The sequence below is a fragment of the Choloepus didactylus genome, chromosome 18, assembly GCF_015220235.1.
Source record: "Choloepus didactylus isolate mChoDid1 chromosome 18, mChoDid1.pri, whole genome shotgun sequence".
Classification (NCBI taxonomy): Eukaryota; Metazoa; Chordata; class Mammalia; order Pilosa; family Megalonychidae; genus Choloepus; species Choloepus didactylus.
In genome coordinates, this window is record NC_051324.1 from 46,775,574 (window position 1) to 46,845,668 (window position 70,095).

A 70,095-nucleotide genomic window follows, 5' to 3' on the forward strand; every position below is an offset into this window, starting at 1 on the left:
AGCTGCCTCCGACTTATGCTCACCGCTCTTCTGCCGGTGATATCTATACTGCCCAAAAAGTCGGGACTTAAAAGATAACATGCAGCACCTTGGTCCACCTCCCCATTTTCCCAGCGCGCTGAAAAGAAATGAGGGGGGTGTGGGGGCTTCCAACTCGGTTTCTCTATCTCCTCCACCACCTTCGAGACCCACCCTCCCAAGTCAGCGTTTTGTTCCAGCCAGCCACGTGTTTGTCGGATTTTTGTTTTGTGCTATTTTTCTTTCCTTGGGGCAGTAGGAATTTTTAAAATATAAACTATTGATTGCTAAGTAGAGAATGTTTTCTATTCAAGGAAGTACGAGGACACCCCCACACACACACACACGCCTCCTCAGAACCTCCCCAGCTTCTCTGACTCTCAAGATTCAGTCAGCTCTTGACCGCAAACATAATTTTAAAGTAAACCAAAGAGCTGGAAACAATGCCTACCACATAGTAGGCACTCAATAAACATTTTTTTTTTTAAATGAGAAACAAGCTAATACAAATTGCAGAGCAAAGAGAATTCAGAGGAAAATTTGAGTCCAGAAAATACAAATGCTCTTGGCCAGAATGTGTGGGTCTGTTCCCGGGGAATTTTCTTGGTGGTGTGTATGGACTTTTGAAAGGGCTAAAAGATGGTCTTAAAAAAAGCTGTTGTGTTCTTTGGCCTCTTCCTAAATAGGAACCCAGGTCTCTTTAAATCTTTTCTGTTCTATTGGGGAACAAGGGAGAGGGGTAATAGATAAAGCATCCCAGTTTCCAGAAACTTTTAAGTACTGTTTCTTTCATTCAGTTTAAATCTTTTAAGTATTAATAGATGCACCTCCCAGCTTTTCTCCCTGGAGGAATATCCACTGCTCTGTCTTCTTATCCCTAAAACAAAAACAAGTTACACCCACAAAAATCTCCATCCAGACCTTTAAACTCCTTTACAAATGCAATTCCCCTTCTACTGTCCTAGCCTCAAAGAGAAGCAGTTTATAATAATAATAATAACTGTATCCAGTTCCCTTTTAGGTTGATTTTTTCATTTAAAAAATTATAATAGAAGTCTAAATGTTAGCTGAAATTAGTGTTTTGAATATTTTTTAAATGACAGTAAAGGAGAAAAACAGTTTGCTATTTAAAATTTTCTTATATTATCAAATTAAAAACTTACCAGCTATTGCAAAATTGAAACTGACTAGTTATTTTTTTAAATCAGCTGTTTCACTGAATCCTAATCCTCTCCTCACAAACACACTCAAAAATGGCTTCTGCGTGTATAGTCAGAGGTTGCAAGAACACAAGGGAGAGAAGGACAGCTGGGGTGAGATACAGACCTTTTTAACCCCCAAATCAGTTTTGCCTCAGTGACCTAGCTATTTTAGACTGGGGGGCGGGGGAGTTCTGCACGTCGCTGATTGGTGCTTCACCTCAGAGTGAGCTGAGCACTAAAATTAACCTGAAAAAGGGTTATTTCTCTCTCAAGACTCGTATTCCTAGGTTAGGGATAGGTATGAGCAGTTTTAGGTTGTCATAATTTATCATCTTCTTTTGTTTTTGTTTTTTTATATTTAAAGACAACTAGGAAATACTGTATTTATTTTCAGAATTTTTTCCACACCACTTCTTTGGAAAAGATTAACCTTCAATGAAGAGTTAAACTTTAAAGAGTTAAACTTTAAAGAGTTAAAAATATATGTCTGGGATAAGTTATTCTTTTCTTTCTTTAATAAATTAATAATTCTTCCTCTTTTCGTTCTTTCACTTATTCTTCTTTTCCTTCTCTTTCTCCTCCTTCATTTTCACTGGAGAAGTTTTTGATCTACTTATGGAATTCAATTCCCCTCTGAATTCAGAAACACTAAAATTTGGCTTTATTTTAAAATAAACGTGGGGTTCTGATCCATTTTCCTCCAATGTGAAGATACAAATACATGCAGAGGAAAAAATGTAAGAAATAAAACAACTTTTTTAAAAAATTGGAAATAGAAGGTGAAAAAAAATCAACAATTCCACCATTGTTGTGTAAAATTAGTTTTATTTTTAAATGTTTCCTTCCAGTATTTGTTCTTTGTAAGATTTGCACATTTTGTAAGCTTATTCTTATATCCTAATTTCTCACTGTTGTACCACCAGCATTGTCCCATACTGTCTAAAAGTGTTCATAACTATCATTTTTAGTGAATGCAAAAAATGCAATCCAGTAGATGTGTGTAAATTATTAACTGCTATTTTAGATATTTAGGTTGCATCAGATTTTTTTACTTTTGTAAGTAATGCTGTAATAGACATTTGGGTCATATAACTTTTCCTCTTTTGATTTAATAACTCTTTTGAATAAATCCCCAAAATATATATAACATTTTATGTCTGATGTTTATCAGTGACTTTTTAATTTTACAACTTCAGCATGTTTTACAAAAAAAGACAACACAAAAAAATTAGAAAATAGGATAGAAGTACATTAAAATTGAATTTTTAAATTTTTAATTTTCTATAAAAATGATCAGTTTTAAAATAAAATTATGGTTGCTATGAAAAATAGTAGAATAAAATTTCACTTTTCCTGACATAGGACTGCTTTGTTTCAAAGTTTTTGGAGGAGTTTGGTTTTATGTTTGGTTTTTATTTTATTTATTTTTGTTGTTGTTGCTTGTTTTTTTCACTGTTACTGCCTTGAGATATTTTGCTTCTTCCTGCAACTTGAATTCCTTAGTGTGGTTCTTTTAAATGCCCATAAACTTTGAAAAAGTGTAAATTAGTCCCAGTTTAAAAGCACATGCAGCATTTTCTCCTGTCAAATAAATGAGAATAATTATGTGTTTAGGATAGCTCATAAAATGTAAGAGAACTATAAGCAGGAAAGGAAATTTTCCTTCTTCAAATTATCATTCAAAAGTGTTTAAAAACCTTTAAAAAAAATGTGTGTTTGTTCCAGAGATAGAAGGAGATCAAGGGGAAAAAAAAACTTTAACATATTCATTTGTTTTTCTGTGGGTCTCACAGTGTGTATGACAAAACTGCTCAATTTTAATTTTAGTTCAGGTTTGCAGTATAGAAATTTTTTAATAAGGGAAGGAATAATTTATTTTATTAACATAGTTTTTCTTAAATGGATGTTTCCAAATTCAATTTGTTAGTAAGTTAAAGTACTCCACTCCTACCCTTATTGACTTGTAGAAATGGTCAATAACATTCCTCACATTATACTATTACTGCTGTTTGCATTTTTACTCCCAAAATCATTTGATTAAAAAGATAATGAGCAACTTTGTTCAGTCTCTACAGCACAAAGTGCAGAATAGATCAGTGGTTCATTTGGGGGAAGACTGTTCAAGAAAAAATAAGGAAATAAATGTAATTTTTCAAAATAAAAATTTTAAAGCAACAAAAGAGAGGGCATCCATAACTAAATATTATTAAGGTGGAAATAGTAGTAAGACAATTTTGTACTTGAAATCCGTGTCTCCCAGTGTTTAAATATTTAGTATTTAAATGATTTTAATTCCAAATGAATCAGTTACAACATTAAACTGCATGAAGTCAATTCAATTTTAGCTGGATAATACCTATGCTTTTTAAGACTAAAATATTTTTTCTAGCTGAAAAGAAAGTTTATTTTTGTTTGCTTATTTAAAAAAATTTATTCCTGATGATAAGACTAATTGATTTTACCCCTGTTTCTAGTTAGGGCTTTTGTTTTTGTTTTTGTTTTTGTTTTTTCAGGTGCTGCCTCAAATAGTCCAGGGTTTTAAAGGGGAAAGTAAGTTGCTGTGATTTTTTATTTGTTACAAAAAATGAAAAATATATTCTTTCCCTACTATTTCACCATCAAGAAATTCCTTAAAAACATTTCAATCTGTCTTCACATACAAACCAGTTTTACAAAGAAAAGGGACCCAGCCCAACCTTATCTTATTTTTTAAAAAACTGGTTGTTCGGTTAAAGTAAGATACAATTCCAAAATGATTTCTGGCTTTCATGGGTTAAATAATCTAGAAAGAGTTTTGGGCCATCCACCTCTCTCATAAACACCCCCCAGATTTTCAGAATTATTAGTAAGGCAACTTAATTTCCATTCTTAAACATAACCTGAAAATATTTGGTCAGCCTTTATATGATAAATTATGGAATAAATTTTCACGATCTTTTAAGTGTTAAAATGTGTTTATAAAGTGTGTAGGGAACAAATATTCGAGTTATGTCTATATTGCTTTGAAGTGGTGTCCATGATCCCTTCTCTTTCCCTAACCTTCCTCTTCCTCCCTGCCCCTCCCCCTCCCCTCCCCTTTCCCTTCCTTTTTCTCTCCTTTTGTTCCTACATTTTTCTTCCTACTCCCGACACTGTCAATTCCTTTCCTCCTCCCCCTTTACCTTTACCCTACTTTCAGTTTTTCTTTTTTCTTTGTTTCTTCTCTTCTCCCTTTTGTTATTCTCCTTCTCCTCTGCCCCTCAACTCTTTTCTTCCCTCTTTTAAACCAATACTCCTATCCAATATCTGTTATCCTTTCCTTCCTTTTCTTCTCTCATTCCCTCTTCCTTTTCCCTCTCCCACTATCACTAACTTGTTATCATTCAAACTGTTATTTCTGGTGAGATGGAGAGATACAGAGATGCTTTAAGTATTTTATACACCAAAATGGGAAACTCCTTACATTTTTGAGGATCAGCGCAGGGTGATTCAGACGGGAGAGCTCCTCTATCCCTGTACTCCCAGAATTTGTGGTCTGAACATTACACGTTTCTTTGTATCACTTCTCTGTGTCTTATGTTGCTAACTAATTTTATTAGCATTTTATGTATCAAATCTTTGAGGGAAAAGCCTCTGTATCACTCAGGTAGTCTAGCCTGACAGATGTCCAATAAACATATTGAATAAGTATCTTTTGATACTAAATGAGAAAACACATGGTCAGTATGAGACAAAACACTGTGCTCTGTGTTCAGCATGTGGGTGCTAATTTATTATTTTCATTTTTTATTTCTGGTAAATACAATACACTACAATCAGCACATGAAATGCAGGTAAATGCAAGCAGTCAAAAGGCTGCTTGGTCTACATCAAGACTAGCAACCAAGGGGCATCTCTGGGTGTATCAGTCCCCAGTCCTGTGCCCATAACAGAGAATGCCAACTGATCAGCACCCTCTTTCCTCTGTGTCTGGTCATTGCCAACCATCAGAGTTAGACAGCACATCTCTTTACCACCTTGGTCTCCCCTGATGCCACAAAGCCAGGATGACAATCTCAAAGGAACAGCCCACATTCATCTTCACCAAGAGGTCTTTTAGGTTCTTTCTTCTGGGCATATAGCTAGCACCCCACTAACTATGCAAAGATTTGTTATGTTGTGTGTTATCCAAAGTAAAAATGTCACCCCAAGGGAAACACTTCCCTCTGGGGTGGGAGACACTTCCCTCTTGGTGATTCCCAGGCTATCTGGTCTATCTCACCCAGTTCATAGCAGACAATTACTGAATGTCCTAGTAAATGGCTATGAATGCTCAAGGAGAAGGCAAAGCCATTTTTCTATCAGTGTAAACTAAAAAAAAAAAGGTCATCAAAGTAGCAAAGATTTTTTTTTTAATTATAATACTCATTGCTAGCAAGAATATAGTGAAATAAAGCATTCCATTTGGCTGTGTGGGAGAGCAATTTTAAGGCAACAAGAGTCTTAAAAATATTCATACTATTTGACATAGAAATTGCACTTTCGGGTAACTTTCTACAAAAAATCCTATATATAAAAAGACAACAAACAAAGATGTGTTGTATATAACTGTGAAGGGGAAAAAAAATCTAACAATATAAATGTTCAAAAATAGGGGAATATTCAAGTAACTTCTAACATAGCTACTTGACAAAATACCATGTACCCTTTAAAATTGTGCTCTAAAAGGATTTAGTATAATTTGAGGGAAAGTTTATGCACTAAAGATAAAGTGAAAAAGAGCATAACACACAATTCATTACTTGGGTTCGTATGGTTCATACGATTTGGAACCATCTTCAAAAAAGAAACAGCTATCCGTGCACAAAAGACTAGAAATTACCTGGAGAAAATCTTGCACATGGGTCCCAGGAGATGTATACAAGAACATTCACAGCAGCATTGTCTATAATAACAAAAACCTCAAAACCATACAAATGCCCAGGAGAATGGATAGAGAAAGCTGGTAAAATCATGCAGTGAGCAGTGACAATGAATGAACTTGAGCAACATGTATCAACATGGATGAATCTCACAATATTGATCGAACACACCTAGCGACAGAAGAATATATACATCATGGTAACATTTATATAAGTTCAAAAATATGCAAAACATTCAGAAGAGGTATAACTTTAAAGAAAAGCAAGAAAATGATAAACTCAGAATTCCAGAATGTGATTTGTTCTAGAAAAAGTAATACAGGAATGATTACAAAGGGGCTTACAAAGCACTTCAAAGATGTTGGGATGGTCTAGCTCATAAACTGGGTGATAGCTACACAGGGGTTTGTTCTATTTTTCTTGAAACTGAACATGTAAACTTTATGTTATCTTTGTAAACTATAAAATACTTCATAATAAAAATTAATCAAAATAATAAAAAACCTGCAAAGAAATTTATCAAGAATATCAGTGTATTTCTCTCTGTGTGCATGTCTCTCTCTCTCTCTCATCTTCTCTACTTTCCAAGATTTCCAGACTGAGTTTATTATATTTTTATAACAAAATTCTTAAGTCAAATGAATATCCAACTGTATAATACATAGAATACCTTTACAAACCAAATAGGAAATAATTTTGGATCTTCTGCTGTTCCACGATTTGATACTGCCAGAAATTCTCCCTACATTAGCAACCAGGGTTGAGGGTTAACTGCAACTCACCCTGATCAGCCATGTGGCTTGACAACTTCAGCTAAAGATTTTATTAATTATACATGTATTCATAATAAACTGAGATGGTATGTGCTAAAACTTAGAACCAGCCTGGTAAACAGCAGGAAGCAAGGACTCAGGTTCGCACCTGCCCAACTTGTCCTGGATCGTGCAGACACATTGCTGGAAGCAGCCAAGGGTAAAGCCCGCTTCTCCCTCAACAGCCTAACAGGTCCTTGCTGTGGGATCATGTCTTCCCACACACGGAAGCCACAGGCAGGATCCATGTCGCTTATTTTCTCTAAGACAGTGGACTCCATTATTTTCATTACCTAGCCTCTCCGTTATTATTTCTCCATGACCTCAATGTGTTGAAAATGTTGCCTATCAACAACTTCTTTTGATCAATTAACAGTCTGTTATTGACTGTACAGGCAGAGGCTCTGCCCTGCACAAGTGGCAAGAAGTTGCACTAATTCCACCAAAAGCAAAGGGGCTTGACCTGTGAATGTGCCTGTACAGCCTTGCCTGGAGCAGCTGCCTGATGTGTGTTAGATGCCCTAACTGGCTGCAAGTAGCTCATGGATACCACATACCAGTATACACCTTCTTTCCTTCTTAGAGCCCTGGATTTGGGGATCAAAGAGGTTGTAAAACATTCCTTAGGGCCAGCCTTCCCATTCCAACACATTGGTCTGGGGAAGAGTGGAGAAGGAAAGAAGAAAAGACACCAAGAGAGAACACTGTAAAACAGGGCAAACACCCTCAAGTGGGTGATATCATTGATTCTAGTTTGTAGACCAGCTGTGCCTCAGATAGGTGACAAGACCAGGATTCTATCCCGTGTATGCCTGGAGCCCAAGTCCTTGTTCTTGGCTCTCCGACTTTGGGAACATTTAAAAACTCCAATGTAATCCACACATATATCACAGCTTATTTTTTTTTAATTCATTTTATTGAGATATATTCACATACCATGCAGTCATACAAAACAAATCATACATTTGATTGTTCACAGTACCATTACATAGTTGTGCATTCACCACCAAAATCAATCCCTGACACCTTCATTACCACATACACAAAAATAATAAGAAGAATAATTAAAGTGAAAAAGAGCAATTTAAGCAAAAAAGAACACTGGGTGCCTTTGTTTGTTTGTTTGTTTCCTTTCCCCATTTTTCTACTCATCCATCCATAAACTAGACAAAGGGGAGTGTGGTCCATATGGCTTTCCCAATCACATTGTCACCCCTCATAAGCTACATTTTCATGCAATCGTCTTCAAGATTCATGGCTTCTGGGTTGCAGTTTGATAGTTTCAGGTATCTACCGCCAGATACCCCAATTCATTAGACTAAAAAGGGTTGTCTATATTGTGCATAAGAGTGCCCACCAGAGTGACCTCTCGGCTCCTTTTGGAATCTCTCTACCACTGAAGCTTATTTCATTTCCTTTCACTTCCCCCTTTTGGTCAAGAAGATGTTCTCCATCCCATGATGCTGGGTCTACATTCCTCCCTGGGAGTCATATTCCACGTTTCCAGGGAGATTCAGTCCCCTGGGTGTCTGATCCCACGTAGGCGGGAAGGCAGATATCACAGCTTGTTTTTGACAAAGGTGCAAAGGCAACTCAATGGAGAAAAGTTAGCCTTTTCAACAAATGGAGCTGGGACAATTGGCTATTCATAGGCAAAAAAATCACCTTCCATCCATGCTTAGTCCCTTATGTGAAATTAAATCAAAATGGATCATGTACCTAAATGTTAAAACAATAACAGTTCTAAGAGAAAACTTTTGTGACCTTGGTTTAAGTAAAGATACTTTAGATCACAATCCATAAAAAGCCAAACTGATAAATTGAACTTCATCAAAATTTAAAAAAAAACTTCTGCTCTTCAAAAGATACTGTTAAGACAATGAAAAGACAAGCCACAGACTGGGAGGAGATATGTACAAATCATGTATCTGATAAAGAATTTGTATTCAGACTATATAAAGAACTCTAAAAACTCAACAAGAAAACAAATAACACCCTCTTCCCCCAAAACAGGCAAAAGATTTGAAGAGACACTTCACCAAAGAAGACATACAGATAGCAAACAAGCACATGAAAAGATAATCAACATTATTAGTCAACATGGAAATGTGAGTTAAAATCACTATGAGATACCGTTACCTGTTAAGATACCTATTAAAATGGATAAAATTAAAAGGACTGACCATACCCAGTGTTGGGAAGACTTTGAAGGAACTGGAACTCTCAAAAATGGCAGTAGGAATACATAATGTTCTAACCACCTTGGAAAACAGTTTGGCAGTTTCTTAAAAAGTTAAACATACTGCATTCATAGGAAAAATAAGAGCATTTGTCCATATTTGTGGACAAAAACTTGCCCACAAATTTTCATAGCAGCTTTATTTGTAATAACTGAAAACTGGAAACAACCCAAATATCCATCAAGAGGTAAACAGATAAACAGATTGTGATATATTCATTTAATGGAAGAATAGTATTCAGTATTAGAAAAGAATGTATGTAAGTTACTACAATAAAAAAAAATTTTAAACTACAGGACTGTACAATACAGAACCCTAATGTAAACTATGGACTATAGTTAATAGTACAATTATAATAATATTCTTTTGTCAATTTTAACAGCGGTACCTCACTAATGCAAGGTGTTAATAATGGGGAGGGGGTATATGGGAACTCTACTTTCTGCATGATTTTTCTGTAAACCTCCAACTTCTCTAATAAAAAACATTTATATTAAAAAAAGAACATACTATTGATCATGCTACAACATAAATGAATCTCAAGATAAGTATACTAAGTGAAAGAAGTCAGACAAAAAAATTACATATTATATGATTCCATTTATATAAAATTCTAGAAAATATGAACTAATCTATAGTGACAGAAAGCAGATTAGTAGTTGCAGGGAGGGAAGGAATATAAAGGGGCTCAAGGAAACTTTTTGGGGAGGTAGAGTCGTTCACTATCTTGCTGATAGTGATGGTTTCATGGAAGAAAAAAACATGTCAAAACATCAAATTGTACAGTTCAAATGAAATATTTGCCGTTAAATGTATGTCAATAACACTCTTAAAAATTTCCCAATGCCTTCAAGGGAGTGGTGAGTTGAAAAATCACCATTTTCCAACATCATATAAAGATCAGTTCAAGCAAGAATCATCAATGGTTGCTAAGTCTAAGGGGGATCATCTGATGAGGAATAAGGTAAGTGTCTCCCTTTAGACTACTTTAGTTATAAGGAAAAAATAGAGACTATACAATGGAGAAATCAGACAAGACCTTGATTGGGTGATTTAAATTATCATTAATAAGGGACAGATGGATGCTTGTTCCTCCAAGTATGATACCCTGTAAAGGACACATCTTCATTTTTCTAGTATTCTGGCCAGGATGTATAACCTGAATTTAATCTGGAGGAAACCTCAGACAAACCCAAATTGAGAAACAGTCTATAAACACACTGGTCTGTACTCTTTAAAAATGTGAAAAAAAAAATGATAAAAATATCATGAAAGAGAAAGAAAGGCTAGCTGAGGAACTGACTAAAGGAGACTAAAGAGATAATGGCCACTAAATGAAATGCATGATCCTGAACTGGATCTAATAACAGAGTGGGGAAAAGTTCCCAGAAGGACATTACTGGGGCAACTGAAAAGATAGAATATGTTCAATTTCTTAAATTTGATATCTGTACTTTCTGTGGTTACATAAGTAAATATCCTTGTTCTTTGGAAATATACATAGTGGTATTAAATGGTAAAGGTGAATGATGTGTGCAAACTACTCTCAAATGTTTAGAAAATAGGTAGGTATTAGATAGGTAAGTGATCGATTAGATAGATAGATAGATAGATAGATAGAATGATACAACAAATGTGGCAAAATGTTAAAAGCTGGTGAATCTGGATGGGGGTATATTGGAACTCTATGTATTGCCTTTATATTATTTTTGCAACTTTCTGATAAGATTGAAATTATTTCAAAATATAGAGTTTTTAAAATCTCCAGACCAATTACTTAGACTATCTGGGAGCAGCACTGGAGCACTGAGATTTTAAAGCTTCCCAGATAGAGTTATCAGCTTAAGCAAATAAAAATAAAGGATGCCCAGTTAAATCTCTGTTTTGGATAAACAATGATTTTTTTTTTTTTTTTTTTTTTTTTTTTTTTTTTTAGTTTTAAGTATGCAATCTTTGGGACATACTTGTATGAAAATACTATTCATTGTTTATCTGAAATTAAAATTTAACTGGGCATCCTGTATTTTATCTGGCATCCCTATTCCCCAGTGATTAGAATGTGCAGCTTGGGTTGAGAACCTCTTCTTTTATCAAGCTGCTTTCCCAGTTTGACTCATCAGTTGGGAAAAGCATACTTTTCCCCAGATTTCCTGTGACAGGGCCATTCTCATCCTAGCCTCCTGGGTCCCAACCCAACTATATGCCCGTAAGTGTGCCTAACCAGCAAGTACCCTCTTGAAATACAACTCAAGCTCCTCTTCTCGTATCTGACATCTGTACTCTGCTGGTCTTTGTGGGATATCAGAGAAATTTACTTGATTTATCTCTCCTCAGTATCTAAGATTACCTGAGCCCCAACTCTTGCAGAGAGCAGGGGACTGAAATAAATAGAAATCAGTCAGAGTTTATGAAAAGAAATGCTTAATGAATCTGGCATCTCCTCTAATAACAGTGATGGCCAACATTTTCTTAGGGCTGATTACGTATATGGTAATCAGGTTCCAGAGTGGCCATATTGATCCCTGACAGTCCTACTTTTTTGTAGTCCACTCCCACACTGTACCAGGGTTGGTCTGTGTGACCAAAGAGAGATAGCAGATGTGATGGTCTGTCACTTCTGACATTAGGTTTGTTTTGTTGTGTTTGGTTTTTTATAGACTTTATTTTTTAGGGCAGTTGTAGGTTTACAGAAAAATTAGTTTTCCTTATTATTGGTATTTTGCATAAGGGTGGTACATTTGTGACAATTGATGAAACAATATTATTATAATTATACTGTTTACCAAAGTCCATAGTTTACATTAGGGTTGACTCTTTGTGTTGTACCATTCTATGCTTTTTTAAAAAAAAAATTTTTGTTAACATATATACAACAAAAAATTTCCATTTTAAGCGCTTTCAAGTATATAATTCAGTGGTGTTAATTACATTCACAATGTTGTGCTACCATCACCATTATCCATAATCAAAGCTGGTCCATCACCCCAAGCAGAAACTCTGTACCCATTAAGTGTTAACTCTTCATTCCCCATCCCTCCTGCCATCCCTGTGTACTCTTGTAATCTTTCTGTCTTCATGAATTTGCATATTCTAGTTATTTCAAATAATGAGATCGCACAATATTTGTCCTATTGGGTCTGGCTTATTTCATTCAACATGATGTCTTCACCCAACATTAGGTTTTAAAAGACGTTGGGGCTCTTGTCTTGGCTGTGTGAGCTCGGCCAGGGATGGGGTGGTGAGGCCCGGTTGTGAGCGGCCCCAAGGAGAGGCCCAGATGGCAGGAACTGAGGCCGTCACTACCAGTCACCGGGGTGAGCTTAGAAGTGGATCCTGCAAACTCAGACAACTCTTCAGAGACTGCAACCCAAACTGACAGCTCGCCTGTAACCTCCTGAGGGACCCAGAGCCAGAGGCACATAGCTAAGCCTCTCCCAGATTCCTGACCCTCTGTGTGAGATAATGAATGTTTATTGTTTTAAGCTGTTAAGATTTGGAGTAACTGTTACACAGCAAAAAAAGAACTAATTTATCAAGTATACATGATTCTTAAATCAACTCTATGAAGTAGGAACTATTATGTTGACCCCATTTCACAGAAAGGCAAACTGAAGCACAGAAAGGCCAAGTTACTCTCAATTACTCCACTGGTAAGCATAACGGGATCTGTCTCCAATGCCCTTGATCCTAATATGAAGTTTCATAGCCTTCCGTGTCTCAGATGCTGGGATAAGTTGGCCTGGCTTTATCATTTCATCTTCTTTAATTCTCACCATAAAGAGTCAGGAAGGTAAGATCATTCCAGAGAGTGCCACCTCCAAGGTTGTGCTCTTAAAGTACAAGGCAGGATGCCTTCAAGTTAACAAGTGTTGTAACTCCATACCTAGCTATGAGTTAGGCAGGGCAATTTTGTTGTCTTATCCCCAGTTTAGAGATGGTCAAACTGAGGCTCAGCTCAGAATGGTTAAAAGCTTGGCCCAAAGTCAAATCATAACCTCAGGTGTGATGGATGGAGCTGGGGCTTGAACCCCAGTCTTCTGTCCTCCTTATCCTCTCTTTCCACTCCACCAGGGTGCTCCCTAAGCTAATTAATGAGGGGTATGGTTTCTGAAGTTGCAGAACAGCCCCACATATCATTGCAGGAGAGCAAGTGGGTGCGCGCGTATTTGTGTGTGTGTGTGTGTGTGTGTGTGTGTGTGTGTGTATGGGTTGGGGGTGTCCATGGGGACTCTGGAAACTGTTCCATCCTTCATATCCCCCACTCAAGGAAAAGGAAAGAAGAAAGGCCCCCTTCCTTTTCGTGGGATGGTGTTCCCACCAGGGGACAGAGGGGTTCAGGAATGCTGCTCTCTCTCTCTCTGTGAGGTCCAAACCCCTGGCCTTTTATCCTAAAAGCACAACCAATTCCTTCCCTCCAGCAGGGCTCTTGGAAAGAAAGAACCTGTGGCCACCCTAACCCAATTCTAACTCTTCAGTACAATCCTCCTCTCACGGGTCATACAGCAACTATTAATGGCTGAAACTATTTTCCAGATAAACAAAAGCAATCAAAGAGTGTTTGATAACAGCAAGATGCATTGGGGTTAGAACTGAGAGGGGATGGCCAAACTGATTCCTGTTAGCAAATGGCTAGAAGAGGCTGGAAAGTATCACTCTTGACCTGAGTGGAGCTGGGGGAGGTGTGGGTAAAAACATTTGGGACCATGACTGTGTGATGTGACTGGGGTGGAAAGCTGGAGGTAGTCCTTCTGGAAGTCAGGAAGATGGACCAGATGACTTAGCAAAGTTTGTTGGGCATCACGTAGCTCTTGTTTCTTCCTCTGCAGGAAACTGGGAAGGAAAATAAACCTGCTATTTTGTGAAAGAAGGATCAGAGAGGGATGTCTGCTTTCTGAATCACTCAGTGAGCCTAAAGACCAAGTGGGCTTCAAAAGTGGAGTCTAAGGAGGGGAGGCTGCAGCCAGAGCTCTGAGTCACCCTGGCCAAGCTGCAGAGTGCAGCCTGGAATGTCTGAGGTGGCCCTGAGAACTGTGCCCAGGGCAGGGGTGGGGTGGGGTGGGTTGGGGGTGGCGGTGAGTCACGTTGAGCTGGAAGAGCCAGCAAGCCCCAATGCTCTCCTCCCAATCCAGTTCTCACTCCTGGGTCCCTGACTCTGAGCCCAGGTAGGTTGGGAAGCAGGATCCTGGGATGTCCTGCAACAGTCCTGCCCATCACCCTCTCCCTGCGTCTTGTCCCTCTGAATACCTGATTTCCATGCCTCCTCAGACACCCTCCCCAACCCCCAGCCCCCCACCCTGCACCCAACTCCACACATTCTCTCCACCCTGCCAGGACCCTCAGCTTTGGTATCTGGATTTTTGTATCCTCCTGCTTCCCCATCCGCTGTGCTTTCTCTGACCCCTCACATCCTGGAAATTCCCCACGATGGGACTGGGGCACTGCCCTCTCCTGAGCCCCTCTCTACCCTATCCTGTGCCTGCACAGGACTCTGCACACCATGGTTCTTCCCCTGGCATAAACTGGCACTTCCATTGCCCAGATACTTCCCAGGGCCTGAATGGTACAACCCAAAATGCCCTGTGTGGGGCCTGTGAGTATCTCTTGGAGCTTGGCTGCTTCTCTGACCTCCTCCGGCCGGCCCCACATTGCTCCCTTGCTCCTGAGGAGTGGGAACTCTGAACTTAGCTGCCCTCCCCAGGGCCTTCCCCCCTGGCCACGCCCTGGCCCCTCCCCCCTGGGCCCAAGCCACATTCCTCCCTTGTCTGTCGACAGCAGGGCAAAGAAGGCCAAAGATCAAAGGGAAACTGAGATGGAGGCTGCAGAGAGGTCCCCTCCAAGAGGGGGTGGGATGGGGACTTAACGCAAAACTGGCCTTTAGAGCATCCCACCCCCAAAACAAACGGAGCACCAGGCAGGGGCTCAGGGCCGCTGGACCCATCTCAGAACCTTCCTTGACTCCTTTGGCATCAGACTTAGGGGTCTCAGGGAATTATGTTCACTGTTCTTGGATACCCTCTGCCTCCATATGGGGGTTTGGGTTGGGGGACTAATGGGTTTTGACACCTATTAACCTTCTTGCTGAACTGGCAGCAGGGTCACAATCAGCCTCAATATCACCTTTGGAGGTGAAATCTGTATGTAGTCTAATCTCTGCCCATTGGTAGCCAGGAGACAGAATTTGGAGTGCTTACCCAGGGAGAAGTTTTTCTGGATGCTGAGAAGTGGGTGAGTGGGAGAGGGGAGGTTTCCAGGAGGCAGAGGTGAGTTGCCCTCCTAGTCTGGTTACCTTTATCCCACACAGGCACTTAATTTTGTGCTGGATCTGCTCCCAGGCTGGGGAGTTCACCTGGAAAGGGAAGTGGCCTTTATGAAGCCCTGGAGGTAAAAAGCAGAGAATGAGCTTGGAGGTACCCTTGGCGAGTGGAGAAAGGCAAGGTTGGGGAAGGAGACTTTGGTGCCTGCTAAAACTGCAGTTTATGTCCTCCCTCTTCTAGACTGAGATGGACAGAGCCGTGTGCTACATACTGAGAGAAAGACAAGGGGGCACTTCAAGGAGACTCTGGTCCTGGGGATGGGGTGGGGACATAGCCCTTACTCTTAGGAAGTCCCCATTACGATGGGGGGTGGGGAGAAATACAGCCCCTAGTTTACATCCCTGCTTGCAGAGAGCCCCCAGTCTGATAGACAAAGCATAGCATGACCACAGGGGTCTCCAGTCTAATGGAGGAGACGGGACCACACGGTTCCCTAATATAGGAGAGCAGGACATTTGAGGAGAGGGGCTTGACTCTCATAAATGTTCACCAATAAAATTGTAGCTACCCTATCTTTTGAGTTCTCTAGGTGTAAACATGTCCCTTCTCCCCACTCTGTCATGCCCCTCAGCAGGAAGACAACTGGGGGTAAGTCCTCGGTGTACCCAGCTCCCACCAGGAAACCCCATCCTTCATGTTCTCTCGACCTCCGTCCTTCTCATTCTCCAGACCTTTTCCCAGCCAGCTGGGCTATTATGATGTGGACATGGCCACAGGGCCAAAGCCGTGGGCCACTGTCCAGAGCTGGCACCAATCAGAAGCAGCTTTTTTGCCTTTGGGAGCCCCTTACCCCCAGCTGGTGCCCACCCTACCCCAAGCCTGCGCTAACCATTGCACCCTTTCTAACCAACAGCCCTATAAATGGCATGGGGATAGAAAAGTACTGGGCCCTGGGCCCAGAATGGAGAAGGCACTTAGGGTAGCCTACCCACTGGCAGCTGGTGATACCCAAATGTTAATCACCAATTAACATAGTTCAGATGGAAAGGGCAACTTTATTATGTGTACAATGGACCTAATGTGGCAGGAGTTGTGGGTTTAATTTCTTGAGATAAGATGCTTTTAGGCTAATCAGCTGGTCTGTGACACCTGGCTATAAAGGCACTGCAGTAGACTCTCTTGAAGCAGGCTCCAAAGGGCCAGAAGTAGGAGGAAGAGCCCCACACCCTGTCCTTCTGGAGGAGCCTTTTTGGTAAGGGAGAAGGTGGGGAAAGGATGGATGAGACGACCAGGAGACGAGGTGGGCCTTGGCAACCCTAGGTGCTCAGCGCCCTTGCATCTCACATTCTCATCCACTATATAAGAAATAAGATAGCTCTGATGGTTTCTTTACACCCAGGTGACGAAGGCAGGACAATGAGGTCTGATGCACACAAATCTCTAGGTCTAGCTTTGGTTTTCAGGGCTTGGGAGGAAAGTTTCCCACTGTTCTTCATCTCTACTGAAGACTCACTGGATGAAATGGGTCAATCCCTTGTAGAGGATATAGGTTAGACTTCAAGAAGAACTTCCCTAGGTTGAGACAGTTAAGACTGAGAAGGGGAGAAGAAGATGGTTCTATGTGTGGTTTTCATTTAGGCAAGAGGGCTACAATGATTTAGGTGACAGCTAATTTGAGAGCAGGAAGGCTGGCTGATGTGAACCTTGGAGGGCTTTAAGGGGAAAATCTTGCCAATTTTAGCAGAACCTGCCAGCTTAAAATGAAAAACAATAAGCAGGTTCACTCTTAGCCGGCCCATGTGCCCTCTAGTCACTAACTCTAATGCCCAGTACCCCCACCCTCCCCACGGTGTTGTTCCAGCCTGTTAGAAGAGCTCCAAACCCCAGGACTCAGACTCTCCCCAGCTTTCAGAACCCACACAAAGCTCTGAGACCCCAGCAGCGCTTTGCCCCACTATCTGCTCCCTCAGCACCGCCCTTCTTGCCTCTTTCTGGTCTTTTTCTCTCTTAGCTCAGGAAATAATCCTTGGAAGACGGTGGCCATGAAAACTTTCTCTCTGCTGCTGGTGTCCCTGCTGCTGGCAGTGGTGCTAGGGGAGAGGGAAAAGAGTCACTCCAGGTAAGGTGATGGGAAAGGGCAGGGGAGGGGAGGGACCTGGTAGGTGGTTGGGTTTGGGAATCTTTTTCAAGGGGAGGAGAGAGGGAAGGATCCTAGGCAAAGAGGAAAGCAGCTGGAGTGCAAAACTGCCAGCAGTTTGAATGCAGAGTGAGGTCAATTCTAGAGGATATTATGCAGTATTGTTGCAGCAGGAGAGACTGTGGTTAGACATACAGAAGGACTTCCTGGTGTCTCCCTTCCTAGTGAACACTTCAACCATTCATATATGCATGCATTCAGTACAATTTTATAGAGGGCCACCTGAGCACCAAGCATAGGGATCTATGTGAACATAGTCCACACAAATGCCTCCTACCCTCAGACATCCAAGGGGAGGAACAAACAAAGAACTATATAGGCATGTTGTAAATTGTCAAACATACTGGAAAGAAAAGGAGAGAGCATTATGAGTGAATAATTGTGTTGGTTGAATTGTGTTTTCGGCAACCAGGAGAGTCTATCTGAGGAAAGAGTTGGGCCCTAGCAGATGCAAGGGCAAATATAAGCCCATGTAGATTTGAGCCATGGACTGTCAGGGACACAAACAAGGATAGAGAACATCATGTAGATGTTAAGAACATAGACCTGCGCCCAGGCCACCTGTGGGTAAACCCTGGATCTGCCACTTGTGCTGTGTGGTAAATTCATCTCTCTGTACCTCAGTCTCCTCCTTTATAAAATGGGGATAATCAACAGGATAGACCTCTTAGGGGTGCTGTGAGGATTAAATGAAATTAGGTATTGTAGGCTTCAGAGGGTGCCTGACTCATGGTAAGTGCTGTTCTATAAGGGGTCACTATCATTATTATCAAAGTGAACTAAAGGACTGAATCAGGAAGGGCCAGGGCAAGAGGGACAAAAGAGGGAACTGTGTGATTCAGTCCTTTGGGAGAGGGGGACCCCTGATCCCTCTTTGCCCGGAGTCCAGAGCCACCCACACTGAGGGTACAGGAAGATGGACCCATGAGCTGTGGATAAAGTCTGCAGGGGGCTGATTGATGGACAACAGGGTGTCCCTATACTAATGGGTTCCCAAGAAATGGGCTGGTTCATTTTCAAATGTCCACCTCCTGTTAGTAACTGTTTGTCCTCTCTGTCCCTTCTCTGGCATCCTGGTTTTCTATCTCTCTCCCCTCCCTGACCCTTAGACCCCACCTTAAGGTCAGCAGCCCCGAACCTCGAGGCCCGAGGTACTCCGAGGGGACTTTCATCAGTGACTACAGTATAGCCATGGACAAGATCCGCCAAAAAGACTTTGTGAACTGGCTACTGGCCCAGAAGGGGAAGAAGAACGAGTGAGTCATTGGGCATACCCCCTCCTGTTCCCTGTTCCCCCATTCAGACCAGGCCGCCATTGATGGCCACTTGGGCAGTGGCATGCTCAACTCCAGGTGGCCCCCTTCACTTAGACGACAGTGGGGAGTTGTACAACCTGGTGGCTCTGACCCGTACCCTGACCCGGCAGCAGTCTAGTCTCAGGATAGGACTAGGTGAGTCTTTCAATCCTTTACTTCTAAAGGGGAAGAGTCATGGAAAATGTGGGAGCTTACCAAGGATCCCCAGGGGGATAGGGGTGGGTGGGGATGGAGGCCGGCATAGCTGAGCTGTTCTAGTGACTGCTTGATGGTGGCAGCTTCAGACTTTAGAACTAGGAGAAATGGCCCTCATCCTTTCTTCTCTTTGCCATCTCTTTCCCTGCCCTTGCTGTTCGGTCAGCATGAAAACAAGGCAGCGGGGCTGGGGGGAGAAGGGGGGATGTTGAGTGGAGAAAGAGGTCCCCTCTGCTCTTAGGGTGAAGTACCGAAAGATTCAAGAATCCAGGGACTGAAGAAAGTCTGGGGTCTCCCCCAGCCCCACCCACTCTCTAATCTTTATCCTACCAGCTGGAAACACAACGTCACTCAGAGGGAGGCCCGGGCCTTAGAGCTGTCCAGTCAATCTAACAAGAATGAGGAGGCAAGAGAGAAGCAGAGGTGAGGGGGGTCCAGAGGGGAAACGGAGGAGGGAGGAGCTCCTGGCTTCTGACCTGCCCCCGCCTCATTGTTCCCTCTCCCAGACTCCAGAGCAGGGCCAGGACCTGGAATGAACTGCATCCCCTTCCTCCACTCAGAGTTCAGACAGGGGTTTTCCTTGAGCAGACCCCTGGAGGTCAGCTGAGCTTAAGGAAGAAGCCCTGGAGGGGTCTGGGATGGGGTCCTGGGAGTGGTTACTGGGCCAGGATTTCTAAGATGGATGACTTTGTGTGCAGATAAGAGTCACTGGGTCAAGGAGAGGGGATGTGAAGAGTGTCCACGAACGGGGCCTTCCCACTCCCTGCCTGACAAATCTCGGGCTGTTCGCGGAACTGGGAGAGCCTTCCAAGGACAGTCCCGAGATCAGTTACTCCCTCTCTGGGGAAAGCAAGAAATCTGTGGCACAGATCATTCTAGAGAGGGAATGTTCCTGAAGTACTTGCTTGGGTTTTGGGAATGCAATCTGGGCTGCGTGTAGAGGAGGGTGGGTGCAATTCTGCTTGCACCTGAATTGTTTGGTTTTCCCAATATTGAAGTGCCCAGATTCCCCGGGGCAGGGAGAGCAGGCTGCAGCTGCCAGAAAGGTGGCTGGCAATATGAAGGCCCAGATGACTGAGAGGCAGCTGTGTTGATTGCCCCCACCTCCCACCCCCTTGGTGCCCTGGGCCCCTGTATTGACTCTCTGGGTGGGGCCCAGGCTAAGCCGACTTGCCAAAGGCTTTCTCCTTTGCAGCTCTCCACCCAAGAACTCCACCGATGAAGGTTTGCTCAGGGATTTACTGATTCAGGAGCTGCTGGCCTGGATGGTGGATCAGATGGAGCTCCGCAGGCTCAGGTTGGGGGAGTTCAGTGGCTTTGGGCGTGCTGCAGAGTGCTTATGGCTTGAACTTCCAGTTCAGACTCAGATTCAGACATTTGCCCCACACTAGCTGTGTGACCTTGGACAAATCACTTAACCTTTCTGAACCTCAGTGTTTTTATTCAAATGAGGGCTATCGAAACTATCTCATGGGATTGTTGTGAAGTTTAAATAATAATGCAAGTAAAGAGCTTAGGGCAGCATCTGAGGAGTCATAAGAGCTCAGTAAGGGTTAGCAGCTATTATTACTATCTGTACTTCTTTCTCAACTCCCACCCTCCCTTAAGATGCTGTTTCTCACCTGTCTGTCTAACATGAGCCTACAAGAGCTAAGCTTTCCATCCTACTTTCAGTTTTCTTTTTGTACCCTTGCACTATGTCACTATCCTAATCATGGGAACTCCTTTAGTTGGAGGCACGTTGCCCTTCTTTGTGGCGCTGCTGGCCTCAATGACCTCTTCAGTCCAGCTCACTGGTTAGGAAACCCAATCCATCTATTCATCTCCCAGAACCCACAGATGGCTCAATACCATGGAGAGACCCACCCGGACCTTCCACCCAACCGGTGAGGCAGGACACTCATTTGAGGTGCAGGCACCAACACACAGAAACCAAAACACATTCAGACTCTGATACTGGGAAGTTCAGGAGGGGAAGAAGGGAGCGAATCTGGGAGGATTTTCTGTAAAAGGATTAAGAAAGGAGAGAGGAATGTGACCAGACCAGTGGAGGAGAGGGAACTATGAAAAAAGCTCCACAGGAAAGTGGGTAATAGTCTCTGTATTTTTCTGAGTCATTTTGATTATTTAAAATTAAAAAGGTAATTTGGAGGTAAGAGATGTTTAACCATGGATGGGTACCAGGATAAATTTACTTTGCTGACTCCAAGTCAGTAATGACTCTCCTCTACACCCCTGCCTCTTCTGTCCCCACTCCCCCCAGGTTTCAGTGACTGTGACCAAACCCAGCTTAGTACTGGACTCTGCCCTTCACTTCTCAGCGCCTTCCTCAACCCCACCCCAGGCACTCAAGAGAAGCCAAGCCAATAAAGTTTTAGCTGAAATCAATTTTTGCGTCCATTGTCAGAACTTAACTCAAATATCTACTGAGCACTAACAGTGCCTTAATAGTGCATTTTTGTGTGTGTGTATCTGTGTGTGCACCACCCATGAAAAGAAGATATGGCTCTTCCCCTTATTTGTTAATTCATCTATTTATTCCACGAACACTTATTGGAGACCTACTCTAAGCAGGCAGTATGCTAAACACTGGGTATACAGCAATGAAGGAAGCAGACACAATCCTTGTCCTTATGGAGCTTACAACTTAGTGACAGAGACAGAACAATCACATACAGTGCTAAGTTATGGGAAGAACGATTAGAGAAGAAAGAGAGAACAAAGAAGCCTTATTTAGATGGAGTGAGGTGGTCAGGAAGGCCTCTCTGAGAAAATAACATTTAAGCGGAGTGAGATTTGAAGGATAAGATAGCCAGGCAAAGAATGAGGGGAGAGTGCAATAAATATAAGCCATTGTTCTTATTATACAGCAAAATGGGCACAAGAGAGAACAGAACAGGTGGAGGCTGGACAGTGGAAGTGGACAGCTGCAAGGCCATAAAGGCTATGGTCAAGATTTGGGCAAATGCTTGAAGAATTTTAAGCAAGGGCATGGCAGAGATGATCTATTTGCATTCCAGAACAATGACTCTGATGATAGTGAAAGTTACACTGAAGTGAAATGGGGATGGAAGTGGAAGAGGAAGACCAGTTAAGAAGCTCTTGCAGGATTCTAGGAGAGAGATGATGGTGGCTTGGACAAGGATGATGGTAGTGGGGGTGAAGGAAAGTAGGCAAACTCTGTCCAAAAGTCCATACCTTTACCCTCCTGATGTTCAAGGCCTTCCCCACCTCGGTCTGCTGCTCCAGTACCCTCCACTCACCTAGGCCAGGGCTGGCTCTCCTTCTCCCCCTTTGCTTGGGTTGTCTTTGTCTGGAATGCCTTCCCATTTCCTGTCTATTTTAGCAGACTCTGGAGTCAAACACACCTAGATTCAAACTGCTTATTACATCTGTGATTTGGACAAGTTACTTCCTTTCTCTGAGCCTCAGATTCCTGAATGTAAAGAGAGGATTAAAAAAGCACCTACCTTTTCTGTTTGATGTAAATATTAAGATAATGCTTGCCACAAAATAAGCGGTCAATAAAAATTAGTCTTGATAGTATTATTCGCACACTTAGTTCTCATCTAGAAAAACAAGGATGTTTGCTTAAAATCAGGGAGTTGCAAGCTGAATTGGCTGACAGGCTGGGCCGGTGTGTAAGAAAATAGGAGGGGTGGGACTGTGGCAGATGGAAGGGACATGCTTACCTACACACAGACCCTACATATCAGGGCTCCCCCTCTCACCCTGGTGAGGGGGTTGTTAAACATTTGCCAGCACTTACATTCTCACCAGTCAGCATACTGTCTGTAAAATTACAAAAGGAAACAAGTGTGTCTGAAAGGGAGATGAGCAAGCCTGTTTGAGTGTGGCTATGAGGTATGTCGAGAATCTGTGTTTGTACCTAAGGGAGTGAGGATGTGTGTGTACACTTGAGGGGGTTGAACAGCTAAATCTGAGGTAGCAAGTGGGAGTGAGGGACCAGTGTGTATACCATAAAGGGCCATACAGTGTGAGTTAAAGAATGATGAGGAGTCAGTGAGTTCCTAAGGAACCAAATTTTTGTGTTTGGGTTGATATAAGGAAATAAGCATGTGAGGGCAATGTGTACATGTGTCAGGGGCCAGTGTGATTATGCATAAGAGTGGGTAGGGATATTGGAAGAGGTCAGTGTGTGTGAGAGGGTGTCTGAAAAGGCTAGTATGTGTGTTGGAGGGATCAAATCTGTGTCTGAGGAGGGAAGTTTATAACTAACGGGGCTTACACTATCTGAGCTTAGTGTCTGAGGGTGTGTGGGAGAGAATGAACCTGAAGGCATGACTATGAGGGGCGGATTGACTGTTCCAGCCTTAGTCTTTGCATCCTTAAAATTAGATTCAGCTTCAAATAACACAACAAAGATACAAAAATAACAGCAGCTTTATCAAGATAGAACATTATTTCTCTGTCTCATAAAATCCAGAGGCAGGCAGCCCAGGGCTAGTGTGAAATCCTCAAGGACCCAAATTCTTTCCGGCTCATCCCTCCAGCATCCTTCAAGTTCCAAAATGGCAGGTAATCTCCTGCCAACAACCTCTGCTCCCATCCTCTTTCTATCCTTTTACTTGAAACATCTCTAATAATATTACTGACATTCATGGTTTCACTGCTCTGGTGATTCCAGAGCCTTAGCTCTAGCCTAGTTCTTCTTGTAGAATTTCACACCAGTACATCCTTAAGACAATTGGCTATTTCTCCTTTGATGTCCCAGAGACCTTAATTTCAATGTGTTCAAAACCATTCTTCATTGTTTCCCCAGCTTCCTTTTCATCCTGTTCCCGCCCCCCCATTTCTGCACACGGACCACTCTTTCACTTAAACCAAAAACTGGGCATCTCTCTTATTTTTCCCACCCATCTTGCCCCATACCTTAACAGTTTTACCATTCTACCTTCTTAATATCTTCTGAATCTGTCCCATTCTTGCCATCCTCACTGCCACTACTTTAGTTCTGGCCCTCCATTTCTAGTTTGGATTATAATTGACTTAAGTCCTGGTTGCCACTAGAGTAATTTTTCCAAAATTAAACTTTATCATATTAATGTCTGGTTTAGAGTTCTCCATTAGCTCCTTGTTAGATTCAATAATGCTATCAAATATGGAGCTTTCTAAGTACGCAGATGACTGATCCCACCCCAGACCTACTGAATGACAATCATAGCTGATATTTATTCACTACTAGTGCCAGGCATTGCACTAAATGCTTTATTATACATTTTCTCTCTTAATCCTCACACCACTTCATAAAGTAGTAGTAATATTCTATTTCACAACTGTGGAAAGAGAAACATAGAGCTTAAGGAATTTGCCTAAAAATCACCGAACAATAAGTAGTGGAACTGAGCTATCCAGCCAGGCAGTCTCGCGCCAAAGTCCGAGTTTTTAACCTTAAGGCTCTCGCAAATCAGAATCTCTACAGGTGATTCCCAAAGGTAAGGTCCGCTGAGTAGGACCGATTCTGTTTTGCGTCCAATATGGAGCCCTTGGTGCCCAACACGGCGCCTGGCATTGGTAAATGACCAACGAGCATTTGTTGACCTCCACCCCAAGGCAAGACTCGTGTGGGGCGGTGGGGAGGCAGTGGCTAGGAGACAAGAGGGCCGGGGTGGGGTGCACGTGGTAGTACCAAGGCGAATGGGGCTTTGCATCCGCGCTTCCGTACCGCGCCTTCTCTGCCGCTGGGCTTTGCGGGGAGGAGGGAGGCGGACATGCCATCAGCGAAAGGCGGGACCACCCAGCCGCTGGCAGTTGGAAACTCCCGCCCGGCGGCAGGAAGTCGGGCGTGTGGCTTCCGGCGCACGGAGATGACGTGCGATTCGGGCTTCCGCATTGGGAAACCAGTGGAGAATCCCGGGTTCGCCCAAACCTGGGGTCGGGGCAACTGGGCGGCCGGCGGGTCCAGGGCGGGGATGCACCGCCGCGGGGTGGGAGCCGGCGCCATAGCCAAGAAGAAGCTTGCCGAGGTGAGGGAGAGGAAGGCCGACCCGCAGCCCACCCCGGCCAGGCGAGACACTGAATTCAGTATCCTCAAACCGCCTTCTGACAGAACCTAAGACAGGCTTCTTGGGCCCCAGGGAACTGAGTGTCTCCAGCTTCCGGTGGGTTGGAGTGTTAGCATCCCCAGACCCCACTTGCCCTTTCCCCCACTTCCCCAAATTTGAGTAGGGAAAGTAATCTACCTCCTCACTCTGTTTCTCTCTCTAAACAAACAAAAGACATTTAAGAGAGTCCCTCCTTATTTCAGACTTCGGCTGTGACAGCACAAGTGGGAGCCCCTGGGACCCACTATCTCAACTCATGCTAATCTCTTTCTCTGACAGGCCAAGTATAAGGAGAGAGGGACTGTCTTGGCTGAGGACCAGCTGGCCCAGGTGAGTTGATTGGAAGGGAGATTCAACAGGGCTGAACAACACACCTTTGATGTAAACTAGATTGTTTGGATTGAAGTAAACGGAGTGTTTGGCAAGCTCTGAGTTCTAGGTTGCTGAGAATTTTTAGGTGAATTGCCAATAATAATAGCTAACATCTGTGAGTAATTACATACTTATGTCCCAGACTCTTGTTGATTTATTTTACACACAGTATCTAGTTCAGTCCTTGCAACACTCCCATAACAAAGGTTAGTGATGCTTGCACTAATGTTTTAAGTAATATCCGAGCTTAGGAAAGAAGTAAGTAGTAGAATTGTTTGGTTTAGATCTTTTGGGGCATTTACTTTAAATGCCTCAGAATAAAATGAAAATATTACTTAACCTCTGGAACCCACCACCACCATCATCACATCTAGGCGCATACCAGGACGGTGTATAAGTGATAGGGGTGCAGCTCCTGCACACAATTTCCTTCTCTTAACACTTCCCTTCTCTGTACATGGTTTGAATTTCATCAGTTAATATGACTGATGAAAAAGAGGAGAAATCAGTTAAGTAGGGAAATGGATCCTTGAACTTAGGAAAAATAGTAGACACGATGTGCTCTTCAAAAGCTCCCACTCATAGCTAAAATGACATGTAGGAATCAGCTGAAAATGGTGATTATAAGAAAGGGGAGATTTCTAAAAGTTTGTTTTTTTGTTTTTTTGTTTTTTTTTAATATGGAAAATGAGATGTTAGGCCTCTTATTAGGGTACAAGATAGGCTTTGCTAATTAGGGAAAGAGAGGGGACAATATAAATAAAATGTCAGAAAATCCCCAAACCATTTGTACTTGGCTTTGAAGTGCAATATGATAGACCCATACCCCGACCTCAGAAATTCTTCACTGGGAGTAGACATACCCCCCATCTCCCAGGAGGTCCATAACTCAAAGGTTAAACAATCACTATACTCCTCTAATTCATGCCAGGTTTAATTTTCCTCCTATCTGGCCTTACTGTCAGTGGCTAAAGATTTCCCATTATGTGAACACTGCATTCCCTGGTTTCTAAGACAGACGGATTATTAGGCGCACCTTCAATTTCATAACAGTTTTTCTGGACAAAAGAGAAGCACCACATTGGATGTGCATACTGATTGTTAGATGCATCTGGATTTTAGAGCAGGAACAGGTGAAAAAATGTGTTTTTTAGGATTAAAAAAACACAGTACAGCATTTCATTTCTGCTGACAACAGAACTGTGAAGGAAAGGCAGGGATAAAATTAAAAGGAACAGTAAACGGCATAATGGATAGGCCTGAAGGAGACACTTGAGGGGTTATTTCAGCCTTTTCCCTGCCACTAGGATAGGGACCAGTTGTTGGTATTGGCTTCCCCTAACCTCCCTCTGTCATCCTACAGATGTCAAAGCAGTTGGATATGTTCAAGACCAACCTGGAGGAATTTGCCAGCAAGCACAAACAGGAGATCCGGAAGAATCCTGAGTTCCGAGTACAGTTCCAGGACATGTGTGCCACCATTGGGGTGGATCCCCTGGCCTGTAAGGTGTTGCCTGGAGGGGTCTCTTTTTCTCATACAATTCCAGAGGGACTGAAGCTTACCTAGTGGTCATCACCACTGTTTGGGCATCATTTGTAGAAGGGCCTGCAGGGAGATTCAGAGGATGTCGTTTTAGGGAGTGTCTAGAAGGATGGCTAGGATCCCTTTCCTCAGTGAGTGCCCAGTCTGATGTGGGAAGAGTGAGAGGCTGGTGTGCAGAGTGAGGAGCCAGCATACATGATCTTCTCTTGAACCATCTACAATAGATTTTTGTTTTGTTTAGAAAAGTTACAAGTTTACAGAAAAAATCATGCATAAAATACAGAGTTCTCATATACTGTCCTATTATTAACACCTTGCATTTAGCATTAGTGTGGTACACTTGTTACAATTGATGAAAGAACATTTTTATAATTGTAGTATTAAATATAGACCGTGGTTTACATTAAGGTTCACTGTTTCTGTGGTATAATCCTGTGGTTTTTTTTTTGTTTGCTTTTTTTTTTTTTTTTTTTTTGTAGTAACATGTGCAACCTAAACTTTCCTATTTAACCACATTCAAATATATAATTCAGTGCTTTAAATTACGGTCACAATGTTGTGCTGACATCACCATCATCCATTATCAAAACTTTTCCATCAACCCAAACAGAAACTCGGTACAATTTAAACATTAACTTTCCATTCCTTACCCCACCCCAGCTGGCCTACAGTAGATATTTTATGGTTATTGTTTTTTTTTTCCCTTTATTAAAAAATATTTGATTTTAATAAAAGTAGTCTCTGATCATGTAGTCAGTCATCAAAGAGCTGTCTAAAGGAGGAAATGGAAGTCTCCTAACCTTGTCCCATAATTGCAGAGATAAGTTCTGTTAACAGTCTAAATCTTTCTAGACAATTTTGTCATATTTATAATTTTTTTTACATACATGAATTATACGATGATACTACTCTGTAATCTGCCTTTTTCACTTAATAGAATATTGTCTTCAATGGATTTTTGAAAGCCAGGTCAGCATAGTCTTACCCTTAGCCTTTCCTAGACCATATCTCCCAGTATATTTCACTATAAGCTTTGGGAAGGGAAAAATCATATTTATAGTGCCCTGAACCAGAATTAGGAGGGAAAAACTGACAGTCTCAGCCAAATAGAAATGGTTTTTAGACTGCCCATCCTTTGGAGCTGTCTGAGCCTCTTCATTAGCAGGAATTACCACCAAGAGTCAGGGTGTTTTGAGGATCTTTAATAGTTGGAGCAGAAGGATTTAGGGGTTAGACAGGGAGACTTCTTATAGAACAGATGTTTTAATACAGGTTTGAAAGGAAAGAAGAGACATAAATTAATGAATAACCTAGCTTTTGTTTTTCTGTCTTTTAGCTGGAAAAGGATTTTGGTCTGAGATGCTGGGCGTAGGGGATTTCTATTACGAACTCGGTGTCCAGATTATCGAAGTATGCCTGGCCCTCAAGCACCGGAATGGAGGTGAGGTTGGCTGGATCCTGGGACTATGCTCTGGGCTTCTCTGAGAGAGAAATCCTTGAAGATCATCTTTTCCATTCTGCAGTCTGCAGGCCTGTGAGGTTTTTGAGAAGCTAGGTGTTAAAATCTTGGCTGTTTCAGGCAGTTGGATTCATGGCAGGTCTTCAGAGCCAAGATTACATGGAATTACCTAAATGATTGTCTCTGTTTTGCAGAGATCTTTGGCCAGGAAGGTCTAGACCTCTTAATTATAGATAGAGGTAGAAAATAGGCCCCTTCCATTGATATGCCATGTGTCTGGGTTATGATTTTCTCATTAGTTACTATGGTTCTGCCTGTCTCTAAGGTATGGTGATGCCAGCTGAGTCTTTATGTTCCCCAAAATAGGACCTTAAAAACAATATAATCCAGTGGTGCCACCTTTCTTAATAAGCACATTGAATGGTCTATGTTGAAGTGAAAGAAAAAGCTAAACCTAAAACCAGTTACAAATCATTGAGTATAAATAGACACACCCTTGATGTTAAGAGAACTTTTATAGTTTTTCAAAGATGTTGCTGTCTTTGTTTTCAGGAGGTTTTCATAGGTCTCAATCTGACTCTTGGAGGTCCAGATGAGGTCTCAGAACCCTTTTCTCCTATGTGGCCAGTTATTTTCTAAGAGGGGTGTACGAAATTTAGCAACAAGAATATTGTTTGCTATTGTAGGCTACTGGAAAGTAGTGACTATCCATTTTATATATGTGGTTGCAGCCATAACGGTAATCTCTTCATCTGCTTTTTGTTCCCCCTCTTCAATAGGTCTGATAACTCTAGAGGAACTACATCAACAGGTGTTAAAAGGAAGGGGCAAGTTCGCCCAGGATGTTAGCCAGTAAGTTTTACCTTCCACTTCCTTGGAGGATAGGAAGAGGTCTTTAACAGTCAGATGGAAATCTTTTCTCCCTACTCTTCTTATCTGTCTGGGCTAGCTTAGAAATCGTTTTTATTACTCTTTATAATCTGAAAAAAATGTTTGCATTTTAAAAAACTTTGAACATACAGAACTATAAAGAAGAAAACAAAGGCTATCCATTATTTCTCAACTGAGATAACTATTAAACATTTTGGTATATTTCCTTCTAAGCATTTTTTTCATGCATACACATTTTTTTTTTTTTTAACATAATTGGGGTTGTGTACACTTTTTTCTTAACTTTTACTTTGAAACAGCCCCAAACTCAAAGGATAGCTGCAAAAACAATACAAACCCCACACACAGAACTCCAACACATACCCTACAGCCAGATCCACCAACCTCAACACCCTGCCACCTTTGCTGCATCAATCCACCCATCCATCTTCCAAACACCTGAGAGCAGTCTGTACACACCATACTCCCCAAATACACAACACCTCCATGTACAGTCCCTGTGAACAAGGACACTCATCCCTGCAACCACCTTCAGTGAAGCCACACAGTTCAAGAAATTCAACACCAATACAAAGCTCACACTCTATATTTCAACCCTTTCCCATATTCCATCAGGATGCTCCTGGGTCTCGTCTCCTCTATTTCTAGGTCCCATTCAGGATCATGCATTGCACTTCATCATCATCTCCTCAGTTTTTTTTTTTTTTCTTTCTTTCTTTTTTCAATTGTGAAAACATACATAGAATACAAATCTTCCCCTCTCAATCCCTCCCAAGCACACCATTCTGTGGGATTAATCACGTTCACAGTGTTGCAGTGCCCCCACCATCATCCACTCCCAGAACCTTCCCCACCACATCCATCCTACATCAACCTCCCATCCCTAATCAATCTGTAGGCACTCTTATCCTCCGTCTCCACGAGTCCACACGTGCTCCATTATTTTTCTTTGTGGTTAGCATGGAGCTTAAATTTAACATACTAAATCTACAGCAATCCCACTTGCTTTGGTTCTAACAACTTCAATAACATATATAAAGTTCCTATACTCTGTCCCCCACCTCCATGCAGTTCTTGGTACAAATTACATATTTATACATTAGGAGTCCCAAATCATTGACCTATCATTACACTTCATGCATTTGCCTTCTAGATCCTGCAGGAAGCAAAAAATGGAACTATAAATCAAAAATATAATAGTACGGGCATTTATATCCACCAACATCATCATCATCTCTTTACTGGAGATCTTCACCTCTTCACCTCAGTCAGTTGTCTAGTGTTCTTTCCTGTCAACCTGCAGAACTCCTCCAGCATTTCCTGTAGGGCCAGTCTAGTGGTAATGAAATCCCTCAGCTTTTGTTCATCTAGAAGTGTCTTAATACCTCCCTCAGTTTTGAGAGACAGTTTTGCTGGATAAAGAATTCTTTGTTGGCAGGGAAGTATACACTTCTGAGATTATTTGAGATGAAGGAGACTAGAATAAGCACCAAGAAGGGCTGGGGAAGGGAATGGGGTCAGATGATGGGGTATAATTTGACCAGCCTGTTTGTGTGACCCCAGTTTGAAAAAGATGAAAGGCTGCTTTAGAAGTAGCTCCCAAGAAGCCAGACAAGTGTGATATTACGGAGACCTGTAATATTAAGAAAGAAAAGTGATGACAAAAGATTATTAGCCATCTTATTGAAGATTAATTCTCAGGAAGAGAGAGTGAATTAGTGCATTTGAAACAGATTTTAATTTGTTATTCTTGGGGGTTAGAGAAAGCTTTCCAGTCTACCTGGAAGTTCCCTTTCCCTGGCTGGTCAGGTGATACATTCTTGGGCTTTGGTAGAGATTATAAACTTACAGTGAGGGCTAGATACATAGTCTATAGTGTTTTGTAGGTTTTCTTTTTCCCTAGTTTTAGTTTGAGTTGGTTGTCAACCAGGAACTCTGTGAACTTCACTTAAAAGTCCAGCTTTCCAGCCTCTGGAGAGATCAGAAAATCTGGCAGTACTGGGCCTGAATTTCCAAATGATAATCAGCTGGATGGTCCCTTTAGAATAGATGTGCATTCTGTAGCTTGCCGTAGTTCCTGCTACTGTCTCTTGTCTCTTACATTCAGCTCACTCACATTTCCTGACTAGTTCCTGTATAGGCATAGTTTTTGACCCTTGACTAGGCATTAAAATGGTTTGTTGAGTGGAGAGCCTGAATTCTTCCTCTACCATCCTCCTCAGATGTCCAAGCACCACTTGGTACTCTTTAACTCTGCCTTTTTACTGACTTAGTTTGTTGTGCAGCCTTTTGAGTCTTCTGTCAGGGTATCCTATCCAGGGCAGAGCTGAAACTGCGTTGTTGCTCGGTGTGGTCTGCCAGAAGTCTTTAAGCAGCTCTTCCTCACCTCAGAGACGACCTGATCAGGGCCATCAAGAAACTAAAGGCACTTGGCACTGGCTTCGGCATCATCCCTGTGGGTGGCACTTACCTCATTCAGTCTGTTCCAGCTGAGCTTAATATGGATCACACGGTGGTGCTGCAGCTGGCAGAGGTACTGGTGTGCTTTCTGAGAGGGAGTGTGTTTGCAAGGGATAGTCTTGGGTGGGATTTTGGGACAGCTCTGATATCTTCCCCATTACTCATTTCTTTAGCTGAGGCTGTCTTGTGCATGAACTACACAGACCTGTGCTTATTTAGCAGACATTTATTGAGCAGCTACAGTGCAGAGCACTGGGCTAGGCTGTGGGGCATGTAAAGATGGATTAAGATAAACTTCCTACTCTCAAGGAGCTTACAGTCTAGTGGGGTAGACAGACATGCAGACAACTAACTATATTTCATTGGGTTGACAGACTCTTTGATGTCTTCTTAAACTACTTTATGATTCTTCAAATCTAGTAATCTAGTATACCATCCCCCTGCCCTCTAGCATGCCTCAAGCGTATGCTACCTTCCCCCTAATCCTCATCATGTATTCAGGGAAGGCCTGTTTAGTTTTCTTAATTCTGTTAGGTGGAACTAAACCAAATAAGGAAAGGGTTTTTCTTTGTTGGAGTATAGGTAGGGTGAGACAGGGCAAGGACTGGATATTTAAATATTTTATATTATAAAGTTTATGATTATCACTATTCCTTCCTATCAGTTAATCATTCTTGACCTTGCATCTTCCCTTGAGGAGGTCTAACTTGATATTTTAGTACCTGGGACCCCACTTCTTAAGATCAAACCCACTAACCTACCTCTGTCACCCTGAAAGTCACTTTTCTTTTGCTGCTGGGATCTCTGAATATTCTCTTTCTGTACTCTCTTAGGCTTGGTCTAAGGGCAGTTCTTCCTATTTTCCAGATAAATCTATTGTCCCTGGGCAGATGCTGGGTTCTGGGGTCAAGTACCATCTTAATTGACTCAATCCCCATTCCTCTTTCCTTCAGAAAAATGGCTACGTGACTGTCAGTGAAATCAAAGCCAGTCTTAAATGGGAGACAGAGCGGGCGCGCCAAGTGCTGGTACGTGGCTTTGGAATGGCCCGGGAAAGATGGGCCCCAGATGGGTGGAGGAGGTGGGTGGATAGGTACCCAGAGGCAGGAGCTTCCATCTCACTTTGCTGGTCTCTTGCCTCAAAGGCTCATGCTGCCTCACTAGACATAACTCCAGCATTTCTCTGAAGACGGCACTGAAAGGGCAGAACTCAAAGCAGGCTTCTAATGCTGGCATGTATGTAAAACCAGGTGGCCACCGCCACTGGGGAATCCATGTCCCCTGGTATCTCTCCTGGGCATGTGAGCCTGGAGTTGCTGGTCAGGTTATGAATGTAGTTTGTATTGGAAGTAACACTGTTAGTACAGGGTGAAGGGAAGTACTAACCAATTATAATTACAAATCTATAATTACATACTAAGTACCATATTGCACATTACATAGTATAGTTTTATAGATTCAAATTCCATGGTACTAATGAGATTGATGAAGAGGGAGCAGCATGAGAATGTAGGAGCCCTGGTTTTTAGTTCCTTCCTTATTTAGCCAGTTCAACTCTCTAGACTTTTAATTTCATTTTTTATTCAAAATGGGAATAAATATAACAACTGTCTGCCTAAGGATATTGGACAAAATCAGCCCATCCCAAGCATATTCCCAGCTCTATGAACTGTGAGTCCATTCTAATACTAATATGGTCATACTGTTAACTTCTCCAAAAAAGGTGTCCCCATACCTGCCATTTACCCGGTAAGGTTAAATCAAAGATAGCTACAACAGTAATCTCCATTTTCCTTCAGAGAAAACGAAGTCAGTGATTTGCTCAAGGACATACAGGAAGTATTTCTACAGCCCTGCAGTCTTTCCATTACATCCCACCATACGTTGTCTTTGCCCCCTCCTCACATGACTAAATGACTTGGTGACATTTTGCTTACCTCAGGCAACAGATGAGAACAAGTCAGTCATTCCAGTTTGGTTGTGTACCTGTGGTGAAGGCACTCGTGTAGATTTAGTTTGAAAACCTCACTGAAGCCAAAATGAGTTTGGGGATTGCTGTCATCCCCCTTTTGTTGTGGAAACTTTCCCCTTTCTCAAATTACTTTTTCTGCCTTTCCCCTCCAGGAACACCTGCTGAAGGAGGGGTTAGCCTGGCTGGACCTGCAGGCCCCAGGGGAGGCCCACTACTGGCTGCCAGCGCTCTTCACTGACCTCTACTCCCAGGAGATTACAGCTGAGGAGGCCAGAGAAGCCCTCTCCTGACTCTGGAGTGTGGAAGGGGGCATAGCAGCAGCAGGAAGAGGGAGGAGCCATTGGTAGAATAAAACCTGAAGAATTTTGTTTAAAAAAAAGAGGAAAGTTCCAAGTCTTTTCTTTCTTCCCCCATTTATTTTTTGTAAAGTGCCTTCACATTGCATCTTTATTGGAGAACACCTCATTTATCCAGTAAAGATAACCTGAGTAACATAGATGGAGAGAACACATATAAAATGACTAGCCCAGGTAATCTACAAGCTCTTGGAAGAGCTGGGCCTAGGATGAAGGCCAGCTGTCTCCTGGCTACAGTCTAGTCTCTCTGGAGCAGAGGAACATAAATTACAACCTCTAATTCCAGCCTCTTGTTACAACATGCTCCCTACCTCAAACTAGCAGACCCTGATGGCTCGGTAAATAACAGTCTCTGTGGAGTCTGTGGGTTATGACAGACTTTGCTATGTGTGTGAAGGGATGTGAAGTCAGTGTTAAATGGTGCTGAGATTGGAGGAAAGAAAACATTGGAATTTAAGGGTAATCAACCAAGTGAACATCTTTCTCAAATTGTGTCCTTGCTTTCCCCTCCACACTGATCACTGGGTCCCTGTATCCTTAGTGGTGGGAAAGAGACTCATTTACTGAACACCTATCCTGTGCTAGGCTTTACATACATCTACTTTAATCCTCACAACCTTAAAAATTAAAACAAGTAGGAGTTTTTAACTCCACAAGGGAGAAAACTAAGTAATGTACTAGAGGTCACCCAGCTTAAGCAGAGTCAAAGCTAGAGCTTAGGTCTATTAACCCAAGAGCACACGCATTCCTGTAGCAATCCTTGGCACCACACAGGCCAGTGGGACACTTTGTGGTCTTTCTACACAACATGGTCAGCTAGGAAGGAAGAACTTCTCCACCAGAAAGCAAGAACCTCCTCTAGGAATTTGGGGAGGTGGTTATGAGCTAGGAACCCAGAGTCTTCATGGCATGAATGCCAAATCCCTAAGAGGGACTAGTTTGGTATTAGAAAATTAAGAACTCCATGGTTTGTATTATCCTTACTAAGACACCCTCCCTTAGCAGGAAGTAAGGTGAAGCCTGTTTCTACCTCTACCTATCCTCATAGTGCAGACTCACTCCCCAAAGCTTCAAAATAGGTACTACTTTGGAGGTGACTGAGACTAATAGCACTCCTCTCACTGTGCCAGAGCTGGAGCCCTAAAAAAAAAAAGACCCCTCATTCCCAGTTGGTAGAAACCTTATCACCAGTGGTCTTGCTTCCTCCGTTACATAACCCAAATTTTTAGGTTTCAGACAACTCACTGAGCACTTTCTCCCTGACAGTTTCAGTCCCAGTTGAGAGGTGCAGTTGTCAAGATGACCCTCATTCTTCCTTTACACAAACCCTCCCACACCCATAGGCGCTTCCTCCTTCTGCCAAAACAAACTTTATTGCACCAAAATGAAAAAAAAAAAACAAAACTTTATGTACAGTCAGATATAAAGACATCTCTTTGACTCCTGTGCATATATTTCCTCAACTCAAGATTAGGACGTAAGTCAGGCCACTATGCCAGATGTGCTCTGCCCATGGCAGGGCCAAGGAGAGGATTGTCACTTGAACATGGGAACACTTAAAATGGATGACAGACAACACTGGACCTACACACCAAGGGCATTCCTCTAAGCCCTGGACTAGCTCTGGGAAAGGAAGAGGGAAATTGGAAGCAGGGTCCCTTTTTGGGTCTCCATGTGAACAGACCCAGCCTTCAGGTATCAGAAATAAACTTCTGTCCCCCAAGCCTACCCTGTCCAGTTTCTTTGCTTCCTGCCCTCCCAAGTAGACATTCTCCTTTGCGCCCCTCCACCCCCAGTTCCCCCAGGGGAGTCCCATGATCCACACAGCAGAGACCTTCTTAGCAGCAGGCAGGAAAGTTATCCTCTCCCTTACAGGTGGCTGGATACTGACAGGCCCTCCATCACAGGCATCACCGATACCCCACTGGGAGCCACAACACAGCAAGAATCTGGAAAGTATTAGGGAGAACAGGCCAAAAAGGCGAAGGATGGATTCCCTGGATGCCCAGTATTACAGGGCATCTAAAGCACATTTTTCTGAGCCAACCAGCTAAAGGATCACTGCAGCTAAATACAGAGAAGCAACATAGCCAAGCAAACACCCAACAGAGCCAGTGACAAAGAGCAGCTGGAAGGGACAGGAGGGGAGAAAAGAGGAGGAGTCTCCAGAGTCCCAGCCCCAATCCCCTCTGCCATTGGCTACTCTTGTTCACCACAAGCCCCTGGGGGTTGGGTCAGGAGGGGGGATGACAGGCTGGGGTGAAAACACACAAGGACAGCCAAACAAAATACAATAGGAGTAGCATCAGTCTCCCCTTGTGCCCCATCCCCAAGAGAAATATCCTCATCGTGACTAGTATTTTCTCTAAGAGACTATTCTATGTAGTGGCTCTAACCCCATACACAGCAGCTGTCTGTGTGGGAACTTTTCAAATCAGTGATTGCGGGAACAAATAGTATATTCAGCTTCTAATGGTGCCTGGGTAGGCTTTACCAAGTGCTCAGTTCAGACCCAGTCAATTTACCTCCTGTCTTAAACTGAGAAAGGGGTGAAGAGCTGGGGGGGGGGGGGGGGGCAGGGGAGAAAGGTGCTCAGGTGCTAGGTAAAGCTTACTGATCAGCAGCCTAGACTCCACCACTGTTCCTTCTCTTTGGTCTGTCTAGAACAGTGACTATAAATTAGGAAAAACAAAATTATGCTGGCCTGTGGGAAATGATGGGGGAGGGGGGGCAGGGAGGAAAAGAGCATTGGGAAGCCCTGCTTCAAGACTGAAGACAGACAGACAACCACCCAGACGGCTTAAGTGTCACAGACAGCCCCCACCCCAAGCTCCCTTCCAGTTATCCTCCAAAACCATTTGGGCACACTCCCTCTTAGAATTGCAATTTCTGTCTTCCACCTAACCCTAAGGAGCTGGCCCCGTGGAGAGGTGAGTTGGTTGCTTTGTTTGCCAGAGGCCCTTGCGCTAGGTGCTCCTGTATAGGTACCTTGGCCCCTGATGTGGGATGAACGTGGCCCTAGATGCTCGAGAGCAAAGGAGGTCAGATCGGCAACAACGCCCCATTCCCACACCCTGGGATCCGAGCTCGCTTGGTTCTTGCCATCTTGCAGGATGATGTCACATTTGGAGGGAGATACACTGTGCCTCTCCATCCCTGGGGTGGAGGGGAGGGACTTTGCTGGGACTCTCAAGTTGCGGGGAAGGGAAAGGGGAGCCAGGTCTAAACCCTCAGGCTCCCATGCAGGTCTGTCTCTGTCCCAGAGGAGCTGCTATCAGAGTCCATTTCGGCGTTCTCATTATGGAGCCTCTCCAGCACTTTCTGACGAATCAGTCCCAGACGCATCAAGAGGGACTGGTAGTCAAAGTGGCCCCGCTTCTCTCCAAAAGGGTCCTGTGGAAGAAAGGAGACAAGGTGATGGAAGATTCGAGTCCAGGTAGCTTAGCCTAGAGATAGCAGCTTGGGCCCATGTGAAAAGCATGCTCACTTCTGAGCCATGAGAACAGGAGAGTAGAGCACAGATAGTTCCTAACAGCAGACAACATAATCTTTGCATTTAGAAATATTGCAGCACATATGCCACACCAAATAAGGCCCCCAATATGCAGAAAGGGGAAGCGGTAAAGGCGAGTTAGGTAGGGAAGAGAAATTCAAAACCAGCACTGTAATCATTAAGTCTGCCTGTGTCATCCCTGTGTTTTCAATTAAAGATTTCATAAAAATCTTACAAGGGAAAAAATATCCTTCATTCCCTATACCAAGAAAGAGTAATTTGCAGGTCTATAACTCAGGAATTCCAACTTCCCGACAAGCACCTGCATCCCCCCAGGAATCCTGCAGTACCCTCCTGTCCAGGTCTGAGCATTGCTCCAGGCCATCGAGCACTGATCCTACTCCTTGTCATTCTAGAAATAAAGATCTCCACGCATTTTAAAGAAAGGAGTGAACTATCCCCAAAGTCTCAAAAATAACTATGGTTGGGGTGGAGGATATTTTAAAAAGAGGAGTTTAAAATTCTGCAGAAAGAATATAGCAGTACACTACGGCCAGGATTCAAACAAGTGGAGACTTCTCTCCCTGCAGGAACAAACAGGTACGTGTCTTTTCTTCTCCCTCTCACATTCTGTTTGCTTCTCCCACATATACCCCTTTCCACACTTCTGCCAACGTTACCCTCATAATCAGGTGCCAGGAGATGCTGTGTCTGCATTTTTCACTTATGAGGGTTATATTACACAAACATTGAAATTTATACTTAGTCTGAAGTCAATTCTCCAAATCTTCCTTCCTTCATCCTTGGCTGCATTTCTACCCATTCCTCTCCCTCCCCAGATGAAGCCCCTCCATTTCCTTCCCTCATCATTTTATTGTTCCTCTACAGACTGAATATTGGTAGTGTTCCCAGACACCAGCAACGGAATTCCTGGTGGGAACAAACTATGTAATTTTCTTGGCAGAATTGGGATGGGCCACCACCTTAAAATGAGTGAGAAGACAAGGTTAGTCAGGTTAATACTTTAAAAGCTGATAGGATATTTTTTTAAAAAGGGAGTTTGGTGCCACCACTAGTATAAAGTACTTAATGCTATTTAAAAAAAAGGAAGATCCACTAAAAAACATCAATTTTTAAAGTTCTTAACCTATGCAAATGGCTGGTGTTAATTATTTTGGAACACTTCTTTGTAAACATATTGTTAGGTTACTGGCCAAAAAAAAAAAGATTTGAGATTTATTTTCCTCCTTCCTGCATTTATGCTTGAGCAGGTAATTTTGCTTTTGGGTAAATTAAAATCAAACATGACAAAAAAAAAAAAAGGCATGTACCATCTTCTACGATACTCTCTCAAGTCAACTCTGAGCTTAAATGAGGCAGATGGCTTAAAGAAAGGATAGGGAAGCTGCCATTTACAAGCAACACTCAAGGAAACAGGACTACTACTCTTGGTGGTGGGTGGGTGGGGGAAAATAGCCCAAGAAGAGCTAGAGAGGGCCTTATGAGATTATCTAAGTCATCCCATTTCTAAGCAAGACTACCAGGTAAGTGACCCAAAAGACATAAGAACTGATCCTTCAGGTTAGGGGTTTCTCTCCTTCTTACCAATCAAGTCACTTATATTTGGGTCTATTTATGGTCTGGTTAATAAGAAGCTCTTTTTAAAATCTAGCCTAAACTCTGCATGCTTACTAGAAACATTTTTCTAGTAGAGGCAAAGAATGAACAACTGGTTACCACTTTTGGAAAAGCAATCTTTCAACATATGACACTGCATATCCATTGTTTCCCTAAGCCGTCTTTCTCTGTAAGCACCCTTCTGGGCTAGGGATAGAAAAAAGATGTCATCAATTCCAATAAATGACTCTCCCAATCCCTAAGATTCTGAGAGGTCTGCACGTTTTTGGCTTGGAAAGACTACAGACCAAGAAGGGAAGGATTACCAGCCTAGAAAGCAGGACAGTCCAGATTCTACTCATTTGGGAACCTACTTTATGCTAAGAACTTAGAACCAACTTCATACACAACTTTAGGCAGATCAGTCTCCTTTCTGGACTCTTCAAATGACACAGGTTCCTTTTAGTTATGACAGTCTATGAAAGACGTGGACGTCACTCTTCTGGAGGGATTTTACATGGTCTACTGTGAGGTCTCTGGAATTACAGAAGGGCATTACCTGCATAGTCTGGCCTTGAAGGTGCAGGCGATCTTTGCAGGCTACCTCATAGAAATCATAATACTCCAGGAAGGACTTCTCCATCACCCCCCTGGAAAACAAGTGGATAAGTATAAGTTAGGAACTTGGAGGAGAGAGGGTGTCACCCCTTCATTGCCTACCCTTGATGACAGATCAAGCACCTAGAATTCCCAAGCCCAGATTTGGTTTCCCACAAAGATCTTTAAGATAGAAAAAGGCACAGCTGACTGCCCATGGTTTCTCTTATATCTTAGGGATTATAAAATGAAGAGTGGCTATAATATTCATCAGTTCAATCACAACTTCAAACTTAGGACTTGCTCAATCTCACTTGTTTTCCACAGACAATCCCTAACCCCCAACCTTGCTCAAAATTCTCCTAGGAAGTTTAATTAACTGACTTTGTCCATCCAGTTTTCTTTAACACTAAGAAATGAGTTTATTATGAAGTCCTCTATACCTCATTTGGCTGTAGAACAGTTACATATCTTTAATATGTTCAGGCCCTGAGGGCATGGAGTACATCTTTCCCACCAGGCTTGGTGCTCTCAAAGGACAGAGATGCCATCTGGTGCTCAACACTGGTCTCTGCCCAAAGGTGGCGAGCCAGCTAAATCTCCAAAGGGAATACCAAATGGACCTTTGTGACACATACCGTAAGGGTTCAGGACAGGGACACTTTCCTTCCATCATGTCACAGACTGCCACTCTGATGGTCTCATGTCGGATACATTCATTGTAGTTTTTGCTGTCTCCTGGATGTCTCTCCTTTGATGAGACAGACACATCACAGTATCCAAATGCAAAATTTAGGCAAAAGAGAAAAACCAATGGGAAGGGATTTCAGGATTGATACGGGGTTGTGATCCAGAAGCAAAGTACTTGAACTAACAAACAGATTCCCTTCCCACTGTATGACAGAGCCTTTATTTCTGAGACCATTCAAACACACACACACATCCATACATAGAGCAATATCCATTCTTCTGTTACAGGTCATCTGGCCTATAACCAGTTAACTAGATCTATCAAATTTTTCTGAACCTGAAATGAAAGAAATCTTAAGAATAAATTAAACTGTTTTATAATCACCTAGGTTGAGCTATGTCTTGGGAATATCACTGAAGCTTTTTCATGTGCTTATGAGTAATTCAAGGAAGGCACTCTGGAATAGTGGAAGAGCTTTGGCTTTGAAACCACAGTCCTCAGCACATCCTGGATCCTACCCTTATCTGTACACCTTGTGAAAAATAATTAACCTCTCTGTGCCAATTTCCTCATTTGAAAACGGGGTAACATTCACCTCACAGAGTTTAGTATGAGGAATGAATGAGAAATTACATATAAAACACTTGGCAGTGTGTCGCACACAGCATACTCATGGAAAATGTGAATTTCTTCTGCCTTCTCTTCAGCAGAGTTGACTAGAATACTCATGCCTTAGAGCCTCTTGGCTCTGCAGTAATGGTACTTCATAACTACAGAAAAATGGCTGGCTCAGCAGCAGTCACTAGGGAGCACCTTAAGGGATGCTGGAGAATGGAGGTATACAGAAGGATCCAAAGGCTGCAGCAGCTCCCAAAGCAGGTTCAGAATTAATTTTTAAGTCTCTCCACCGACTTCTACACAGCAGATTAATCCAAGTCAAATGAAAATAGCAACAGTATTATTGTAACTCTTATTTAAAAAATCATTATTAAAGAGCACAAATACCAGCTTCCTTTTTCTCCTACAATGACAAGTATAATCCACAGGGCTGCAGACCAATTTCATGCATCTAGTCTTGTCAAAAAATAACAACAAAAACAAAACAAAAAAAACTCTCAAAGCAGACCACTCAGATCTCTTAAGACTCAATATTCCATCTATGCCCCAGAGCTGACCCACCTGGCCTTACCTGTTCGAAGCCAGGCTCATTGTGATAGGGGTTTTCAGTCATCAGGGACTGAATGGAGATGAGCACAGAAGAGATGCTCTGGGCTGGGCTCCAGGCGGGGCCAGTCCATGTACTGCAAAACATATCACAAGGAAGGGAAGGCGGTGAGGCCGAGAAAGACGAGAAAGGCAGCTTCAGAAAGAGCAGTGCACAAGTTTGCCAACGCCTGGCATCAACACCATACGTGACTCAACGTTTCTTTCACTATTATTACTCTGGAATTTCCCAGCTTGTGTCTCACCTCTATTCACTAGAAATCAGTCAAATGCCTAATCCTTGTATCAAGAAGTGGGACAAAGGAAAAGAGGGTAAAGCAAGTGAAGTAACTTTGAAGGGCTTTTCTTTGGGCTAGAAAAGAAACAGTAGCCAGGGAAGATTATGACAAACAAAATGGAAAAAATAAGGTAAAGTAAACAGCTCCAATGGCAGTCTAAACTAACCTTTGTGGACCTCAATGAGCTTACTTATTTATGGGTAATGATGGAGTTAGAGAGGAGAGAAAGGAGTTGAACATAGAGGCACACAGGTGACTGCAGTCATCTAGTTAGAGGCCACATGGTGGGGTTATCACCGGTCTAGTGCTACGCCAGGACCCCAAGGAATGTCAAGTTCTCTGATGACTACAGAGCTCTGCCAAGGGACAGGAAGAATATAAAGGGAGAGCTTCCAGACTGTGGAGGGTCTGAAAATCATTGATGGAAAACATCTTGAACATGAAGAGAAAATGCCAAAATTGTTTTTTTTTTTTTCATAAACCTGATCAAGTACAATGAGGGAGGGGTAGGCAGCTTGGACATTAAAAGCATTTATTTTTGTCTCAACTAATTGAAGAGACGGCATGTCAACACAACGTGAGCCAGGATAGGCTTGTTAAAGTTAATTGACCACTTCCCTTTCTCTGCAGTACCTGAGGAAAGCCCAAGTAAATGATTCATAATTGTAATTTCAGGGTTTGCTCTTAGGTGCCTCTCAACCTGCTCTCTTCTCAACTTTGCTCCTCCAGGAACTCAAGACCTTACTCTCTCTAAGGCTTCACATATTCAGGAATTCAACTCAACAGGGTAAGCTTTCATTAAATTTCTTTTGTCAGTAAGTCAGACCAATATTTTTTTCTAGGTAGGGAGGGAAGGAAAGAGGCCGATAAAGCACTAATACAGTTAACTAAGAAAATGTGGGAATTTTCCACTTTATGATGCTTCATGTCAATTTTTCAATTTCAGGGTAACTTCTCCTTTTCTACCCAAAACACTTCTGGTCCCCTTACCCCACCATCTTACTTCTGTTCCCACTGTTAGCTGGTGTCCACTCAAAAATATTTTTACTTTGGCTTAACAAGGGAAAACTTACCACAAAAATACCTTCATAAACAAATTGCATATAGAAGCAACAACTGAATTTTCTTACTACTTGGTTTATATATACCACTGTCCTACCAGCATAGACCACCATGTGCGTTAACAAGATGAAGGACTCCTTTAAGGACAATGTTGTTTAAAGGACTTCCTCACTGCCACAATCACAGCAGAACATATACATCCCTGGATTAGGGAGTTCTTAAAAAATGAATCTTGCCTCCAGTTTGTTTCAGCTATTTTTTCCCCACACAAACCTGGAAATGTGTTGGATGGGAAGGAAGAAAGCAATATCACCAGTTTGGGCAACTTTCTCAACTTCTCTTCTGCACTTGTTCTCCACCCCAAGGAAAATTCAGACCACACTAGAAAGACCAGCCCAGAATATGCTGGACATCATTCCCATTCTGAATTTTTAACTCCCAAAGGAAATTAAGGGAGAATGGACGGGAATTCTATGAAGCAAAATTATGGTAATACCCAGAAACAAGATGTACTCAAAATCTGTTTCATATCTGATGTGACTTCCAATCTCGGATTTTTTCATTTGATTGTTAAAATATCATTGTAATCATCATCACCACCACCACCACCACCATCTCCAAAGCCACTCATTGAGACTCAGAAAGAAGACGCCCATAAATGTCTTGCATGGCACAAATCTGCAGCCTTTCTCAACCTGTTCCGGAGAGAATTAAGCCCCACTGCCCTAAGGGAGCAGTTCCCAAACGAGAATGTGCACCAGAATCATCTGGAAGGCTTGTAAAACCACAGATTGCAGGTCTCACCCCCAGAGCCTCTGAGGCAGTGGGTCTAGAGTGGGCACCAAGATCTGTACTTCTAACAGTTCCCAGATGGTGCTGATGCTGCCGGTCAGAAACTGACCTTTGAGAACCACTTTGCCAAGGCATCCATTGTATGTAACGAGCTAACTTCTCTCCTTTGCATCTAGAATGATAACAGTTGTGTACCATCCTGGGAGAATTGAGAAAACTGTCATTCCAATCATTTTTTGTGTTCTGTGGTTCAGATGAGGAACCCTGGTTGATAAAGGCTGGCCTAGAGTAATTATATGCTAACGACCAACTTGGTCACTTAGAAATCTCCTCTTACCCTAGAATACTCAAGCAGACTTTCCCATTGCGGTAGAAGTTGGGGTTAAACCTCACTGTGTTATTGCCCGTTGTCATCAGTTTGACCCGAGGTGGGTGGATGGGATAGTCGGGCGGACACCGAAACACGAACAGGAAGAAACCCCCTTCATAAGGAGTGTCAAATGGGCCTGTGATCAATGCATGAATCTGCAAAATAAAACCCCATCTCAAAATTGTGAGGTGATGTCCCACCCCAACCCCTCCTAGCTTCAACTTGCTACCCATGCCAGAAGCAGAGCCCTCACAGTCTGGTACCCATTCCATATCCTCACCCGTGCTAATATGTGTATTTATGTTTGGAATTTTAATAAATTCCATTACGGAGGAGTGGCATCTTATTCAGGGGTTACACTCTAAAGTTAGAGCCCAAGGGAAAATAAAATCTAGTCAAAGTCACCTTGAGTATCCCTTAAAACTCCCTTAAAGCATGGTTTTTGTACAGACCTCCCTGTTTAGTGTAATAAGAAATAACCAGAACACCAACGTGCAAATGACAGGATACATCTGTAAAGTAGGATTCTAGCATTTTTAATTTTAAGAAATTAATGCATATTTTTAATGAGTAGGTAACTTTGAATTTGCAACTTCACCCTCCATTTATGTGGCACAAACGGAAGGGAGGTAAGGTAAATGGAAAAGAGGAAAGGGATCGGAGGACACAGCACCAGAGCCAGTAACAGTACAGAGCTGAGGGTTGTGACGGATGCTAAGGGTGTCTGCTTCCTTCTCCACAACATCAAACCTACTGTGGAGGAGTCTAAGGATGTGGCTCAGATAGCATCCAGCTATGTCAAAGATACAAAGAAAAATGGGGAAAACTTAAGAGTCCACTTAGAGCCATAAGACCACCCCCAGAACTTTCCCCCAAACTACTGGTTAAGGGAAAAAAAAAAAAGCAGCAGCCCTTAAAAGAGAACACCAAATTTTCTTCCTCTAGCTCTAATTACTGAGCAAGATTTCCCCTTCTGAAGGGAGGAAAACATAAACTGAATCAATTACATTTCTTCTATACTAAGGCTCCTTGGCACTCAAGTCTGATAAGAATTTGACCAGCAAGAGGAAAATGAACATTGGGGTCCAATGCCCTGGTCTATAGACACTATCTTGCCCTGGTGATGCACTAGATTATATTCCAGCCTCAGTCATTTAGAAAGCAAGTTCAGCTGATTACAAAATGGCATCAGTTCTGGGATCCCAGGGAATAGCATATTAACACTGGTACTTGACTGAGGACAAGACGTCCCAAGAAAAATATTTCCAACCACATTAAAAAAAAAAAGGCAATTTAAAGGGAAGCCTATTCAAAACAAGTAAAACACACCAACAATACAAAACCTGAACTTTTCCTGTAAGGAATTTGAAACTGTAAGGAATTTTCATTTAAACAACTCTAGATTTAGGAAACCTTACTTTTTTCAGGTTTAAGTACAGATTCACTTCTGAGGGTAGAGCACACAAGGGAAGCCCAGATATCTATGCCAGAGGAATTTAACATTACATATTACACTTTCTCTATGTTTATGTGGACAAGAGAGGTCTTTGGGGGTGGAAGGAATATTCAAAAGCAACTAGTAAGGATAGGAGCCTAAACAGGGCCCTTTAACCAGTGTTCAGCCAACCTTGGCCCCATACCCAACTTTCCCTGCCCCTCATTTATAGCATCATATTAAAAGGTCAAGAGTGGCAGGCTAGGGAAGTGGGGGAAAAACTGAGTAGTACAATGAATAGGGTGACTACATAATTTATCATCCAAAATGAAGCACTTTCGAGAGCGAGAGTGCCACGTTATCATTGTGCAGGGACAAGTAGGCATAAACTGGGATCTTCCAACCGAAAAAGTAGCTATGGGCAGTCTAATGAACAGACATTTGGGGTCTTGTTCAAGGCTCTGTTCCAACTCACTGTGTGTCCTTGGGCAAGCCACTTACCCTCCTAGGGTCTCTATAATCAGAAAGGTGAGCTGAATAATCTCTTTGGGGCTCTTGCAACTTTATGGACACAATTTCCCAATAATCCCCAGTCCCACCAAATAACATACCTTAGTCATGTCAACAGTATCAGGTACAACGAACATTCCTGGAGGAGGCTCCTTATAAATGGACATGATATCCCTGTATAACACCAAAAAGGAAGTGGGGGAGGGAGTGAGGAGGGGAGAAAAAAGGGAAATCCCTTGAGCAGAACAGTTGTTATCACCTTAATGAGACCAGGGTTTGAGAGAGTGGTGCTTGGTACCACAAATGTTGGCACTATCTTGTTGGCTGAGAAATCTCAGCTGAGTACTTGTCAGGCAGGCAGAGAGCAAATTATTATCAAAGGGGCATTGTTTCCTCAGGGGGAGGGTAGGAAGAAGGAAAAAAAATCAGAGATCCCAATGGCATCCGATGTCACCCTGGAAAAGGCACCACATTTACTCACTTCCTCCCACATGACAATTCATTCACACCCCAACTCCGAGATTCCCAGGTACTACAGCTGAATGCTAAATGAAGATTTTTTTTTTAGGAGCTGGGAAGGCATAATCAACTCCACTAAAAAACTAATCCCATAAACTACACCGTGGCCCTTGTTGAGTAGGGGATTATATGAAACAAGGAAGCTACCTAGCATGGAGCAAGGCTGTAATGGTCCTCTTGCCTAGAAGACTAAATATCTCTTCAGGTTGGGGACAGGGGAGTCTCTGAAATTGCTGAGAATCTCACATCTGGAAGACGACTACTAGAGGAGATGAAAGAGTTTCTAGGTCCTACTTCACAAACTGGAATGAATCTGCTGAGAGCAAGGGTCTAAAGAACCTCTTAGGTGGGGAAAAGACTAAGGACTTGCTAGGGTGGGGAGGGACATAAAAAGCATATACAGGTAGCAAAGCAGAGAAAGAAAACTGGCCAAACTCAAAGGTGTATCAGATATTAAGACTGAAATTGCTCAAGGAGTACAAGCGTAGAGTAGTAGTGCTGAGTTTCTTAAATTAAGAGGTAGTAATCCTTGGCAGAGTTGGAGTCCTCTGTCAGGCACTCCTGACAGTACTGCTTAATTTTTTTACAACCTTGAAAGGTGGGCAGAGAGACATGTGAAGGGTCTCAAAAAGTGGGGGATGTTAATACTAGATGAGGATGCTTGTTATGGGGGCACCGAGAGGAGAGGAGTCTGGTCATCAGGAAACAGGTGTCGGGATTAACAGCAGCTAATAAGTATTACCCTTTTCCTATGCAATAGGTACTATGCTAAGCACTTTGTAAATATATCTGTCAAACGATATGTTCAAAAACCAGTCATCCCAAACATAAGAAGCAGAGAAAGGAAATAGCCTTTTGTTCCTACATTCAAATAAGGTATTTACTTCAGTAAAATAAACCAGATGATGCAGAAAAAAATATATATGTGTATGTGTGTGTGTGTGTGTATGTAAGGTCCTGGGTGAGGGTGGGATATTACAAGTCAGGGAATAGGGAAGGAGGTGGGGGTCGGGTAAGTTTCTGAAACAGGTGGGAGAGTGGACAGCTTTGGGGTACTGAGATCAGGGTTCAAGGGAAGATTGCAGGTATGTGAGGGAAACGAACTTGGCTTGAGGGGCTGTGGGGAGGTAGTTTGAGGAGGTGGCGGACAAAAAGAAAGGCTGACTCGCGTCTGAGGCGGGCAAAACAAGTCTGGGTGTACGTGTATTACAAACGGGGCTCGGGAGGAGACATGGGGGGGACAGATGGGTGGGGCCCGTGGGCAGCATCTAGCAAGGCTGAACTGAGGAAGGGGGAGGGAGCGACCGCGCGGAGGGCGGGAGGGGGTTTCTGAAGCGCTAAGGGGTCGGGTTTCGGGAGGGAGGTACGGGGGGGCTGTCCGGAACGGAGACGGAAGGCTTATGGGAGGTTGCCGAGGGGCGGGGTCGGATTTGGCCACGCGAGAGGGGGTTTTAGTGTGTGGGGCTTGGGGAAGAGAAGATTTAAAATCCGAAGCTCCCGCCTGCCAAGATCTGGGCCTTGGAGTTGGGCGGCCGCGAGAGAAGCGAGGAAGCAGCGGGGGGAGGGGGGAAGTTCTGGTGGGAAAGGGTGGGGGGCGGGGAAGGTCGAGCCCCGCCGCTCCGGGCTGGAGGAGGAAAAACCCCAGCTCACCGCTTGATCCGGAGTAGACACTGCGGCGCGGTTCGCTCGCCGTCCCAATCCGAGCTGAGCGTGGGGTCCCAGTGGCTAAGCAGCGCTGCCCCGTGGGCAGCGGCCGAGGGCGGGAGCCCGGGCAGCGGAGCCAGGCCGCTCCCCGGCCCCCCGGCCCCGCCCGCTGCCGCCGCTGCCGCCCACACATCCGGCAGGAAAGGCGGCCCAAAGCCGCCGCCGCTGCTGCTAACGCCAACAACACCAGCAACGCCGCTCGCCCCAGGGCCCGCCGCCCCGGCGCCCACCGTCGCCGCCTCCTCAGTCGGACTCTCCGCCATCACTGCTTCGCTTCCGGGACTGCACGGCAGCACCTCCGCCGACCAGAGCGGCCGCTGCTCTCTCTCGCTCCCGCACCACCGAGAGCCGGGCCAGAGTGTCCCCACCCCCCTCTGCTTCCACAGCCCCGGCTGCGCTGGCGGCGCTGGCTCCGCCCACCCCCGCCCCAACCAGCGAGAGGTTCTCTGCAAGAGCGTCCACCCACGGTCCTCCAGGTCGGCAGGGGGTAGGAACCAGCCCGCCAGGCGTGGGTTCTGGATCCGCGTTGAGCCCGCGCTTTACGGGAAGAGGTTTTGAGACTTGTCAGGACGCTTCGGTGTAGTTGAAAGCCCAGTTCTGAGTGCTCTTTTCTTTTCAGGTGTTGAAAGGGGAGAAGAAAGTGTTGAAGGGGTAGGGGGACCATATTCATAGAGTAGAATTGGGTCTTCAGCGTCCTTGCCTGGAAGCCCAGGATGGGTGAGGGTCTGTCCGAAAGGTTCCGTGATTTATCCTTCCTCCCTGCACCCTCACCCACCCAGGCAAGCTGCCATTGCCCCCTGCCTGCAACAAGACACAGAGGAAGGAAGGAATCAGAACCTGCTAATGAAAAACCATTTCACTTTAGAGTTTATGCAACACACTTTTATTAAGGGCCTACTAAATACCAGGCACTGTTGCTAGCATTGCCATAGGAATAATGAAACAGATCTAGAGAGGTTTGGTAAAAGCTCAAGTGGCACACTGAAGAAAAAACCGGCCTCCTGACTCCAAGATCAGTATTTTTCTTCCCACAAACCCTTGCATATACAGAAATCCAAGGGGCTGTGAATGTAAATCCTGGGAGGATTCCTCAGGACTTTGCTGAGATACGTGGTAAGGTAAAAAATGTTATGAACTATGAGGGTAGCTTCTGAAAAAAAAATCGTTCTCTTTCCTGCCGAGGCCCATAATCTTGCCCAAAACCCTTGGGGTCAGGTGTGCTTCAGAATTTAGAGTAACACTCACAGCAGGAGCCAGGGCAGCACCAGTAACCAAACGTATTGATATGACTACAGCAAAATGTATAAACACTCGAGCTAATTTGAATACTTTATGAATATTCATCACAAGTTGGAGGAATAGCCTCACTTTGGATCACATATTGCCGCCAAATTTGTTTAAAAAGAAGTAGTAGTTTTCAGAGCTTTGTGAATTTCCAGTAATGGACTCTGAACCTCTAATAATGGCTAACATTTATTGAGGGCTAAACTTAATTTTTAAGATAATACTTATCATGTGCTTAATATGCACCAGGCAGTTTATATATGTCGTTTTCTTTATTACTTTTAGCAATGCGATGAAGTCCTACTAATAGTCTGTTCTGACAAATAGAAAAACAGGCTTACAGAGGTTTAGTCACCTACACGAGGTCACACTGCTAGCAAATGGCAGAATTGGGGCTGTGAGCCAATCTTTCTGACTCCAGAGAACAAGTTCTAACTGCCATGTGATATTGTCCCTGCTTGGAACTCTCAAACTCTACCTTGTATTAATTATTGTTTTTTGGTACCTGTTGCCCCTACTCTACCTCTCATCTCTCTCTCTCCCTCTCTGTCTCTCTCTCTCTCTCTCTCTCTCTCACACACACACACACACACACACACACACACCACACACACACACACACACACTGGGAGCTCTGTACCACATGTTACCTTTGAGTCCAGCACAGGGTCTGGCAGTTTAGGCACTTACATGAAGTAAAATGAATTAATACAATGTTTTACAGATTTCACGTTTTGTTGGTATTGTGTTTGATCATTCTGTAATAAAGATACCATAATATCTATGAAAGAACACATGCGGAGCTGGTAATAGATGATTTGGTTGCCTGCAAGGTGGACCAAAGGGTATACTTTTTCATACCTTTTAATAATTGTGCTGTGTATCTATTGCATATTCAAACTATTTTTGCTTGGGTATTATTTATTTAGTGAGGTGGGTATTATTATTTAGTGGGTATAGTGAGGTGGTCCAAGGCCAACTTGTCAGACCTCACACAAAGAACACTACTCCAGAGCTCCTCTGTGGCACATATCGAAGAAGCCCAAAAGATGGTCCATGCGGTAAGAGCACGTGGATTCCTCAGGGCGGCCCCTCCTCACTAATGGACCATTGTTTTCAAGTGCAACAGCTGGCAGTGACAGGACCATGAACAGAAAACATTTACCTTAGATTCTGGAGATTCAGGCCCCCAATCTGCACCACATTTAGCTCCTTTAAGCCTACTTCTGCATATCCGAAGAATAGTGATAATTCCTACCTCTCAGGATTTTTCTGAGGATTAAGCATGACATTTCCAAGTGTTTGAGAAAGTGTCAAGCGCTGTTCAAATAATGGGTGTTTCATTTGCCCATGTACTTTCTCTCCCCCAGCCCTTTGCTCATGATGTTTTCTCTACTTAGCATTCTCTTTCCCTCTGCTTTACCAGGAGAAATCCTAGCTATCTAACCTCACTGAGCCTCTGTTCCTCATGAGAAAAATTGGGAAAATAATAGGAGCTACTAAGTAGAAACAATGTGATAATAAATGTGCACCATGCCTGGCCAGAGGAAATGCTCAGTAATAATTAACTCCTGTTATTCTTACACATCCTTCAAGGCTGGCTGGAATATTACTTTCTCTGCCAAGACTTAACACTTACAGGCAAAGTATTATTATTATTAATTAGTCATTTTAGACTCCCTCTTCTGGTTCTCATGGCTGGCTATTCATATCTTTATTACATCACATACTACTTTTTATTTTAGTGGCTTGGTTACTCATCTGCCCAGCCACTAGGCAAGACCTCCTCCAGGGCAGGAAGCATGGAGCACCTATCCTTGTACCACTAGGACCTGACATTCAGTGGGTGCTGCATAAATGGTGAACAGAATGGAAATGAGGACATAGTTGCCAGTTGCTCTTCCCCTGGTCTTGGATCTTCAGGAGTTTGCTGCCTCCTCCTCAGATATGCCTATTTTCTTTTCAAAGGGCTGAAGTAGGTTTGCACAAAGAAACTACAGGGCAAGTCCAGAAGAGCTGCAGGGAACGGCAGCCAATTAAAAAAGACCAGCTCACCACCTCCCACAGGAACTCCAGGAGGCCTCTGAATTGGAGTAAGGGAAGGCCAGGGAGAGGGGAGCAGAATGTTATGAGCCACTGCTTAGTTCAATGTTCTGTAACTTCAAAGCAGCACCTAGCTACTTCTCACTGGCAACTTGGCCAGAGGGCAAAAGTGTGCCTTCTGGAGCCACTCTCACGCCCTCTAGGGATGGGTGACACAGCCAAGTGGTCTTCCTACAAAAACCTGAATTGAAGCTTCTCTCCCTTCTCCCCCAGCACTAGGCTGCCCTGTGTTGGGGTAGACTTGGTGCAACAAAGTTTGGTAGTACCTTGCTCATGGCAAGTGCCCTCCTTCAAGGACAGAGGCTGGCAAGTGTCCTGAAGTTCAGGTCACTGCTGTGCCCCAAATCCTCTCTTAAAAGATACTTCATCCTTCTCGTATTTCCCAATGTCCTGTGTCCATCTGCGTTTGGGGGAGTCCTTCCCCTCCAGGGTCTAGTCTTTTGTCTTGGGCTCAATGCCAGAGACAGATGAAATGATATCAACCAAGGTAAAATCCTGGACTAAAAGGAGAAATCAGAGCTTGAACTGTTTTGAGGTTTCTGATGATAAGTTATAATAGCTATATTTAATAATTTAATAATGCATGTATTTGCATGTATTATCACATTATTACATCTCATTAATACATTTTCACATATATTACATGTATCTCGATACTGTACATTTGTTTTATATCTATTATCTTGTTATTTGCATAGATTTACCTGTATTCTCTCATTTTTTGTCAACACCACCACGAAGTTTTCTTATGTCCATTTTAGAGATGAGGAAATTGAGGTTCAGGGGAGACTGTTAACATCCCATTTAGGAAAAGGCAGAGCTGGGATTTGTACTTCTGTCTGTCTCCCAAGCCCACGCTCTTTTTTTTTTTTTTTTTTTTTTTTCATTTTTATTGAGATTGTTCAGATACCATACAATTATCCAAAGATCCAAAGTGTACAATCACTTGCCCCTGGGTACCCTCATACAGCTGTGCATCCATCACACTTAATTTTTGTTCAATTTTTAGAAACTTTTCATTATTCCAGACAAGAAATAAAGTGAAAGATGAAAAAAGGAAACTCTAAACCTCCCCTATCCCTAACCAACCCCCCTCAATTGTTGACTCCTAGTATTGATATAGTACGTTTGTTACTGTTTATGAAAAAATGTTGAAATACTACTAACTGTAGTATATAGTTTGTAGTATATAGTATATAGGTATACAGTTCTTCCCTATATGCCCCTCTATTATTAACTTCTAATTGTATTGTCATACATTTGTTCTGGTTCATGACGTGATTTCTAGTATTTGTACAGCTGATCATGGACATTGCCCACCATAGGATTCAGTTTTATACATTTCCATCTTTTGACCTCCAACTTTCCTTCTGGTGACATATATGACTCTGAGCTTCCCCTTTCCACCTCATTCACACACCATTCGGCGCTGTTAGTTATTCTCACATCTTGCTACCAACACCCCTGTTCATTCCCAAACATTTAAGTTCATCCTAATTGAACATTCTGCTCATAATAAGCAAGAGCATCTACATTTCTTCCACAAGGCAGGAGGGAGAGTCAAAGAAGGTAGAGAGGCAAAAGAAAGAGGAAACAAAAAAATGACATCTAGGAAGCAGCAAAAGGAAAAATAACCTTAAATCAAAGTAGAATAAAGAATCAGACAATACCACCAATGTCAAGTGTCTAACATGCCTCTCCTATCCCCCCCTCTTATCTGCATTCACCTTGGTATATCACCTTTGTTACATTAAAGGAAGGATAATACAATGATTCTATTAGTTACAGTCTCTAGTTTATGCTGATTGCATCCCTCCCCCAATGCCTCCCCATTTTTAACACCTTGCAAGGTTGACATTTGCTTGCTCTCCCTCGTAAAAGAACATATTTGTGCATTTTATCACAATTGTTGAATACTCTAGATTTCACCAAGTTACACAGTCCCAGTCGTTATCTTTCCTCCTTTCTTGTGGTATCTCACATGCTCCCCACCTTCCTCTCTCAACCGTATTCATAGTTACCTTTGTTCAGTGTACTTACATTGTTGTGCTACCATCTCCCAGAGTTGTGTTCCAAACCACACACTCCTGTCTTCTATCACCCTATAGTGCTCCCTTTAGTAGGGCAGGTGTCTTGTTCACAAAGTCTCTCATTGTCTGTTTGTCAGAAAATATTTTGAGCTCTCCCTCATATTTGAAGGACAGCTTTGCTGGATACAGGATTCTTGGTTGGTGGTTTTTCTCTTTCAGTATCTTAAATATATCACACCACTTCCTTCTTGCCTCCATGGTTTCTGCTGAGAGATCCGCACATAGTCTTATTAAGCTTCCTTTGTATGTAATGGATCACTTTTCTCTTGCTGCTTTCAGGATTCTCTCTTTGTCTTTGACATTTGATAATCTGATTATTAAGTGTCTTGGCATAGGCCTATTCATATCTCTTCTGTTTGGAGTACGCTGCGCTTCTTGGATCTGTGATTTTATGTCTTTCATAAAAGATGGGAAATTTTCATTAATTATTTCCTCTATTATTGCTTCTGCCCCCTTTCCCTTCTCTTCTCCTTCTGGGACACCAATGATACGTACATTATTGTACTTTGTTTCATCCTTGAGTTCCCAGAGACATTGCTCATATTTTTTCATTCTTTTCTCCATCTGCTCCTTTGCATGTAGGCTTTCAGTGTTTTGTTCTCCAGTTCCTGAGTGTTTTCTTCTGCCTTTTGAGATCTGCTGTTGTATGTTTCCATTGTGTCTTTCATCTCTTGTGTTGTGCCTTTCATTTCCATAGATTCTGCTAGTAGGTTTTTTGAACTTTTGATTTCTGCCGTATACATGTCCAGTGCTTCCTTTACAGCCTTTATCTCTTTTGCAATATCTTCTCTAAACTTTTTGAATTGATTTAGCATTAGTTGTTTAAATTCCTGTATCTCAGTTGAAGTGTACGTTTGTTCCTTTGACTGGGCCATAACTTTGTTTTTCTTAGTGTAGGTTGTAATTTTCTGTTGTCTAGGCATGGTTTCCTTGGTTATCCAAATCAGGTTTTCCCAGACCAGTACAGGCTCAGGTCCCAGAGGGAAGAAATATTCAGTATCTGGTTTCCCTGCGGGTGTGTCTTAGAAAATTGCTCCACCCTTTGATGCCTTGGGTCACTGTGCTTTTCTGCCCAGCAGGTGGCGCCTTTAGCCTATAATTCTTGACTGGTGTGAGGAGGTATGGCCGTGTTCCCCCAGGCTCTGGGGTCTGGTTCTGAATGGAAAGGGCCCCACCCCTTTCCTCCTAGAGATGACAGAGCCCCCAGGTGGAGGTCATTAGCATTTCAGTGGTCTCACTCTCTGCTTGTGGTGTCTCCACCCTTCCCAGAGTCACAGCCCTGGAAACTGAAAATGACTGGGGCTTTCTCCACTGAGCCAAAAAAGAAACAGATAGTCCCCTTCAGACGGAGTCCAAGGCGACCCTCCGGCTCTCCCAGGTCAGTCGTCACCCAAAGCCTCTGTCTGTTTTTTGGGGCTGCGTACCTGTAGTGAGCAGTTCACACTCGCTACTTAAAAACCCAGTTGGAGCTCAGCTGAGCTATATTTGCTTGCTGAGAGAGAGCTTCTCTCTGGCACCACAAGGCTTTGCAGCTCGGGCTATGGGGGTGGGGGTCTCCCGACCTGGTTCCGCAGGTTTTACTTACAGATTTTATGCTGTGTTCTCGGGCATTCCTCCCAATTCAGGTTGGTGTATGATGAATGGATGGTCTCGTTTGTCCCCCCGCAGTTATTCTGGATTATTTACTAGTTGTTTCTGGTTTTTTGTAGTTGTTCCAGGGGGACTACTTAGCTTCCACGCCTCTCTGTGCCGCCATCTTGCCCGAGTTCAGCCCATGCTCTTTTGCACCATGCTGAACTCTTAAGGAAACGGTTTCTAATTGGCTTTTGGTCACTATTCCATTGAGAATATAATGCAGACTATGGACCTTCTCCCAAGAAAAATGCACCTATGTATCCATCTACTCACAAATATTTTGCACTAAACAAAATGGTCCCGTATATGGGCCAATCCATAGACCCTGGATAAAGAACCTCAATGGTAGTGACGGGAGTAACCAGCCTGGTTGAAGATGGGAGACCATTTCCCCCAACACTCTATGGCTCCAATGGGCCAACCAATCCCGCTGCTGGTTTGTGTTTGTAAACCCAGCAATTCCAATGAAGCCTGCAATGAAGGGCAAGTCTTATCAGTCCCTTGGCAAAAACTAGGATCTTGGAGTTTCACAAGGAGGGAAAGGCAAGCACCTTCCCTGGGGGCTGCTCTTCAATTACCACCAAAGAGTAGCGACCCAGCAAGGATGCCAGAATGAGGTCCCAAAGGGATACAATGTTCCATTTGCATAAGAGCATCACCAGTTAATCCATTGCTCCCTCACCAATACCTCAGCTGCCAGTTCAGCCTCAGTCCCCTTCCTTCTCTGTGGCCCTGAGATTCCTGGGCTCTTCAGGTTCTACCACTGGCTTGCTGTGGGCCCACTTGAGGTAGTCATTTAAAGTGAAAAGGCTAAGAGGACAAGCAGCAGGTGATGGTAGACCACTGGCTCTCAGTTGGGGGTGATTTTGCCCCCAACTGGCAATATCTGACATTTCACAGTTGGTTGTCACAAGTGGGGCATAGGACTGCTACTGGCATCTAAAGGTTAGAGGCCAGGGATGCTGCTAAACATCCTTCAATGCACAAAGACAACTGGTCCCTGGCCTGAAGTGTGCCACGGTTGAGAAACTGTAGTAGAAAGACCATGGTTGTGAATGGATGTTAGATGGACTTGGATTGGAACCAGTGGCCTTCTGTATGACCTTGGGCAAATCACTGAAACTCTGTGAACCTTAGATAAGTCAGCATAGTGATAAAAACACAAGTTCTAGAGTTTGAATTCCAGCTTTATTAATCAGTATGCGACCCTAGGCAAGCCTGTTTCCTTACCTATAAGACGACTTACCTCAAAGGGATGGATTAATTGATCATGGAAAGTGCTTAGCCAACATTATTACAACTAATGCTAGCTTCCTTGCTTTTCCTCTTTGGACTTCTACAGCATATGGCTTCTGTACTCACAACATTCTATATGGCACGGTTCACTATTGTTTCTACTTGGGTCTGTATGCCACAAGGTCCTTGAGGGCAAGGACTTGATATCTGCTTTCCCCACAGTCCCTAAGCAGATGCTTAGCACCTAAACACTTGCCTGTCTTTAAATTGCGTGTAAAGTGAATCCATTTTTGTTGTCTCACATTGTTTGTATTTTTAACCCTCTTTGCTGAAAACCCTTTTCACTGAAAAGTTCTGTTAACCCTAATTAGGAATGTTCACTACTTCATTGAAGGTCTGCAGTAAGCTGTAAGGTACAATTTTTTCATCAAATGTGTCCTACTTGTAAATTTTATTCCTTTTAAAACCACTCAACTTGAGACAAACCACATCTCCCAACACGTCTGCGTTAAGTTTGTCCACAGATTGCTCCTGATAGGCCTTAGAGACGCAGCGGCTATTGGTATTAGTAACTTAGCTTTATCTTACCTGGGATAAAAGTCCCACTTTAGCCAAGTCAGAGGAGACTGCTAAGCACAGATTTGCAAAACCACAAAGAAGATGCTGCACTTTGCTTTCTAAGCAATCCATTAATTTGGCTCACCCCCCACCCCAACACCCTTTTTGTCTCTAAGCTAACATTGTAAATTCTCCAAGAACAGGGATTGTGTATCTTATATGCTTTATGTAAGAACATTTAGGCACTCTAAGAAAGGCTAATTGATAATGAAAGTGAAACAAGCTAACTCCTGCCAGATGGAGACCTAGCTCCACCTCTAACTTGCTGTACAACTTCTTTGGGACCAAATTTCCAGATCTCTACTACGTCCTTGTTGTGGCACCAAAATGAAAATACACAGGACAGCACAGTAGTTAAAAGTTCAGGCTCGCCTGAGGGGCAATCCCCAATTCTGCCACTTACCCGCTCCATGACCCTGGGCAAGTTATTTTACCTCCCTAAGCTATGGTTCCCCAATGGCAAAACACGTTTAATAGTTGTACTTATAATTCAAAGGGTTGTTCAGATAAATTAAGCCTTCCTTCCCCAGTGTTACATATTAATAATCTATTACATTTGAAGGAGAAGAGCACTAATTATCATTACTGGGACAAATCCATGCTCTTCCTGGGAGGTGACAAGAACCCTCCATGGTTTCACAGTCATGGCAGTGCTACTCCTCCAAGTTCCTAATTGCCACCGGCTGACCCACTTCCTTCTCTCTTCCCACCTTTTCGCCAAAGCCCTCTCTAGGGGCAAAGGACAGAGGCGCAGGCATGTAAGGTTAAAGAAACAATGTGTTTAATGGTAAAGCTTAGCACACTCCAGCACGGGGCATGGCCTGGAGTCGACGTAGCAGGGACGGGTAGGTAACCCCACGGAGCCTCACATGGCGAAGAGGATGAGGAAGGCAACCATCAAACAGAAGAGCCCCATGGCCTCAGACAGGGCAAAGCCCAGAATGGCATAGGAGAAGAGCTGCTGCTTGAGAGATGGGTTCCTGCCAGGGACAAAGATCCATGCCAGCCCAGGCAGAAGAAAGGGTGAGGGGGCATGGCTGGTGGTGGAGGGCACAGGAGGTTGAGGTGGTCAGGGAGGGCAATGACTGGGAGTAGGCCTAGACTGCACATTTCCTAGGGGATTTCAGTGGGCAAGCAGAGTAGCAATGTGGTTAAGTTTTAAGTGAGTCAGGTTGGACACATATTTAAATTCTCATTCAGAGGTCACTGGAGAAAACAGGAGGCAGATGATACTGACCCAAAGGCTCCTGAAGGGAGGTCAAGACTTTCTCGAATAGGATACAATTTACAAAGGGAAATGCACTAGGCCACCCCCAAACTTACCTGGCATAGCCGATGATCAAGCTGCCAAACACTGTCCCAATGCCAGCCCCTGAGCCAGCCACACCAACTGTGGCAGCCCCAGCACCGATAAACTTGGCCGCTGTGTCAATGTCCCGGGAGACAACACTGGTCTGGAACTCCCGTCTGGCCACCTGGAGTGGGGAGCTGCGGTAGGTAGGCTAGGAGGAGGGGGAGAGGGAAAGAGGGAGAGATTTAGGAAGAGAGAGCAAGGAGATAGGCCCAGGCACAGGTGGCTGACTCCACCCTCTCACCCCACCCACATGTGCTCTGAAACTACAGGCAAACTGCCTGGCAAGTACAGAATACTCTGACTGTAGAGCATGCTGGGAATTAGTTTGGGGTCTGTTCTCAGACAGGGTTAGGGAAACCTCACTTTTACAGGTTTCTCACCTACAATACCCATGTTGTGGGGCTTAGAAGCACCACAGCTTCTCTAACTCTTCTCCCACCCCCCACTAAAGGCAACTCAACAAACCTAAAGGATCCATCTAGGGAAATTCATAGGACAGCCTTTACTCCCTTACCTGTTTAGATGGGATCTCTGGCCTATTCAGGAACGAGGCAGACACAGGCCTGATTAGACCTCTGGTACAACAGCGGATCTATAAAATCAGAAAATACATTCCCCCTCCAATATCAGGCCCCCCAAGAAAATCCTAGTTGCTGAAAGTCTATCAAAAATAACCACAAACACCTTAAACAGAAAAAGTTCAAGTATTCAAGGCTGATTAATTTATTCCTGTTTGTACTAGATAGGCCTGTGCCAGAAGACAGTTATCCTTGGACCCTGATGTAGTCAGCAGGAGCAACTTTTCACTATTCAAAACCATGTATCAAAGTTCACTTCTACTGGCACGGCCTTAATCAGCATCCCAGAGTAGAACAGCATCCACACTATTTATCAAACCAGGTATAGGGAAGGTTTGTACCCTGATCGCCCCAAATGAATCAGAGATAGAAAATCCTATTTTGTAAAAATTTACCGTTATACACCCTGGATGGAGTGGGTCCTGAAGCCTAGCAAGACTCCTGAAACAGCCATCTACGCAAAGCCATCTGTAACATGGCTTTCTTGAAATATTTCTTAGTGCAGTTGTTCTCAAACTTGGCTGTAAATCAGAATCACCTGGGGAGTTCTAAAAAACACAGATGCCTGGATTCCACCTCCATTCCCAGAGTTTGATGTAACTGGTCTAGGGTGCAAGCCCGGGCATCACGAGTTTTAAAAGCTCCCCAGATTACTCAAGGTTGACAACAGCTTCAGTGGGCTGCCTGGTTAAGGCCAAGCCAGACTGAGGGGTAAAGGTCAGATCCAGACCGTGACGACATTCCAACGCTAAGGTAGCTAGCTTGGTTTAGAATTATTTGCTTGATTCTACAGGCCTAAAAAAAAAAAAAAAAAAAAAAGCATCCCTACAGCCTCCCCAAAGAGCAAACATCATCAGGAGGCCAAACTCCTCTGAGTTCATTCATTAAATCTTGACGGCTCCCTGCACCTGGCGCTACAGATATCCCAGGGCCTCAGCTTACCAGAGCCGGAGAAATGAGTAGTACCCCGGTGGTCTGCATTTTTTCGGTCTATAGAGGCAACAACAACAAAAAAGTTCCACTGAGAGTCTGGTCGGTTAGTTATCGTGGTGACCTTCGGTCGTCCCCTTCACCCCCGCCCGTCCTCCCTGGACCACGCTCTTCCTTCATGCCCCAGATGAGGAAGGCATTAGAGGTCAGAGGGACGGGGCGAAGTCCCCGGTCCACCACCTTCAGCGCGGCGGGTCTGCAAAGGAAAGGAAAGGAAATCGGAAGGAAAGGAAGGAGGCCAAGCCCCAGGAGAGAACTGTTGTGAAAGAAATGGTCTCCAGGGAAGGCTGAAGGCAGATACTGAGCACATGCCGGGAAGAGTCCTGCCCCTCTCACACAGCTGTCTTCAGCCCGCCTCAGCCAGGAGTCAATCCCTCATTTCGTTGGTAATTAACCTTAACTGGTAAAGCTACAGCTTCCCATCGCCCCTCCCGGTCCTGGGGTCAAATGCCTCTTCACACAACCCCGTCCAAAACCTGGCAGTCGCTGGCTCCCGACCCCAAGTCACCTGCACTCCCACTCCCCGGGTAACCCCGCTCGGACCAAGGCACTCGCCCCACTCAAGGTGACTGACTCACCTCCCAGCTTTACCACTTGGTCTCTGCGCTCAGCTCCCCCACCCACGTGTCCTGGGACTCCTCTACTCTCATTGGCCGAAATCCCTTCCTAACTCCCATTGGTTGAAGTCTTCTGTTCCTCCTTTCTTATTGGTTTTCCGCAGCTTCTTCCTCTCTCTCCACGGGAGCTTCGTGGCAATTCCCGCCTCCATGCGGGTAAAGGCGGGGTTTCCTCCAAGATCTGGTTTTCGATTGGTCAATCCCTGAAATGGTCTACCATAGAGTCGATGGGATTTAAGAGTCTATACCCTCCCGCGCAAAATGGCTACTAAGGTGGAAGCCGAAGAAAAAGGAGTGGGAGAGATGACCGGACGTATTACGCAGACAGACACACGACCTTGGACCTGAGCTTTCATTCGAACGTTCCGGCCTTTAGGCGCGTTGCATGTTGGGATTTGTAGTCGGGTCGGAAGCCCTTACAGCTGCTGAGATCCCGCGAGAGGTTCCTCCTCCGGCAGGGAGAGCCAACGCCTTTGCAGCAATTCCCACCTAAGTGATTTGTGGAAGCCGCTGCTTCCGCCCTGGTGAATAAACGCCGGCCCCTCCTGGGCTTGGAAGTTCTGAAGTGGGAGAGGGCGCATTTTGGAGTCTCAGCGCACGTTTAGCAGTCATAGATTAGCAACTGGATATTTTTTAAATAGCATTTTTTAATATTGTAAAACAATATTCTAAGGATACTTAATATCATGATAGAAAGATGAACCTAAAGGAAAGCAACAGGCAATTCACTGAAGAAGAAATGTATATAGCAGGAAAGAATGTGCAACCTTACTAATCAAAGAAACAGAAGTTTAAAACGCTCAATTTCGCACTTATCAAAAGAGCAGGGTTCTTGATGTGAGCCGGGCACAGTCGTATATTGCTGGTGAGAGTGTGAATTAGAAAACACTTCTTGAAAGCAGTTTGTTTGTATTTATTTTTTGATTGATCCGTCCTCTTTGACAGAAACTCTCTGATCCAGATGTTCTCAAGAAACTGAGTTCCTTTAAACTCTTCATCCTCTTTGATCTAGTAATAACACTTCTAGGAATCTATCCTGAGTAAATCAAAGATTCTGTTCAAAGGATGTGCATTGCAGTTTATAGAACTAGAAGAGTGGAAACAAGTGAATGTTTAACCAATGGTAAATAGCTAAATAAATTATATTATCTTCACTTTATGAAATAAGGAGATAATATGTTTTTGAAGAGTATTTTATGTTGAGAAAATTTTCATGCTGCAAGACATGAAAAATGCAAAACTGCATAGCATTGTGAAAAAAATTATTGAAGAAAAGAAAACAAAAGATTAATAGTTAATTCTGGATGCTGTCATAAGACTGATTTATATTTTCATCTTTCCAAGTTTTCGTGAGTATGTATTAAATTTATAATAGAAAAATACTAAAAATTACATTAGATTGGAAAGTCAGAGCTCTGGACTCTTAGGAAAACATTTTAATATTTAGGAGACTAAAATATACTGCCAACATGATATAATGTGAGCAGTGTGCAGTTTTGAAATCACAGAGATTTGAGTTGCTGTCTTGACTCTGCCATGCAACTGGATATGTAACTCTGAGCAGATTACCAAGTCTCTCTTGGCTTTAGTATTGAGGCCTCATCACATGGCAAGCACCATGATAGGTGCTTTCACCTATTTCATAATTTAATCCTTACAACAACCCTTTGATGTAGGTATTATTTATCCCATTTTACAGAATATCTTTCTCAGGCTTTACCCATATTTAGTGCGGGATCAAGTCAGAAGTTAGACCCAGGTCTGTCTAGGTCCTAAGGATAAGCTCTTAACCATTAGCTCTTGTGCCTCCCTAAAACCAAGAAAGCTGTAAGATAGGGTTAATAATACCTACTTGTGGGGACCCAAGTCCCTGGCCCCCTCCTCTCCATAGTGAAAGTGAGTTATTTCATGAAGCTGCCTACTTGACTGGACAGATGTTAAAGGTCATCAGACCTCCCCGGGGAGGGGAAAGAATGTACAAGTGGTATCAAAAACAAAGCATTAAAATTCCCTTCCCCATATCACTGTTGATAAATCTCCACACACCTGTGTCACAAGACCCTGCCACTTTGTTCTCACACCTATGGAATGTCTTTGTCCTAACCCTTAGAAACCACCCCCTGGCACCCCCTCCCCACCCCTGCTCTTTGTGGAGTGCTAACTTCCATCTTTTCCTGCCAGCCACTGCCAGGAAGAACTCTCTCCTGTCGGTAAGTCCTATTAAACTCATGTCTAATTCCGTGCCTGGGGCTGAGCTGGGTTGGAACACTTCCTTTCAGAAATAGGAGATAAAATAAATGCCAGGCACAGATTGCTGGTTGGTGAATAGTATCTTTCTGTCACTGTCCAAGAACAAGTTACAGTTTCATGTAGATCATCTCTGACTTTCTCCACATGTATTAATTTTTTTCATATACATATTTGTCTCATAGCTCTATTCTTAGCATATATTAAAAGTTGTCAAGTTCATCTTGTGACCTACTGAATGGCAGATAGTTCTGAGTCATGTTTAGAATGTGCATTTTGGAGTTAGACAAGCAGGGTTTGAGTCCTGTCCTGGCTCTGTATAACCTGGGGCAAGGTCCTTTACTTCTCAAATGCTCTGTATCTCCATCTGTAAAATGGGGCTATACCTTCTTCAGCAGGATTGTTGCGAGGAGTAAATGAAATAGTATATGTGGAAGTGCTCTTTTTATTAGTGAAATAGAAAGCCCTGGTAAACCAGCAGATGATGTGTGAACTGGAAGGGTGTTGGAAGCCTTATGTCCAGGACTGACTTCTTGGGAGTTATACCAGATGGCTTGGAGGAGGCCAAACAGCCTCTGTGGGAACTCAGAGAGGATTCCTGACTAGGGAGAAATGCTTCTGAAGGAGGCAAGGGGCAAGCTTGTGGTTGGTAAACCAACAGGTGCCTCTCTCCAAAGGCATTTCTGACTCTCCTTTCAAAACCTACCACTTCTACCTAGATCTCTTTTTACCTGCAAGCCCAGTTCCTTATTCTTATTTCAGGAATTCAGTTCAACAAACATTTTTCAGCACTTAACACATATCGAGCACTGTCCCAGTACACAGACGAATAAGATCAGTCACTGCCCTAAGAAAACTCAAAATTTGCAAGTAAATAAATATGTAAACAAATAATTAATACTATATTATGCCACAATAAAACTTGCAAGACACAAAGACATGCAAGACTAAGCCATCTGGAGAGAACCAAGGAAGGCTTTTTTTTTTTTTTTTTCTTTTTTAGAAAACCAAGAGAAAATGCTTTTTAATATGAATACTATACATTTGGGTACAAAAATGCAATATGCAAGTAGAAAACATTATTTTACCAATAATAACATCTCAACTAAGAACACAGAAATTAAGTTATTAAGGAATGTTAAGAGGAAAAGCATTCTTTAAAGTCGTATTCAATTGACTCTCTTAGGGGAAACAACATTTGTTTGGCTCTGGTCACAGTCCCATCATGTCCATTTTCTTTGTAAGTCCAGCTTCAATGGCATCCAGTTCTCATTTTGCTTCTTCCATTTTCACTTGAGCAAGAGATGGATTCGGCATTAAATCTGAATAGGACTCCATTTTTTTCTTCAAAGGTATCGTCTGTCGTTTTAGTTCTGCCAGTTCCTCTGACAGCGCTACTAGTGGCTGATGAGACAGAGAAGCATCCATGCCTCTGGCTGAAAGTTGCTCCTCTGCAGTCTTGATTCCAAATCTGAACTCCTCTGATTTTGCTTTTAGGAAGTCAATGTTCTGAAGACGACTGTCAACTTTGGCCCTTTCTGTAAAGAGATGCAGCTCTGCCTTCTCGAGGTCCTCTCGTAGACATTTTTCTAATACTAAAGTTGCATTTAGGTTTTTTTCAAGTTTTGTCAATTCAAGCTTGATTTCTTCATTTTTGGATTTGGTATGAAAAAGATCAGAGGTCAAATCATTCACTGCAGGGATATAACTAGCTGGTGAGTTTTCTTTTGTTTCAAGCGCCATTGCACTGTCAACCAAAGCATTCAGATATCTGGAACTAATGCTAGAGAGATTGGCAGGGGAAAAATTCACACTCTCCATGAGAAGGTCTTGAAGATGCTTGGCTTCTGATTCATATTTGCTTGCTTTCTGTTTCAAGCCCTCTATTACTAGGGAGAGATCCCTGTCCCGGGCCTTGTTGCATTCTGAAAGGTGATATAAAATTTCTGTGGTCCGTGGATTCACCTCATATTGTGGTATAGGATGAACTCTAAATATTTTTTTTCAACCAGGCAGCAACCTGTGCTTCTTTCTGCTAGGGCACCTCCATATCTGCTGCTCTTGCCACTTCCCGAGATGCTCCAGGAAGGCTTTTTGAAAATTTGATTTTGGAACTAGGTTTTGAGGGTAAATATAAGAGAGCTAGATATATCGAGGGAGAGGGTGAGAATGGATGAGGCTATTCCAGGCTGAGTGAACAGCATATATGAAAACACAGAGGAGAGTTGGTGTATCCAAGTTTAGACCATGGAGCTATGGCCAAGGGCCAATACAAAGATGACCACTGCACTTCCAATTTTGGCAGCATTACAGACTGAATATTCTTAAAATCTTCCTGCCACAAACACCTAAAAATGCTGCACAAATATAATAAATATATTTTTAAATGTATGGCCTTGATTTTGTCAGGTAAAGGAAAATATATCCTATTTTATACCCAATTACCAATTTCCTATGAGCCAAAACAACACCTCCCCTACCAAATAACACAGCTGGTGGTTATAGCTTTTCTATCAACAATAGTAACAAAGGTAAAGGACTTTCTTTTTGTGGGGGGATGGGGGGATAGAGATGGTTCATGGGGATAAATGCTAGCTTTTAAATGCATAAGTGAGCTCACAAGAAAGTGAGATAAATCCTTAGAGATCAAAATCAAAGAGGGAACTTAAAACCGAAGCTGTAAACATGTAATAATAAACTGAAGCTGTTACGGCTGGGAATATGGTGGGATAGTGTCAGTTTTGGAAACCAAGCAGCTTGAGTTTTAATTCCCCTGGGGACAGAAGGGTTTGGGGCTTGTGAAAGATAGGTAGTTGGAACTGAAATTCCCAAATAAAAGCTAAGATCCTCAAAAAGCTACACCCTTTTGTAAAGAGTAGATTTAAAGGAAAATCCATCCTCAGTAACAAGTAAGCTAGCCAGCCCATACCTAGCTCTGGGTAAGAAAACAACATTTTTTCCTCAAAATTTGTAACTACAGGACTATATTTTATGTTGGTTTTGGATTCAAATCTAAATCCTGTGGTCCCGAAATGCCCAAGCTGAGTAATTGGTATTAAAAATGATCTTGGGGAAGGTGACATCATCAACATGGCAACATAAACAGCTACTGAAAACTTCTCTCCAGAGATTCAATAAAAAAAGGACAATTCTGAATTGTTTGAAACTCTGGGGGAGGATACAGACTGGAGAAAGGCCCTGCATATGCTGAATTGAAGAAAGAGAAGAAATATCAGGTAGGAATCTTCTGTCACAGATCAGCCAGTCCTTTCCCCTCCCTCTCACTTGTTCTCCATGTGTGAAAGGCACAGAATCAGCAGACAGGAACCCTCTGTGCCAGTTTGAATGTATTTTGTCCCCCAAAATGCCATTATTTTTTATATAATCTTGTATTGGTAGACATATTAGTGTTGATTGGATTGTAATTCTTTGAGTGTTTCCATGGAGATGCAACCCACTCAACTGTGGATGATAACTCTGATTAGATGATTTCCATTGAGGTGTGGCCCTGCCCATTCAGTGTGGACCTTGATTAGTTTACTGGAGCACTATATGAGCTCAGACAGAAGGAGTGAGCTTGCTACAGCCAAGAGGGACACTTTGAAGAATGCACAGAAGCTGAGAGAGTAGCTGCAGATGAGAGACAGTTTGAAGATGGCCGTTGAAAGTAGACTCTTGCTCTGGAGAAGCTAAGAGAGGACAAAAACGCCAAGAGCAACTAAGAGTGATGTTTTTGAGGAACTGCAGCCTAGAGAGGAATGTCCTGGGAGAAAGCCATTTTGAAACCAGAACTTTGGAGCAGATGCCAGCCACGTGCCTTCCCAGCTAACAGAGGTTTTCCAGACACCATTGACCATCCTCCAGTTAAGGTACTTGATTGCTGGTGTGTTACCTTGGATACTTTATGGTCTTAAGACTGTAACTGTGTAACCAAATAAACCTCCTTTTATAAAAGCCAATCCATCTCTGGTGTTTTGCATTCTGGCAGCATTAGCAAACTAGAACACCGTCTCACCAGGGACACAGATTTTTAAATCTCTCACAGCATTGAGACATACCCCCACTGTTTGAAGACCCGGGGGACAGGGGAGAACATTTCAAAGCCCAGATCAGTGAGGGACAAGAGACTGAGAAAACATGGACAGGACTGTGTTTCCAGCCCTGGGTCTGAAAACCCATCCCCCATCCTTGAGGGAAGCAGCAGCTGGCAGCTGTTTCCTTGCCTTGGGGATGGCTGAAGTACTGAGTCAGCTGAAAAAGTACTCTTCCACAGGTGTAGCCCCTCATCAAGCCAGATTTTGTCTGGCAAAGTGAGGACATAGGAATCCCTCAGTTTCATCTCACTTGTGTAGATAGAGCCTGTGCTTGGAGGCAAAGCAGCCTCTGAGGATGATTAAGATACCAAACATTGCCATCTGCTGGACTGTCCAGGAAGTGCAAGGGAAACAGAGTACCACTGGAAGCCAGGAGATCTGTATTACCACACACAGTGAACTTGCTAAGGTGCCCAGTACCTACCTCCCAAATCTGTGGCAGGCCATGTTGGGGCCTGATTTTTGGGGAAGACTAGGGGGCAGAGCCAATCTAACAATTGGCCAGTGAGAGAAACAAAGAAATAAAGAGATCAAAGAAAACCAACAAGAAAATCCAAGGCAAAAGAGATAAAACAACCCCCAGAATAAACTAATCAAGAAAATCAGATGCCTAGACAGCAAAAAATCATGAGCCACACCAGGAAACATGAAGATATGGCCCAGTCCAAGGAACAAACAAACTAACACCTCAAGAGATGAAACAATGAATCAAAGATGTTCAAACAAATCTTCTAAATAAAATTAATGAGTTGAAAGAAAATGTGATAAAAGAGATGAAGGATATAAAGAAGACACTGGGTGATCAAAAGAATTTGTAAGCTTGGAAAAACAAATGGCAGAACTTATGGGAATGAAAGGCACAATGGAGTCATACAACAGCAGACTTGGAGAGACAGAAGAAAGGATTACTGAACTAGAGGACAGGACATCTGAAATCCTATACACAAAAGAACAGATAGGGAAAACAATGGAAAAATATGAGCAGGGGCTCAGGGAATTGAAGGACAACATGAAGCGCATGAATATACATGTTATAAGTGTCCCAGAAGGAGAAGAGAAGGGAAAGGGGACATAAAGAATAATAGAGGAAATAATCAATGAACATTTCCCAACTCTTATGAAAAAAATAAAATTACAGGTCCAAGAAGCACAGTGTATCCCAAATAGAATTGATCCACATAGACCTACTCTAAGACACTTCTAATCAGATTGTCAAATGTAAAAGACAAAGAGAAAATTCTGAAGGCAAGAAAAAAGCAATCCATCACATACAAAGGAAGCTCAATAAGATTAAGTGTGGATTTCTCAGTAGAAACCATGGAGGCAAGAAGGCAGTGGTGTCATATATTTAAGATACTGAAAGAGAAAAACTGCCAACCAAGAATACTATATCCAGCAAAACTGTCCTTCAAAAATGAGGGAGAGTTTAAAATATTTACAGATAAACAGACACTGACAGAGTTTGTGAACAGAAGACCTCCTTTATAAGAAATACTAAAGGGAATGCTACAGACAGGTAGGAAAAGACAGGAGAGAGAGGTTTGGAGAAGAGTGTAGAAAGAAAGATACCAGGACATAGAAATAGGGTAAAGATCAGGCATTTGATGCTGAAGGAGTACAGAATGTTAAACAGGATTGATTGTATAGATCCAGAAATGGATGGCACAATGCTTTGTGATGGTAGCACAATGTAAGTAAATGGAACAAAGATGACTGTGATATGGTTGAAAGAGGAAGGTTAGGGGCATGTAGGACACCAGAAGGAAAGTAAAATATAAATATTGAGACAGTATAACTTAGTGAAACTTAGAGTGGTCAATGATTGTGATTAAATTTACAAATACAAGAATGTTTTTACATGAGGGAGAACAAATGAATGTCAACATTGTGAGGTGTTGAAAATGGGATGGTATTGGGAAAAAATACAATCAAGACAAACTGGAATCTATAGCTAACAGTAACATTGTAATATGCTTCCATTAATTGTAACAAAGGCAAATATACCAAAGTTAGGTGTCTATAAAAGGGGGATATAAGGGAGGGTTATGGGATTCTTGGTGTTGGTGGTGTTGTCTGACCTTCTTATTGTGTTTTATTTTAGTTTTTTCTTTTGTTGTTTTTCAGTTGTCATTTTTTTCTTTCATTTTTTTCCTTTTTCCCCTCTTCCTCTTTCTTTGTGGAAGAAATGGAAATGTCCTCATATGGACAGTAGTAGTAAATGCATAACTATGTGATTATACAGGGAACTATGGATTGTTTACTTAGGAGGCAGTGTATGGTGTGTGAATAAAACCATCTAAAAAATAAACAGAGGGATACAAATGCTCGAGAGAATGTGGAGAAAAGAATGTACCTAATCACTGTTGGTGGGGATGTAGAATGGTGCAGCCGATCTGAAGGGCAGTGTGATGGTTCACAGGAAGCTAAGCATGGGGCTGCCATATGGTCCTGAAGCCTTATTATTGGGTATATACCTGGAAGAACCGAAAAGAGAGACATGAATGGACATTTGCACAGTGGGGTTTATGGTGGCGGTATTCATGATTCGCAGAGGATGGAGGTGGCCTAAGGGTACATAAACTGATGAAAGGAATGGCACACTATGGTGTATATATACAATGGAATATTGAATGACTACAAGAAGAATGAAGTTGTGAGGTATGCAACTAAGTGAATGGACATCAAGGACAGTGTGTTGAGTGAAATAAACCAGAAATGAAAAGAC

The 70,095-nt window shown here is 43.1% G+C and overlaps 4 protein-coding genes and 1 pseudogene across 7 annotated transcripts; 2 read left to right on the forward strand and 3 right to left on the reverse strand.

The window, feature by feature from the left end:
* Positions 1 to 9,012: 9,012 nt before the first annotated feature.
* On the forward strand, positions 9,013 to 21,387 carry LOC119514743 (gastric inhibitory polypeptide). Its single transcript, XM_037810490.1, has 6 exons — positions 9,013 to 9,020; positions 17,418 to 17,525; positions 18,713 to 18,859; positions 19,448 to 19,537; positions 20,310 to 20,411; positions 21,378 to 21,387. Exons 1-6 carry the CDS (start codon positions 9,013 to 9,015, stop codon positions 21,385 to 21,387), a joined length of 465 nt encoding a protein of 154 aa, XP_037666418.1.
* Positions 21,388 to 24,952: 3,565 nt separating this feature from the next.
* SNF8 (SNF8 subunit of ESCRT-II) lies at positions 24,953 to 34,255 on the forward strand. 3 transcript variants are annotated; one of them, XM_037808898.1, is made up of 8 exons: positions 24,953 to 25,101; positions 25,459 to 25,509; positions 26,915 to 27,053; positions 28,431 to 28,535; positions 29,333 to 29,405; positions 31,836 to 31,977; positions 32,858 to 32,932; positions 34,029 to 34,255. In XM_037808898.1, exons 1-8 carry the CDS (start codon positions 25,048 to 25,050, stop codon positions 34,164 to 34,166), a joined length of 777 nt encoding a protein of 258 aa, XP_037664826.1. In that variant the 5' UTR covers positions 24,953 to 25,047; the 3' UTR covers positions 34,167 to 34,255. The 3 variants fall into 3 exon arrangements, with proteins under 3 accessions (XP_037664826.1, XP_037664827.1, XP_037664828.1); XM_037808899.1 differs by having other exon boundaries at positions 24,969 to 25,236; XM_037808900.1 differs by lacking the exons at positions 24,953 to 25,101; positions 25,459 to 25,509 and having other exon boundaries at positions 26,926 to 27,058.
* A 1,364-nt stretch (positions 34,256 to 35,619) lies between these two features.
* Positions 35,620 to 48,787, reverse strand: UBE2Z (ubiquitin conjugating enzyme E2 Z). The gene is made up of 7 exons (XM_037808897.1): positions 48,471 to 48,787; positions 46,403 to 46,475; positions 44,324 to 44,511; positions 41,820 to 41,931; positions 40,578 to 40,690; positions 39,902 to 39,992; positions 35,620 to 37,625 (listed from the first exon to the last, which is right to left on the reverse strand). The coding sequence occupies exons 1-7, from the start codon at positions 48,785 to 48,787 to the stop codon at positions 37,455 to 37,457; spliced, it is 1,065 nt and encodes a 354-aa protein (XP_037664825.1). The 3' UTR covers positions 35,620 to 37,454.
* A 9,462-nt stretch (positions 48,788 to 58,249) lies between these two features.
* Positions 58,250 to 61,095, reverse strand: ATP5MC1 (ATP synthase membrane subunit c locus 1). Of its 2 annotated transcripts, none has more exons than XM_037809098.1 (5): positions 60,991 to 61,095; positions 60,365 to 60,412; positions 59,359 to 59,436; positions 58,814 to 58,992; positions 58,250 to 58,470 (listed from the first exon to the last, which is right to left on the reverse strand). In XM_037809098.1, exons 2-5 carry the CDS (start codon positions 60,401 to 60,403, stop codon positions 58,356 to 58,358), a joined length of 411 nt encoding a protein of 136 aa, XP_037665026.1. In that variant the 5' UTR covers positions 60,404 to 60,412; positions 60,991 to 61,095; the 3' UTR covers positions 58,250 to 58,355. The 2 variants fall into 2 exon arrangements, with proteins under 2 accessions (XP_037665026.1, XP_037665027.1); XM_037809099.1 differs by having other exon boundaries at positions 60,921 to 61,001.
* A 3,393-nt stretch (positions 61,096 to 64,488) lies between these two features.
* Positions 64,489 to 65,326, reverse strand: LOC119514119 (annotated as a pseudogene).
* Between the last annotated feature and the right edge of the window lie 4,769 nt (positions 65,327 to 70,095).

What these genes read in the sequence shown, in the direction of transcription:
- SNF8 (XM_037808898.1), top strand. Translation starts at nt 25,048, where the DNA reads ATGCACCGCCGCGGGGTGGGAGCCGGCGCCATAGCCAAGAAGAAGCTT. An exon ending in CCAAGAAGAAGCTTGCCGAG is followed by an intron (nt 25,102 to 25,458) that starts GTGAGGGAGAGG and finishes TTTCTCTGACAG; the next exon opens with GCCAAGTATAAGGAGAGAGG. An exon ending in TGGGGTGGATCCCCTGGCCT is followed by an intron (nt 27,054 to 28,430) that starts GTAAGGTGTTGC and finishes TCTGTCTTTTAG; the next exon opens with CTGGAAAAGGATTTTGGTCT.
- ATP5MC1 (XM_037809098.1), bottom strand. Translation starts at nt 60,403, where the DNA reads ATGCAGACCACCGGGGTACTACTCATTTCTCCGGCTCTG. An exon ending in CAGAGATCCCATCTAAACAG is followed by an intron (nt 58,993 to 59,358) that starts GTAAGGGAGTAA and finishes CCCTCCTCCTAG; the next exon opens with CCTACCTACCGCAGCTCCCC. An exon ending in TTGATCATCGGCTATGCCAG is followed by an intron (nt 58,471 to 58,813) that starts GTAAGTTTGGGG and finishes TGTCCCTGGCAG; the next exon opens with GAACCCATCTCTCAAGCAGC.
- LOC119514743 (XM_037810490.1), top strand. An exon ending in CAGAAGGGGAAGAAGAACGA is followed by an intron (nt 18,860 to 19,447) that starts GTGAGTCATTGG and finishes TTATCCTACCAG; the next exon opens with CTGGAAACACAACGTCACTC. An exon ending in GAGGCAAGAGAGAAGCAGAG is followed by an intron (nt 19,538 to 20,309) that starts GTGAGGGGGGTC and finishes TCTCCTTTGCAG; the next exon opens with CTCTCCACCCAAGAACTCCA.
- UBE2Z (XM_037808897.1), bottom strand. Translation starts at nt 48,787, where the DNA reads ATGGCGGAGAGTCCGACTGAGGAGGCGGCGACGGTGGGCGCCGGGGCG. An exon ending in TGTCTACTCCGGATCAAGCG is followed by an intron (nt 46,476 to 48,470) that starts GTGAGCTGGGGT and finishes GGTGTTATACAG; the next exon opens with GGATATCATGTCCATTTATA. An exon ending in GTCTGCTTGAGTATTCTAGG is followed by an intron (nt 41,932 to 44,323) that starts GTAAGAGGAGAT and finishes TATGTTTTGCAG; the next exon opens with TACATGGACTGGCCCCGCCT.